At 30.2% G+C, this 72,089-nt stretch overlaps 4 protein-coding genes and 1 pseudogene across 4 annotated transcripts; 3 read left to right on the top strand and 2 right to left on the bottom strand.

The window, feature by feature from the left end:
- Window positions 1-12,185: 12,185 nt before the first annotated feature.
- Window positions 12,186-15,451, bottom strand: LOC132947742 (uncharacterized protein K02A2.6-like). Its single transcript, XM_061017990.1, has 5 exons — window positions 15,352-15,451; window positions 14,935-15,174; window positions 14,741-14,871; window positions 14,144-14,657; window positions 12,186-14,077 (listed from the first exon to the last, which is right to left on the bottom strand). The coding sequence occupies exons 1-5, from the start codon at window positions 15,449-15,451 to the stop codon at window positions 12,186-12,188; spliced, it is 2,877 nt and encodes a 958-aa protein (XP_060873973.1).
- A 2,107-nt stretch (window positions 15,452-17,558) lies between these two features.
- Window positions 17,559-21,465, top strand: LOC132946833 (uncharacterized protein DDB_G0289917-like). Its single transcript, XM_061016924.1, has one exon. The coding sequence runs from the start codon at window positions 19,172-19,174 to the stop codon at window positions 20,678-20,680; it is 1,509 nt and encodes a 502-aa protein (XP_060872907.1). The 5' UTR covers window positions 17,559-19,171; the 3' UTR covers window positions 20,681-21,465.
- Window positions 21,466-45,319: 23,854 nt separating this feature from the next.
- On the top strand, window positions 45,320-46,887 carry LOC132947950 (protein maelstrom homolog). Its single transcript, XM_061018215.1, has 2 exons — window positions 45,320-45,920; window positions 45,992-46,887. Exons 1-2 carry the CDS (start codon window positions 45,320-45,322, stop codon window positions 46,885-46,887), a joined length of 1,497 nt encoding a protein of 498 aa, XP_060874198.1.
- Window positions 46,888-52,246: 5,359 nt separating this feature from the next.
- On the top strand, window positions 52,247-53,205 carry LOC132947741 (uncharacterized; annotated as a pseudogene).
- A 367-nt stretch (window positions 53,206-53,572) lies between these two features.
- Window positions 53,573-66,487, bottom strand: LOC132946856 (pecanex-like protein 1). Its single transcript, XM_061016957.1, has 22 exons — window positions 66,381-66,487; window positions 64,484-64,657; window positions 64,224-64,411; window positions 63,148-63,236; window positions 62,996-63,085; window positions 62,798-62,934; window positions 62,611-62,713; window positions 61,273-62,319; window positions 61,016-61,182; window positions 60,459-60,623; window positions 60,040-60,345; window positions 59,817-59,973; window positions 59,330-59,722; window positions 58,617-58,810; window positions 58,250-58,480; window positions 57,451-57,566; window positions 57,243-57,390; window positions 57,018-57,169; window positions 55,679-56,035; window positions 55,291-55,612; window positions 55,045-55,210; window positions 53,573-53,910 (listed from the first exon to the last, which is right to left on the bottom strand). Exons 2-21 carry the CDS (start codon window positions 64,634-64,636, stop codon window positions 55,130-55,132), a joined length of 4,596 nt encoding a protein of 1,531 aa, XP_060872940.1. The 5' UTR covers window positions 64,637-64,657; window positions 66,381-66,487; the 3' UTR covers window positions 53,573-53,910; window positions 55,045-55,129.
- Between the last annotated feature and the right edge of the window lie 5,602 nt (window positions 66,488-72,089).

Here is a 72,089-nt window from a genome sequence, read left to right as displayed (position 1 = left end):
AACACATATTAGTTTTCAATGATATTTATATATTTTTTTAATTTCATTTTTTATATCTAGAGTGCAAAGGTAAAATACTTTATACAAGAATATAATACATTTTACAATTTATTTATGTAAAATAATCATGATAAGCAGAACTCGGCCTACCTTTAATATTTAAATTTTAAATCTTTATCATGTAACAAAATTCAGCCCCAGAGATACCTATATAATTTATATATTCAATAATATCCCACTTTTAATAATGAACAATAATAGTATGTTTTAGCACAGAACAATATAGAAGTGTAATTGTCAATTTGATCTCTCAATAGTACCAACTTGAACTAATAAGCTATAAGAAATGCAGAAACCTCCTTTAAAGATGAAAATTGAAGCAATTTATTAAATTTATTTTATCAATGTTTTGTTGCCTCTGTTTTTCTTCATTTTTATTTTTGAGAACGGACACAATGCTTGATAAACCTTCATAATATAACTATTGAGAAAATCAAAAAATGACCTCCCTAAAGTACCATCTTGATCCAATTTGCTAAAAGATAAGGTACTTGTATTGAAATCGAAGCACTCCTTCTAGTAGAAATTTTGTATACAGGATAAAAAAATAAACACCATTGTAAAACGACTAGTTTCATCGCTCTGCTCAGAATCTAATATAGTTATGTTATAACTTATAACTTTTATAAAAATATTTCATTAAGGTTTGAGGATTTTGAGGTTGAAAAAGATCTCTCTGGTAGATACTGGCAATGTTCAAAACTACAAAATATTTGAATTAAAAAATAATCTTGGTATTTTTAAACCATTTTCGGTACCAAACTCATAACAAAAACCTTGACGTATTTGTCACTCTAAGTGATATTTTCCTTTGAGTTTTATTCAGTATCTTCCATGCACTTTTCAATATTGGTTTTGACCAAAAAATTGATCATGATGGAGTTTTCCACGCTTTCTAATATGATCATTTTGTTTATTTTGGGGGCCTTTGGTATTTAGAATCATTATGCCAAGTATCTACCCAAATTGGTCAGCGTTGTCAGATACTGTTTGTGAATTGTATTTGATTAAAATAAATTTTATTTGTATCCCTAGATAGTAGATACATTATGCATTTACTGGTCTTTATAGTTACTCTTCTTATCTTAATGTTCATTATTTTTAGATTCTGTTCTGGTTATAACCAATGCTTCTGATTTATGGTGCGCAAGTTCAATTTCATTTTCAGAAAATCACAAAGAAGCTATTTCGGCTGCTTCGTGGAGTTCCTGGATCCTGTATGTAACATTCACGTTGGCTACTAGACTAGTACTAGTGCAATGTCATCTGTAAACGTTAGAAGGTGGATGTTTGATAGCATTTCGGCTCTCAGGAGGCCGTCGTAGAGTACCTTCCATATGGTTGGATTGAGAACTAAGCCTTGTGGAATGCATGCAGACAGCTTTACTTCTTCTTCTTCTTCTTAACCTTTCAGGAAATTTCTTTAAAAAAAAAATATATTATTTTTATGTTATTCAGTATTTCAGTTTCAGTATGTTTATTTTTATTTTTTCAACATATATAAATGAAAGTGGGATCGTTTATTTTCTGATCATTGTACAGATTTTAATTAAAAAATTAAATTATAGTTACTTAATAACTTTTTTTTAAAGAATAAATATTTAAACTGACATAATATCAATAAAGATCTGTCATTTGGATCATTTACAACCATAAGTTTAATTTAAAACTGCAACCTATGATCAATATTTAAAAACTTGTTATATTTTCGGGAAATTCCCGGTGTTGGGAATATTCCCGGGAATTTGCCCATCACTAGTTATAACTAATTGGCACAGGGATTCAGGGATATTTTTATTGGTCATACCTTGAGTAATGTTCACTCATTTTGCACTATTAAACACGTTTTAACGTCTAGTGTTAGTATACCATTTATCTCTGGGGCAGAGTTTATTTTTTCCTTGAGCTTTTTTAGTGCCGTTAGGGTGGATCTCCCTCTACCAAATTCATACTGGGAGTCAGAGATTTCATTATTTAACTTAAAGCAATACTTAATTCGTGTGTGAGTTATATTTTCGAGTAGAGTCCTATATGTATCCAACATGCACAGAATTCTATACGATGAGGGCTGATTCATAGGTTTGTTGCCTATTTGAATCAGTATCAGTTTTTATTTGTCCAACTCTTAGGGAATGTGCTAATTATGGAATGGTTTTAAAAATATTTAACTTAACCCATATAGTTTTTGACAATATTTATTTTCGTTAATTTTAATTAAAAACAATATTTTTCAGGACTTATAACTGTCTAGTATATTAGTAGGCATATACAGTAAAACTTCCATATAATTAACTTCCGTTTAACGAAATTTTTTTGAGAACTAAACCAAATTAGAAAACAATTTATTCAATTCTATTTAACGAAATTCTCATTAATACGAATTTTTTTATGCCCTATAAGAGTTTGAAATAATATGGAAGTTTCGCTGTAGTACACAATGGCACAATGTTCATACAAAATGGCATTTTAAAATTGTAGATTAATTAAAAGATATTCCATATTTATATCACTAACCTTGTTGTACCCTGTATATACTAGACACCCTGTATGCGATATGTGCGTTCGCTGGATAACGCAATGGCCTACGTGACTGTGGGAAGTGCGTTGGTCAGCGAATTCGCCGTGCAAGGACCGATACGGTTCCCACGGACGGGGCCGTGTCGGCAGTCGGAGTACGGACTCGAGTTAGACAGAACCTCTATAGTGTAGACAGAAAATCTTAGTTATAAGTTAAATCGTGTTTGAGTAGAAATAATAAAATTAGTGTACGTGAAGTAATTTAACTAGTGTTTTTATTTATAAATCATTAATTCCTGATTTCAACGATAATACGGCGTTAGCACACATCATTTGGTGGCAGCGGTGGGATCTCCAAAAGAGAAAAACTGTTGTACTTTATTCTACGGCAGTGCAATTTTGGAGATCACTAACGAATCTACGTAAGCTATCGTCGTCGAAATTTAATTTCAATATCAAGGAATCGGAATAAACACTCGTAAGTGTTGTCATAATTGTCACGTAATATAATATTCGTATTATACGCGTCGTCGCCGCCGCCTATACGTAGTAGCACAGACGAGGAGAGTTCGGTCGTCTTCGTCGTTGACGTCGTCACCGCCGCCGGGACAACACGTTGCCACATTATTATACGCGTTGTCGCCGCCGCCGATACGTAGTAGCACAGACAAGGAGAGTTCGGTCGTCTTCGTCGTCGACGTCATCACCGCCGCCGGGACAACACGTTACCACATCATTATACGAGACAGCGCTGCGTGCACATTTACAAGGAGAGTTCGGTCGCCGCCGTCATCGTCGTCGTCGTTGCCGCCGCCGTGTGGACAGTGCCACCGCCCAGTTCCTGTACGCGTTGCCGCAAGGGAGTAGGGCAAGGTCAACGCCGCCGCGTCAGTGGGTCAGTATATCAACACCGTGCCATTATCAGCAGCAGCGTTATCAAGTTAAACAACAACAGTCGACATCAATCATAATGCAACAATATTTTTATGTCATCGTTTTGTAAGTTTTAATAAATATTATTATAATAATATTAGTAATATAATATATAGTATAATATTTAGTAATATAGTTTATAGTAATACTATTATTGTTGTACTCTTGTCTCTCATTAATGCATGTCGAATCCGGGGGCAAGCGATAGTGATAATTCAGATTTAATAGATTTATCTAGTCCGGCTAGTGATACCTCTAGTGGGGAATTATACATACCACACAAAGTTTTAAATAGGGAAAGGGACTGTTTAGATCCAACAGGGGAGATTGTAGGTACATCTAGGTATCCATTACGAAGTCAAATTAGTTCAGAACATCTAGCAGGTACAGAGCATCTTTGCAAATCAGAGCATCCAACTAAACCAGAGCATCCAAATAATTCTGAGCATCCATCAACCCATTCACAGAATCCGAATCAACGACAGACTAAAAAAAACATACAACAATCGAACACTATTTTACACGAAGTTCAAGCGACACTAGGTAACGTAGATATTGCAATCGAGCAGTCAACACAAGTACTCCAATCAAATAGAAAACCGACGTCAAATCAAGTAGTAAAAATGTCTAAACACATGTCTATAGAACAAGCACTAAAATTAATCCCAATGTTCGACGGGGAAAGTTCAGATTCTAATCATGCGTTCCAAAATTCCTGCGATTTTGCACTGCAAAATATTGACCCGAGTGAAAAAGAGAATTTTGTTAAAGGAATTACAACAAGACTTACTGGTAAGGCATATCGTGCAATACGATATAAAGACATTAAGAAATATGAAGACTTGAAAACAATATTAAACTCAATGATTGAAAAAAAATTCACTTTATCACACTTACACACGAAATTATCGATGTTCAGATTAGCATACGGAGAAACGATACAACAATACGCAGATAGAGCAGAACAATTATTTTACGAAATTCTCGAAACATCAATATCTACGGGTAGACTAGATAACCCAGATGATATATCAAAAATAACAGCGATGCAGATCCTGACTGCATTCACAGAGGGCCTGCCTCACGACACTAGGATAATAGTCAAGGCTAGAAAGCCGAACGATTTAAACGAAGCTGTTCAGATCGCAATCGAGGAGGAAACGTCACGCTTATCACAAAAGGAAATGCGTAAAAATAACATTCACCAGAAAGTGGATAATAAATACAAATCGAATCAAAATCCGACGGCATCTCACAGCAAGTCAAGTGGCGCGTGTTTCCTATGTGGACGAACAAACCACCAAGCTCGACAATGTCGTGCGTCAGAAGCAGAGAAAATTCGGTATAAAGAGTCACATCAGAAAGGAAAAACTGAACTACGCGATGTGAAAACAATTACATGTCGGTACTGTAAAAAACCAAATCATACATTGGAAGAATGTCGAAAACGCAAATATGTTAATGCGAAGAAAGAACAGGAAAAGCAAGCATCGGCATCGGGAAACGAATCAACACCGGGCCCCAGTGGCGGACGCCCGGTGGGACAAATCAAGACAGCCACTCTCAACCTGCAGGGGTTCTCCTTTTCGAAGCAAAATTAGTGGAGAATCATGTCTCTTTACAAATACCACAATGCGTTCAGGGTAGTGCACACTTTCTACTGGACACCGGAAGTGATCTAAACATGATAAAATTGTCTAGCCTACTTGACGAGGTATTTGTCGACGAAACCCAGATTTACCAACTGAAGGGAATAAATGAGTATCTAGTCCACACTCTTGGGTCCGTAACTTTGGACGTGCAATTTGGAACAAAGGTGCAGCCAACGAGCTTCCAAGTCATTCGGGACGATTTTCCAGTGCCTCATGAGGGTATTTTGGGCAAACCTTTTCTGGTTGACAACGGACTTATTATTGACTATCAAGCTTCGAGAGTCACGCAAACCAATGAAGAGCCAATCCAGGTGGCACCACGTACGGAAACCATAATAGCAATTAGCACAACAGCAGCGGAAGGCAGCACTTTTGTCATTCATTCCCAACCTATCGGAGGAGAGAACATACGCTTGGGGAATGTCCTATCTACAGTCAGACAAAAACAACTGTTGGCAGTCGTAGTGAATGGCACAGAGAATCCAGTAACACTACAACCGCTTCAGCTAAAGGATGTATCTTGTAGCGAGTACCAAGAATCCACGACGCTAGTGGCTACACATTCACAAAAGGAAACGGGGGACACAAATCGTTTAAAACGCATTAAAGAGACATTACAGACAGAGCACTTGAATCCCGAAGAATGCAACAGCTTATGGAAGGTATGCCGAGAGTTTACGAATATATTTCATTTAAGTGGAGACACTCTTACGTCCACAACCACCATACATCATGAAATTCGTACCCCGGAGAATGCTACACCTATTAATGTACGTCCCTATAGGCTTCCGTATGCCCATAGACAAGAAATTATTAAACAAACGAAAGAGTTAGAAGAAAACAAAATAATACAACCTTCTGATTCTCCATGGAATGCACCACTAATCGTCGTACCAAAAAAACCTGATGCGCAAGGGAAACCTCAGCATCGTGTATGCGTCGATTTCCGTCGCCTGAATCAGATTACAGTGGGAGATGCATTCCCAATACCGCGAATAGACGAAATTTTAGATCAGCTAGGTCGTTCTCGGTACTATTCCACACTAGATCTGGCCAGTGGATATCATCAGGTGCCGATACGGGAAGAAGACCGTCAGAAAACTGCATTTTCGACGGACAAAGGACACTATGAGTTTATACAGATGCCATTCGGGCTGAGTGGAGCGCCCAGTACTTTTCAGCGTCTGATGAATTCAGTTTTAATCGGAATCAATGGTGTCAAAGCTTTTGTTAATCTTGATGACATTATTATTTATGCAACAGATTTAACGGATCATGAATCAAAGTTAAGGGAGGTATTTTCTAGACTTGATAAACATAATCTTCGCCTTCAAACATCGAAATGTCAGTTTCTCAGAAGAGAAGTAATATATTTAGGACATTTTATAACCGACAAGGGTGTCGAACCAGATCCAGAAAAAATACGATGTGTCAAGGAACATCCAACACCTAGAAATGTGGTGGAAATAAAGCAATTCTTGGGTCTGTCAGGGTATTATCGTCGATTTATCAAAGACTATAGCCGAATTTCAAAACCTCTTACTTCACTCTTAAAGAAAAACGTACCATTCGAATGGACGATTGAAGCTCAAACCGCGTTTGATATGTTAAAAGAAAAATTAATTAATGCTCCAATTCTACAGTACCCTAACTTTGAAAAAGAGTTCATTCTGACCACAGATGCAAGCCAATTCGCGATCGGTAGCATATTATCCCAAGGTATTCCAGGACAAGATCTCCCAGTCGCCTATGCTTCTAGAACACTCAACAAAGCAGAACAAGCCTACAGTACTACTGAGAAAGAGCTATTGAGTATAGTCTGGGCAGTCAAGCATTTCCGTCCATATTTGTTGGGACGAGAGTTTAAGATTTTCACTGATCACCAGCCACTAACGTGGTTATTCAACGTCAAAGATCCGGGATCTCGGCTGATGAAATGGAGATTGAAATTAGCTGAATACAATTATGAAGTAGTATATAAACCCGGAGTAACCAATACTAACGCGGACGCCCTAAGCCGCATTGCTGGAGTGAATGTAATAAGGACCAGATCTCAGACTTCACAGGAGGATAAAAGAATAACCCTAAAATCGTTTGAAGAATACATGGAAGACCCAGCTAGTCAAAATGTGAAGAACTCAAATGTACATGAAGTTTCGGGAGATATCTTTGAAACCCCCGAAGAATTTCATTTAGTTCATTGTGTATCAGGAGACCTTAAATTAAGCCGAGGGATAGCCCTAGAATTCCGAAGGAGATATGGTCATGTAGAGAAACTAAAGCAACAGCACCCGAAGAAAACAGAGATAGCTTATTTCAAGTTGGGATCACGATACATTTTGAATTTGGTGACAAAGGAAAAATGTTGGCAGAAACCAACTCTTCAAGATATCTATGAATCTTTACTAAATCTGAGAAGATTCTGTCAAGAGGTCGAAATCAAAAAGCTTGCCATGCCGCGTATTGGTAGTGGCTTAGATCAGCTGGATGAATCTACCGTACTACAGATGATAAAATACATCTTTCAAAATTCCGGCATTTCGATTCAAGTAATCTCCCAGCAAAACGCTTCCGAGCTGGACAAACATGCAATAATCCATGAACATCATGCCACGGTCTTAGGTGGTCATCGCGGTATACAACAGACAATAAAAAGAATTCAGTGCCAGTATGATTGGGAAGGGTTGAAACAGGATGTTACCGAATTCATTAACAAATGTACTTCATGTCAAGTAAATAAAATTTCTAACCGTAACACTAAGCAACCCATGATAATCAGCACCACAGCGTCTGAACCATTCGAGAAAGTATTTATAGACGTTGTGGGTCCATTAACACGAACTTTTGATGGTAACGCATATATACTGACCATGCAATGTGACCTGACGAAATTCTCAATCGCAACACCCATGGCCAATAAGGAGTCAAACACGGTAGCATACCATTTTGTGACTTCTTTCATATGTATTCATGGGATGCCTCAGAGACTTGTAAGTGATCAAGGTACCGAATTCCTCAGTCGAGTTTTCACTGAAACATGCAAGCTTATCGGCATAAAGCATTCCACGACGTCACCTTACCATCCTCAGGCGAACGGGGCACTTGAACGGAGCCACAGAACCCTAGGGGAATACCTTCGACATTATGTAGATGTCAACCAACAAAACTGGGATTCGTACGTCCCGTATGCAATGTTCGTGTATAACTCATCGGTGCATAGCTCTACGGGTAAACAACCTTATGAGTTACTATATGGCAAGACCTTGCTGGTGCCCAATTCACTGACAAAGGCCCCAGAAGCCCGCTATAATTATGATGACTACCAAACAGAGTTAAAACAGAAGTTAAGGGAATCCCACCAGATCGCCCGAGAACGTCTAATTCAAAAGAAACAGAAAACCAAGCTCGACTACGACCAAACCGCACAATCCGTTGACATTCATGTAGGAGATAGGGTTCTGCTACAAGACAAAGCGAGAAAAGGCAAACTGAGTGCCAAATGGCTTGGACCTTACCAAGTCCTAGAACTAAATTGTAACGACAATGTGACCATCCTCAGGGGTAAAAAGAAAACAAAAGTACATAAAAACCTTGTTAAACCTTTCATAGAGTAATGTGAGTTACTCATGGTTGTAAATATTAGTATAGTAAATAAATAAAAAAAAAAAAAAAAAAATAATGTTACAGATCAAAATTTTTCATTCAGACCAATATAGTATTTGGGAGGACAGGATACACAATAAATTCAGTACCCGAGTCAGGCATCCTGTATCAACCCATGGGCACAATACATCCAGTGGTCAACGAATTCAAACTCGTAACCTTCCTGAATATCTCTGCTTTGGACACTAATCACAACGATATCGTCGCTTTCCATAAACAACTCGAATTATTTTGCAAACGGTATAGTTGGGTACACCAATCGACAGCTGTCCTTTCCAGTTGCGAATGGTTGAAATCCAGCACAACATCGATTTTTCACCAAATCGAACAGGTTAAGGGAGAAATTCTAGGATCTTTAGACTCAAATTACCAATCAACAAGAGTAAGAAGAGGTCTTTTCAATGCAGTTGGCAGAGTTTCCAAAGTTTTATTCGGCGTGTGTTCAGATGAGGATGCAGAGTTCTTAAACTCCAAAATCTCGGAATTGAGTAATGCTAGAACTGATACCCTGAACATTCTAGAAGCACAGACCAGAATTGTACGAGCCACGGTTAACGATATAAACTCAACTTTGACAACAATTTCTAAAGAACGAAAGAATATGGGGGATTTGATCACCCATCTAAGTGAAAAACTGGGGAAGTCGCTTTCAACTCTATCAGAACTAGACGCTCGAGAAATGCTCAGTGAGCAAGTGAACGGTATAAGCTTACTGCTTACCCAACAGGCATTTGGTGTACAGAAACTCCTACAAATTGTGAACTCTGCAATCCACGGACAAGCTCATCCGAGCCTCATGACTCATCAACAATATGTGGAACACTTACGAGAAATTCAATTAACTCTACCCATAGGCTCGAATTTACCTTTCCCATTAGAAAAGTTTAGTATCACAAAATTCATTCAGGTTACCCAAGTTTCAGTTTTACTCGCAAGCAACGCCCTGATATTTATACAAAAGATCCCTTTAATCAGTTCTAATCTCTACAAGGGTTATAGGCTTATACCATTTCCTGTTCGACAACAGGGCCAGACATATTCTATTCTCACATCCGTACCTTCTGTATTAGCACTTAGCTAAAATCGAGAATATTTTATCCCTCTAACCGAATCACAGTTGGGGAATTGTAAACGCATCGACACTTCTTTCTATTGCTCGCAGATCATGTGCATGTATAGTTCGACAAATACAATTTGTGGTGTTAACTCTCTCTTAGGTCTAAAGGAAAATTCTTCTGTATGTAAAGTTCAATATGTAAAAATTAATAATTCTATTTTTAGTCGCTTAGAATCTACAAATACATGGTTGTACGTATCAGTAAGTGAAAATGTAGCTATTAAGTGTGTTAATGAGGATCCGCACAACATCATCCTTAATGGGACAGGGCAAATAACATTAAACCCACAATGTGTTTTATATGCAAAACAAACTATTCTCTTTCCATCGCAAGTGATTGTTAGGAATTCCAGCCAAAATCTTTATAATCCTATACAAAGTGAGGGTCTAGGTCATCTTTTAGTAACAAATATTTCTCAGGACCTCGTTGAAGCGCTTAATTTTTCGGAGAGTCATAACAGCATTGGTCTGGAAGACTTATCACGGCATTCTAAATCTTTAAAAGAAATCGAGGAAATGATAAAAGTTGAGAAAAATAAAAATTATACTCCAAAAGAAAGTAACCTATATGTTATCATATCTCTGATTATTATCGCGACCATTCTTATAACTCTCTTGAGTTCTTTATTCTGTTTTGTTAAATATACTGCTAGGAGGCCCATCATGTACCAACCACGAGATGTTGTAGCGGAAACTCAAATTTAAATATATAATTATAACTTTTATTTATAATGTACTTGTAACCGATAGAATATTTAGCTTAAAATAGATTTAAATAAGCAAGGCGCATGTGGCGATATTGTATACTAGCGCACCTAAAATATTAAGCAAACATGTTATTAGTTTAAGATTTTATTTTAGATTTGGGGAAGTAATTTGTATTTACGAGGTCGCAGGGACTGCTTCCGTTTAACTCGGGGGGTATGTTGTACCCTGTATATACTATACACCCTGTATGCGATATGTGCGTTCGCTGGATAACGCAATGGCCTACGTGACTGTGGGAAGTGCGTTGGTCAGCGAATTCGCCGTGCAAGGACCGATACGGTTCCCACGGACGGGGCCGTGTCGGCAGTCGGAGTACGGACTCGAGTTAGACAGAACCTCTATAGTGTAGACAGAAAATCTTAGTTATAAGTTAAATCGTGTTTGAGTAGAAATAATAAAATTAGTGTACGTGAAGTAATTTAACTAGTGTTTTTATTTATAAATCATTAATTCCTGATTTCAACGATAATACGGCGTTAGCACACATCAACCTATTCCACCCTATAATGCAAGTCAGAATTGTCTTAAAAGTTAATAACAACTATACATTACAATATAAATAAAAATATGTACTATTAAAATAGTTAATAATATAGTAAATGAGATCTTTTTAGTAACCAATAATTTAACTTTCCGTATTACTTATTGTAGAATTCATGTTTATTGTTGAACTATAAATATAATATAATAGAATATACGTACGTGGCTAAGATGACGCGGCCCGCATTAGTAGCAAGTACAATGTACAAACACTATAGCGATCTTGTCTACCTTACCTCCAACCACCACTATGGAACGCAAGCAATGTGACCGGGTCGACTCTCCCAACGAGCCGGTCACGTCAATGCAGGAAGGGGACTGTGTCGCGTAAGACGTACAACGGTCGGCGGAAAAGGCCGCTCGCTGAGTCGATTTTCGGACCGTCGGAACGATAGCATATCGATATCGTCCGACGTTAATCTCATCGACCGAGTGGCACATGTATTCATATTTGGTCGTAATATAATACATATTTAAAGTGACATCCAAAAGTGTTTGTGTTGAGTTTTTTGTCACCTCAAACCTAACCAGACACTTAACACAACTGTTGATTTATTTATTATTTATTTAACAAAAAGTACAACATTACATTAATTACTTAAATTATATAGTAAATTAATGACCGCACGTCAATTGAATAACTATTATATTTCATGTGTAGTGTATATTGAACTAACCTCTGAATTCTAATTGATAACTCTGTTATCATTACATCTCCCTTTTTTAGTTAATTTTAAAATTAAATTAAAACATCATTTTACAAGACAATTAAAAAATAAAAATAAAACAATAAAAAATAAAATATAATAGTTTAAAAACATAATTTTAAAAACACAATATATTTGATTATTTATTACATCTTAAAATCTTTAAATTTTCCAGGTATTTTTGTCTTTCTTTTATATTCAGTCCTTCCTTCTCTATCTATTACATTCTTATTTTCCTTGTTCTTTTCTCCATTTTAATTCTCTAATACTTTCTGGTGTCTTATGTAATAGTCTCCTGTTTCTCCACAATTCTCCCCCTTTATCTAATTTTACAATATATGACCTTCTACCATCTATTTTATTTTTTATTACTCCTGGACTCCACTGTTTTCCATTTCTTTCTTTTTGTAAATAAACCTTATCCCCTTCCTTTAACTCTTTTAATCCTTTAGCGTTTCTATCATGATACTGTTTTTGTTTATTTTGTAATTCTATCAATTTTTCTCTCACCTTCACATATTTCCCTTTTTCATCTTCTATAGGTAACAACCCTTTTATTTTCCTACCCATTAATATTTCAGCAGGGGATGCTAAATCTTTACTTATTGGTGTATTTCTATATTCTAATAACGTTAGATATACATCTTTGTTATCCTCATCTGCCTTGATCAACATTTTTTTTATTGTTTGGATATGTCTTTCTACCATTCCATTTGATTGTGCATTAGTAGAGCTCGATATTATGTGTTTTATATGCCACTCTTTTATATATTTTTGAAACTCTTCTGATGTGTATTGAGTACCTCCATCAGATCTAATGGTTTCAGGTACCCCATGCCTAGAGAAATTACTTTTGATTGCATTAATTGTGTTACTACTAGTTAGTTTTGGTATCATTACAAATTCTACAAATTTAGAGAAATAATCTACTATAAAAACATAATTTTTTCCTTGAAAATAAAACAAATCTGTATCTACCACCTGCCAAGGTTTATCTGGTACCTCCGAACACTCAAGCGGCTCTTTTGTGTTTGTTTTTCTATATTTTAAACAAATTTGGCATTTATTCACAACTCCTTCTATGTCCTTATTCATACCTACCCAATATAAACAGCTTCTAGCTCTATATTTACATTTTTCGATACCCATATGATTAAAATGGATCCTTTTCAACATTTCACTTTTTAAACTTTCTGGTACAATTATCCTGTTTGATTTATATAGTACTCCGTCGTATACTGTTGTCAATTCTTTACACTCCCAATATTTTTTGGTTTCTTCATTTAATTGCTCTCTTTTTTCCGGCCAACCCTCAATGACATAATGTTTTAACAAATTTAGTTCTTTATCTAATTCTGTAGCTGACTTAATTTGTTCACGTTTATTTTCATTAATTGATGTGCTCACATTCACTTCTTCAATTGTAACTTCAACTTCTCTATTCTCCCAATCGTCAAATATACTATCACCTTCTGATTTTATTCTGCTTAATGTGTCAGCTATCAATAGTTCTTTACCCGGTTTGTATTTTACTATTAATTCATACTGTTGCAGTTTTATTAAAATTCTTTGTAGTCTCAAAGGGCATAATACTAGTGGTTTTTTAAATATGGATTCTAATGGACGATGATCAGTTTCTACTTTAACTTTTCTACCATATATGTACTGATGAAATCTATGACATCCAAATGCAATACCTAGAGCTTCCTTCTCAGTTTGAGCATATTTTTTCTGAGACTCAGTTAACGATTTCGATGCATAAATAACAGGTAAATTATTTTGCAATAGTACTGCACCTAAACCGTCCTTTGATGCATCTACCGATAATGTTAAAGGTAGCTTACTATCATAATATTGCAAAACTGGCTCACTAATTAACATTTCTTTTAATTTATCTAAAGCGTCACTATGCAACTTTGTCCATTCAAATATAACATCTTTTTTTATTAACTCTCTTAATGGAGCATTTATTTGTGCAACATTAGGTAAAAATTTTCCAACATAATTTACAACCCCCAATATTCTCTGTAATGCTTCTTTATTCTCTGGTGGTTTTAATTCCTTTATGGTTTTTATTTTATTATAATCTGGTTTTACTCCTTCGTTTGTTATTTCATGTCCTAAGAAATTAACTTTACTTTTATTAAATTTGCATTTTAATTTATTAAATTTTACATTTCTCTCACTTGCTCTTTGAAGTACTTTTCTCAGCCTCTCATCATGTTCCTCTTTATTTTTACCATAGACTATTATATCATCTATATATGTATCAACACCCTCTAACCCTTCAAATGTTTGTTTAAATTTTTTATGAAATATTTCTGGGGCTGAAGAAATACCAAAAGGCATTCTTAAGAACCTATATCGTCCCATTGGCGTGGAGAATGTACACATTTTAGAACTTTCATTTGTCAATTTAATTTGATAAAAACCTTGATTTGCATCTAGAGTACTAAAAACTTTTGCCCCCGCCAATTGTTTTAAAATCTCCTCTACAGTTGGTATTTGAAAATATTCTCGTTGTATTACTTTATTAAGATTTTGTGGACCTAGGCATATCCGTATAGCTCCATTTGGTTTTTTAGCTATAACAATAGAATGCACCCATTCAGTGAATTCCTCTACTTTCTCTATTATTTGTAAATCACATAGTTTATTTAATTCTTTTTCAACGGATCTTCCAATGAGAATGGAATTTTTCTTGTTGCACAAGCTATTGGAACAAAATTATCTTTTAATTTTATCTCATAATTTCCTTCTATGCATCCAACTCCTTCAAATACCTGATTAAATTCTTTAGTTATGTTCATATTTTCATAATTTTCATCTATTTCTAAGAGACGTTTAACTATGCCTAATTTTACACTGTCTTCAAGACCTAGAATAGCTACTTTTTTATCTACTTGTGTATTTACTACATAAAATTCACAACTTTTTTTATTTTTATTGCTAATTCCCGTTTCAATATTTAAATTACATTTCCCTAGTACTTTAATATTGTTTCCATCAAAAGTGCTAAGCTTTGCCTTGGTTGGTTCTATTAATACCTGTGGATTTATACATTTTAATATCTCACTTGGCAATACATTTGCTTGAGCTCCAGTGTCTATTTTATATCTTATTTCTGTACCATTAGTTTTCAACTTTACTATCCAATCTTTATCACTGTTATTATTTTTATTTTCACCCACAACGCCTATAAAAAATTCTTTCTCTTCTATTTCATTAATTTTACTCTCACTTTTAGTTGATCTACATTGTTTAGCAAAATGGTTTAATTTCTCACACTTATTACACATTTTCCTATAAGCCGGACAATTATTTATTTTATGATTCCTCCCACATCGTTTACAATTATTTATAATTTTGACATCTTTATTACTATTATACTTACCTTTAGATTCTTCAATCTGCTTTCCCCTTTGTGTATGATGATCATATTTCTTAAGCTTCTGTATTTCTTCAACGTTGCAATTGTTGGTGCCATTATCCATTGCTGATATTTGTTTTCTTACTACTTCATCTGAACGACACACATCCAGCACCTTCTCCAATCCGATGTTGCCCTCCTTCAGTAATCTCTCTTTTATTTTGTTATCGGTTAATCCACAAATGAGTCTTCCTCGAATCAATGTGTCAACTAGCTCCCGAACTCGCACGACGCTGCTAATAACCTGAGCTCTTTTACATACTCATCGATGCTTTCTCCAGTCTTTTGATCTCTTGTAAAGAACATGTGTTGTTCATATACTATGTTCTTTTTAGGGATAAAATATTCATCAAATTTACGTATAACTGCATCATACTTAGCTGCATCGTTAGCTTTATTAAATTCAAAACTATTATAAATTGGTAGAATTTCAGAGCCAAGACAATGTAACATTAAAGCGATTTTCCGTTTTTCTTCACACTCTTGTTGACTTGATGCCATCAAATATATATCAAACCTTTGTTTAAATAATTTCCATTTCTCTGCTATATTGCTTCCAGACAAGTCAAAAGAAGTAGGTAGACTGATGTGTTCTGACATTTTGACTTTTAACTTGTTTTGACCACGTGTTTCTAATTTTTAATTATTATTTATTTATTATTATTTATGCCATGTAGATTTATTTATTATTTGTTTCCTTTTACTAAACAAAACCGACTGCGCCATGTAGATTTATTTATTATTTATTTAACAAAAAGTACAACATTACATTAATTACTTAAATTATATGGTAAATTAATGACCGCACATCAATTGAATAACTATTATATTTCATGTGTAGTGTATATTGAACTAACCTCTAAATTCTAATTGATAACTCTGTTATCATTACAACAACTTTTAGATTTAACACAACCATTATAGTGACTTACATCTTGACGAGGTACTGCACTTGAAACGTACTGTACAACAAAGTGGGTTACCTATAATTGTTCGCTTTTTTCTTTCTGAAAACACACACGTGGTAGCGTATGTATTAAGCGTTAGGTAGGTATTTACGAGATTTGGAACTTACTTATATTATTTTTAGATTATTATTTATTTGGCTACGGCCTACAATACATTTGTATGAATCAGTTTAATCAAATAATATTAACTTTGTTAATATAATATTTTGTATGTTATAAATGTCTAACAGAAAAATTACTGGAGGTTGGATTTTCAAGTATGTATAATTTTTAAAAAAATGGTTGTATCTAATTCAATTCAATTCAGACAATAGACGAATTAGTATGTTAACATACAGTAACAATAAAGTAAAAACCGTTCAATAATTTATGTGTACCTATAGATTCTTTATTTATGAACTACTGCTTTGCAAGGCAATTGTGTAAGTAGTTTAGAGTGATAATTTTGTAGTAAGCCAGTTACTACTTAACAACACCATTGTAATATAATAGTAATTATACTATACTATAGATTAGCTATACTGTAATTCGGCATAAATCGGATATTAGAAACGGAAATAGGATTTCCTACTGTTTAGTATGAGAAGACAGGCTCACTGAATAATATAATTACTCGGGGAGTCCTGTGTACGACAATATTCAAATATAAAAATTTAAAATGGTTAATTTAATTACAACGCGGTACGCGACAAAGTTCAATATAGAAATATAAAAGAGTAGAATGATTATTCAATTGAATCATAGATTAGCATTTTTAGCAATACGTAGAAATATAAGGAAGTCATAAAATGCGTGGGCCGGAACGCTGGTCACACACATCACATCCGTGAGCCGAGATACAGTATCTATAGGCAGGGGGGTACGGGGAACTTCATATATAAGGGAGCCCGAATCGGCCTGTTTTCAGACGTGTACTACCACCCATTAGTGCAAGCACCTTCACGCCACTCTGTACGAGCATATTTTGGACTTAGAAAAATTATCAACAATATAATAAAATTCACAATAAAACAACAATTGTCTTTTATTTATTATCAACCACGACTACATCATCAAACAAATTGTCTGCGACCCGCAACTATAATATCTCGGCAGCCACTTATCTACTATTAGAACTACGATAGTAGGTACCAAGCTGTCGAGAACATTACACTGGCGCAGTCGAAAAAGGAGGTTCAAGGAGTTTCAAGACGAGGCGAGCAGTCAAAGCGATGGATTTAAATTTCTAAAGGCGAGTCTAGCAGTCAAGACGGCTACATTCAACTTCGGAGATCCAGTACCGGCGCAGCGGCTACACCACGTCAAGCAGCTCCACGGAGGTAACAGTTGAGGTCTGATCAACCAAGGCGACTCCGGGATCAACGAACAATTCAAGACGGGCCAGCAGTCAATCAAGGAAAATGAACACAGCAGTGGCAACAACGTTGTTGTGACTTGTGAGTATATTAATTAAGTGAAGATAGATAATTAAAATTAAAATTGTATAGCTTGAAGTGCACGTCTCACGTTGATACATATATATCAGCGTTTATTTTATACTTGGTGGTGGTGTAAAATATTAGGGAAAAATATTCGAATAAAATTAAATAAAGAAAAAAAAAATAGGAAACAAGCTTGGGAAGAACTATATACGTATTTTATGATAGACAGCTGTAGACTGATCTAGGATTTTTATGGTAAATAGACGGCAAGGACCGATCTAAGATTTTTTATGATAGACAGCTGTAGACTGATCTAGGATTTTTATAGACGGCAAGGACCGATCTGAGATTTTTTATGGTAGGCAGCAGGGACTGACCTAAGAATTTTATGGTATTTTGTGATAGGCAGCAGGGACTGACCTAAGTATTTTATGATATTTTGTGATAGACAGCGGAGACTGATCTAATAAATTAAAGTAGACGGCGATAGGCTGATCTAGGAAATTGATGCACGCGCGTAGCATTTTTGAATTATATATGAGAATAATTGATTAAAGTGAAATATTGAATTGAAATATAATTGTTGAGAGAATTTAAGTGATATATATTGAAAAAAAAAGAGATTTTGAATTAAAAGGCAGTAGATGACCTTATTAAAGTAATTGACGTCAAATTTTGAAAAGTTTTGAAAAAAAAAGAGGGAGATTAATTATAAGGGCCCTAGGATAAGAAATAGTATAACATTACTAAGAATAAGTTGATAGAATAATTATTAGAAATCAAAAAAAAAAAAAATTGTTAGTGTTTAGAAGGTTAAATGGTAAAGCGCGTAAATTAGGAAATTAAATCATTTAGGAAAAATTAGTAATAATACTTTTATAGTCTATAGTCTATTAAAATAGGGGATAGGAAGTCGAATATTATTAGAGGGATTTACGGAGTAGCTAACCGGGGAATTTTTCGTTATAATATTCGAGCGTAGTACGAGCGCGTACGCATAAAAAAAACATCGCGGAACACGGCGAGGGAAACGGGTGAGGGGATACCGTATCGAAATTTAACACGCGTAACATAGGCGGTCGAACGTTTTACGTGTTATTAGATAGGTACTCATCCATGTCCAACGTACGACGCGCGTTTACGTATATTTCATTTTAATATTTGTGCATGATAATTTATTTTATAAGTAATAAATTTTTACTTATTATTAATTTTGGTGACGGTAGTTACGTATTATTAGTTTATAAATCAATAATAGTATATACATGTAGAGTAAATACTGTTGGTAATTACTCACGCGGATAGGACATTAATAAATTTAGTAGATATAATTTATAAGTACCTAGTAGATATAATTTATTAAAAATTATATATATGTAATGTTTAGATAAATATATGTCAGAATCCGATAGTTCAGATATTGATACTAGTTCTGCGGACAGTTCAATAAAAGTTGAAAATTATAAATCTAGGAAAGAATTAAAAGAGGCAGTTTTAAAAGACGCTGTAAAGAAAGAATTTTTAGAACAAACTAGGAAACACATAGTTAAAACTGTTAAGAAAAAGTTAGTAAGAACACATAGTTTAACAGAACAGATAGGTACCGCGCCACGAAAACAAACCGTAGGTCGTTTAGGTACTAGGTCAGACTCAAGCGTAATTCACGTGCAGTTAGAGTCAGTGGTTAAGAAAAAAATGAGTAAAATGGATTTAGATAAAGCAATTGCTATGATACCTATTTGCACGGGCAAAAAGGACGTAGCCGAATTTATAAATATTTGTGAAATCGCAATTAAAGAAACAACGGAAGCAGATACACCGATATTATTAAAAATAATTACTTCTAAGTTAACGGGAAATGCATTAGAAGTAACAAAATATCGAAATTTAGAAACATGGGGAGCAATAAAAACAATATTAGAAGGGGCATTCGAACAAAAAGTATCGGAGAGGGCCCTATCAATAGCTTTAAACACGGCACGTATGGCCGAGGGAGAAAGTGTGGCAAAATTCGCTAGTAGAATCGAAGAGTTATATTATAAACTCTGCGCGGCAAGTACGATAGGTCTAGCTCAGGCCGAGGCAGATATAGTGAAAAAACAAACAAAGAAACAGGCAATGATCATATTTATGACAGGGTTACCTCATCACCTATATACAGTATTGAAAAGTCGAAATCCCAGTACATTGGAACAATGTTTCAAAACGGCGATCGATGAGATGCTCGAATATGAGTCAAAAGTAGAAATGGATAAGTTGCAGAGACAAATCGGTAATGGAAAACAGGCAGACGTCAATAACGAGGAAAAACGACAAAATGGTGGTAATACAAATAACGCAGTTAATCGCGGAGGAAACGGTAATTCAAATCAAAGCAATAGAAATAATAATTTCAACGGGTATAACAACCGATATGTTAATCACAACAACCGCAATAACTATGGGAATAATAATCAGAGCGGATATGGCTCACACATGGTTAATCGCGGCGGTCAACGAGGCGGAAACGGCTATGGACGGAATTTCAATGGCAATAATGTACAACAAAATAATATTAACCGAAGCACCGGATGCTACACTTGTGGTAGATCTAATCACATAGCACGAGATTGCTGGAGCAATCGACCTAATGCGCAACAAAATACGTATAACAATAATCGTGTAAACGGCACGCGCCATGCGAACAACAACAATAATGTTCGTAGGGACAATAACAATACTCAGGGCGTACTTTGCAGTTACTGCAATAAGATAGGTCATGAAATTTCAACCTGTTATACAAAACAGAAAAACGAAAGAAGCACGTCGGGAAACGCCAACGGACCATCACCAGTGGGAGTCAGATTGGTCCAAGAAATAGTTCAAGACCCACACACAGGATTTTCCACATCACAGCAAAATTAATAGACAACCACATTACTTTAGAATCACCCAGTTTTAATAAGAATCAAATTAAATTATTAGTCGATACTGGGGCGGATCTAAATATAATCAAAATTAATGCATTAAAAGGAAACACTGAAATTAACGAAAACGAAAAAATTTATTTGAAAGGCATCAATGAAAAAATAGTTTCTACGATAGGAAAAACAGAAATAGAATTAATAATTAATAATGAAGCATTCGAAACACAATTTTATGTTGTAAACAATATTTTTCTGATTCTGGCAGACGGAATTATTGGTAATAAATTTCTAATAGATAATCATGCAGTAATAGACGTTGCTAATAACACGCTAACAATAAATAATAATAAAACCAGAAGCGATAGTGATATCTGTTTTACATTAAAACCGCGCTCAGAGACAATAGTACAAATCGATATACCCGATACAGAAATGAATAATAAAAATATTTTAATTAATAAGCAAGAATTAATACCGGGCGTATATTGCGCGAATATTTACAATACAGTCAAAAACAACAAAACTACAATAAGCATATTAAATATATCTGAAATGACGCAGGAAATAAATGTAGGTCAAGTGCGTAATATTTCATACGACACGGATGTTTTGACAGATAGCGTACGGTGTATAAACACAATTGACACTGAACGCTCGCGTCGGGTCAGGGCGTTGATACGTACTGATCATCTTCAAGTTCACGAATATAATTCGATAATAAAAATATGTGAACATTACGCGGACATTTTCTATTTAGAAGGGGATAATCTTACGTGTACTACGGCAGCAGAACACGTAATAAAGGTTCTAAGTTCTAACTAAGGATTTGAAACCGATTTATAAAAAACCATATCGTTTACCGTTTTCACAACAACCGGAGATAGAAAAACAAATAGGTCAAATGATGAAAGATGAAATCATAGAAAGGTCAATGAGTCCGTTTAACGCACCATTAATATTAGTCAAAAAGAAGGAGGACGCCTCGGGGAAACAAAAATTCAGAATAGTTATCGATTTTAGGGCACTTAATGAAGTAACTTTAAATGAATTTCACCCATTACCAAATATAACGGAAATATTAGACCAATTAGGACAATGTCAACTGTTCAGTTTGATAGACTTAAAATCGGGGTATTTTCAGGTACCTTTGGCTAAAGAATCAAAAGAACTTACGGCATTTTCAACGGGACAAGGGCATTATCAATTTAAACGATTAGTTATGGGTCTAAGTTCAGCTCCGGCGACATTTCAAAAAATGATGACAAACGTGTTATCAGGGTTGATAGGAATGAAGTGTTTAGTATACCTGGATGACATAATAGTGTATGCTAAAAATTTACAAGACCACAATGAAAAATTAATAAACGTATTCGAGAGATTACGTATACACAATCTAAAAATAGAACCGGACAAATGTAGTTTTTTACAACGGGAATGTTTATTTTTAGGTCATGTAATTAGTGACGAAGGAATCAAACCGGACCAAGCGAAAGTTAAATCTGTAAAAGATTTTCCGGTTCCTAAAAACGTTAAACAAATAAAAAGTTTTTTAGGACTTAGTGGGTATTATAGAAAATTCATAGAAAACTATAGTGCTATTGTTAATCCAATAGTGAAATTATTAAGAAAAGACGTAAAGTTCATTTGGGACAAAGACTGTCAAAAAGCTTTCGATAAATTAAAAGAAATATTATGTTCAGAACCAATTCTACAATATCAGGATTTTACAAAACAATTTATACTAACGACAGACGCTAGCGGTAGGGCGCTAGGTGCAATATTATCTCAAGGTAAAATAGGATCGGATTTACCAATAGCTTATACAGTTCTAGAACTTTAAACCGGGCGGAATGTAATTATTCGGCAACGGAACTGGAATGTTTGGCGATTATATTCGGCGTAAAAACATTTCGACCGTATTTATATGGTAGAAAATTTACAATTCTTACGGACCATAGGCCTTTGTCATGGCTATTTAATTTAAAAGACCCATTATCCCGATTGGCAAGGTGGAGACTACAATTGGAGGAGTACGAATATGAGATAGTATACAAAATGGGCCAGTTGAACACCAATGTCGACGCGTTATCGCGTATGTATAATGTTACGGAAATTAAGGACGAAAGTTATGATAATTTTATGCAAAAATTCGAAACAACAGTAATATCTAATAAAGACGTTAAAGAAGTACACGGCGAACTAATAAATAGTCCGTCGGAGTACCACATAGTATCTGAAATCGAAAAATATTATAATTTTCGATCAGGTATTAATTACGAATTAAAAATGAGATTTGGTAGAGACAAGCAATTAAAATCTCATAAAGATTTAGGCGACGTCGTAAAATTCAAAAGCGGAGATAGGTACATAATATTTTTAATAACAAAAACGAAAAAGAAACAATTAGCCACGTACCAAAATTTACACGTTGCTTTACTAAATCTTAAGTATTTTTGCGAATTTATAAATTTTATTATAGCAAATAACAAAGTAGCTTAATTTACACACTAAAGTAAATATATATAGAAAAAAAAAAAAAGTAACGCTAGATATTAATAATTAACTAACAGAATACCACAAATAGTAATTTTAATTTCATTAATTTCAGAAAAACAAAAGAGAAAGAAATAACATTAGGAATCGGGCGGTAAATAATAGGGGCATATTTTGTCTATTTTATTGGAGACTGACAAATGTTGCACTATTATGCACCGAACGGTTTGACCACTTAAGAGAAATGTTGGAGTTTGATCGTTTGGTGATTGGTTGGGAAAATCGTGTGAATAGCAGATTTTTTTAACGGGATCACCAAGGGACTAAATGGCCATGATAAATCACAATAAGAAATTACAAAATCTTATTAGTTTAGCCAGTGTCGCGGGAGGATGCTTGATTTGCAGCACACTCTGGCGACACGGGTTCAATTAGCAAGATGAGATCATTACGAAAATAGAATGGAATAGAATCGATTTAATACTAGTCTTGATCATGTAATAAAACTTGAATACAATAGTTTATTGTTGGTCTGGACCTGTAGTAAAAAGATACAAATCTAATTACAGTATAGGGATAGTAATATTAACTAGGCATAAAATATAATGATATAGCGATTAATGGAAAATATATATATAGAAGCAAACGTAAACGTAGAATGAAAAAAAAAAAGAAAGTTAGGAACATATTAGCATATATTAGCGTAAATAACATGGTGATGGAATAAGAAATATATTAATCTAATTTATTTAAAATATAATTAACATGGTAATGGAAAATAAAATATAGTAAACACCACTATTTTATCATATATATATATATTGCACGAAAAAAAAAAAAAAATATATATATTGTAATAGATTTTAAGAATTCATGTTATATTAAAATATTATTACACATATTATATTAACACTAAGATAAGATTATTGATGTAAACAAAAACACAAAAAAAAAAAGAATATATTGTTAATCACATAAGATACTAACCTAGATAATAAGCAAAATATATACTGTAATATTGTGAATCATAATCTGTATTCTGTCAATAATAATTAATATGGTGAAATGTACCATATAATTATAATGATGTATTTGATGTAAAACATAAAATGTAAACATGTAATAATTGAATGTAATGTAATAATTGATATATGTAAAATTTGTAATCATAGGAAAGTGCTTGAACTAATGGAGGAAGTTTGAGTTAATTTTTCTCATTTTAGACGATAAAAATCAACTTTTAAAGGGGGGAGATGTAGTAAGCCAGTTACTACTTAACAACACCATTGTAATATAATAGTAATTATACTATACTATAGATTAGCTATACTGTAATTCGGCATAAATCGGATATTAGAAACGGAAATAGGATTTCCTACTGTTTAGTATGAGAAGACAGGCTCACTGAATAATATAATTACTCGGGGAGTCCTGTGTACGACAATATTCAAATATAAAAATTTAAAATGGTTAATTTAATTACAACGCGGTACGCGACAAAGTTCAATATAGAAATATAAAAGAGTAGAATGATTATTCAATTGAATCATAGATTAGCATTTTTAGCAATACGTAGAAATATAAGGAAGTCATAAAATGCGTGGGCCGGAACGCTGGTCACACACATCACATCCGTGAGCCAAGATACAGTATCTATAGGCAGGGGGTACGGGGAACTTCATATATAAGGGAGCCCGAATCGGCCTGTTTTCAGACGTGTACTACCACCCATTAGTGCAAGCACCTTCACGCCACTCTGTACGAGCATATTTTGGACTTAGAAAAATTATCAACAATATAATAAAATTCACAATAAAACAACAATTGTCTTTTATTTATTATCAACCACGACTACAACATCAAACAAATTGTCTGCGACCCGCAACTATAATATCTCGGCAGCCACTTATCTACTATTAGAACTACGATAGTAGGTACCAAGCTGTCGAGAACATTACAATATTATAATACTTTATATAAAGCATTTAATATATGATATATATTGAATATTTTAAATTAAGGTGTACGAATAAAACTCAAAATAGTACCATACCCCAATATAAAACAAGCAAATATGCCTCACTTGTAAAACCCATAAAATTCCACCGTGGCTCTGGATGGCGTCTGCAAGTATTACCATCAATATAAAATATGAACCTACCCATATGATATTTAAATATTTGTAAAAGTATCTGAATATAAGGGCTGTTCGTGTGTCTTGTAGCTTGCCATAACGAATATTCGGTATTATCCGTCGCAGTGAGACTAGTCAAGTATAATTTGAACGTTTCATTTTTCATTTGTTTGGTTTTGTCATGAAGAATTTTGCTTACACGGTTCCATTCCGTATATGGTATATCCGTTGGGTTCCGTGTACTATACTATGTTTGTCTAACTCAGCATTTTTGTTGTATTAGTTTTCTTATATCTAGTAGATAGGTTAACTGGTAATTGCCATTGATAGCTACCGGAGTTGCTATTTGCGCCGCATTAGTAATGTCATCGGTTAATTTTCTTGACTGCCATTTGTGTGTCTACAATTGTTCTTAGTCATGTTGAAAGAATTATGTTTTCTTCCAGCGTACTTCTGAACGTACATTTACGTTACTTTTGAGTAGATCCTAATTTGTTTTTTGTCAGTTAAAGAAATTTTATTTTGTTTCACTATTACATTGGTGCTTGGTGAGAGAAGCACATGGATGTGATCTGATATTAGCTCTATTATTCCTTTAACTTCTGTATACATTTATGAAATACCATTCATTACGTAGAAGTTAATAAGATCAGGTCATTTATTTGGGTTAGTCGATTAGTATGACGGTTTTCTAGTTGAGACGCATTGTGCTTTGATTGAATTTGCAGATTTGAACAATTCCCGCCCTTTCGTGGTTATCAATTTCGATTCGCAAAAGGAATGTTTGACATTTGTGATTTGTATAAAAAAGTAAAAAACCAATATTGACACTGTTGGTGAATGGAAAATATCTTTCGATGTAGGTTAAAATATTTGTAAAAAATAGTAATGAAATACGTTTATTGAAATATATTGCAAGTAATTTACCATAAACATTATGATAAATACGATAGGTACGATAGTTATCTCTAATTCCGTAAATTCACGTTTGCCTATGGCCGAGCATATGGGTCCTATTTATGCTCTTATTCTTCCAATTGGAGATCATCTAGTGGTAATTTGGTAATGGCACAAGTCCTGTTATCACAATGGTCTATACACATTTAATTCGTAGACTCAGGGTCTAAAGATTTCCATAATTCCACATATTCCCAAGCATAAATATCACAATCCACTGTTTTATAGCATCGTTAGTTATATTGTTAATGCTAATTCGTCGTCACTCTAATGTAGTTACATGATATCCCTATATGGAATATCCGATTATATACGGATAATATAAAGTATCACATGAGTACATAACTTCGGTGTATTTTAATTTATACTCTATCCCAGCGGTTCTTAACCTTTTGTAGATCGCGGACCCCCTTACCAAATTTTTTTTCAAATACCTTTTTTTTTTACAAAACATCTCATGTTATCATACCCAAAATTATAATCATTATTTTATATAACAAATTACATAAGTAGACATAACAAAACATACACAGTTATAATTTTTTTATTACAATTAATTTTTTATAAAAATGTAATATGTATACAACTATAGTTGACTACGATCGATCAGCTGCACTTAGTGGTAGTAAATATAAGACTTCCGAGACTATAGTGCTGTACGCATATACATTTCGTATGAACAAGAAAAATTATGTGCCGAGGATCACAGGTTAAGAACCGCTGCTCTATCCAATTAGATAACGTTACGGCCCGACAAAAATCAGTTTTTCTACACATCCCAACGCGACACCCTGCCACAGTAGAACCGGTCACGATGGTAGGTCGTGGGTGTCATGGGTGTCGTGGTAGACTGCATAGAATTGGCGCGTTATTTTGCTGGACAGAGTACAGATCTACTCTACAACAAATAACGATAAACTTTCCTCCCTTATTAATTTTAATATGTCACCGTCTATATAGTATACAGATAATAGTATATTATGCAACTAATTTTTATTACATGAACTGTGCGGTAATTCACTTGTGTGGATTGTTGTCATGAAAAATTGACTATCCCAGTGGATTTTTCACAGTTTCAATTGCTTGCGAAAAGAAACAAGGATCATAAATTAAGCGGTGAGTTTTTACAATTTTTTTAGTGAATTACTTATACATACTTTTTATGGTTTACTATGTGTTAACAATCACACTTCTTAGCCATTTCACTTTAGCCTATAATAGGTAGGTATCAATAGATTTTAATTCGTTAGATTAATTAAATAATTTCCTTGATTTTAATATAAATTCTAATTTAAATTTTAGTTTTTGCTAATATATATGATAGCGATGTTAGTGATTATTTGTCTACCTTGTGTTGGTCCTGATAACATTCCTCTATTTAAAAAAAAATATAGCCCTGTTTTGGTTAATCCATTATTATATTTATTTAATAACTTATTAAATGCTGGGTGTTTTCCCTCTATTCGGAAGAGGTTTTTTGTTATTGCATTACACAAAACTGGAAATATGTTTGATGTTTGTAACTATAGACCAATTTCAGAAATTTCTATTTTACCCACGTCCATATTTGCTATTTATTTGTTAACTACTTGTACTTGTTCTGGAACAATCGGACAAAGTTAGTGGGGCGAAATTAAAAAAAAAATTTTGATTTGCTAATTTCAAAAATAGATTTGCTATTATTTGCTAATTATTTGCTAACTACTTGTGCTTGTTCTGGAACGATCGGACAAAGTCGGTGGGCTGAATTTTTTTTGTTGAAAAATTCATCAAAATTAGAATTTTGATTTCCTAATTCAAAAGATAGATTTGCTAACTACTGGTGTTTTTTCTGGAACGATCGGATTAAGTTGGTGGGTTACCTGAATTTGTCCCACCTAAATAAAAAAAAATCATAACTTCTACAAAAATGATTTGCTAATTTCTGGAATAAATTTGCTAAAATTTGCTAATTATTTGCTAAATGTAGGTTTGGATCGTAACATGTAGAGTTGGTGGGTCGACTTCATGCACCGATTATGATTGGATATAATTTTAGACCTGTATTTTATATTTAGTCAAAAACATATAAATCGAATAACAAATATTTGGCACAGCTGCACGGGCAACTCCGAAAAGGACAGCTATTTTAAATATTAAACGAATTTAGCAGCTGGAACTTTTTTCCCTAGAGCCTTATCTTTAACTAATTCTGCGTGTATGAATAATGTTGATTTGTTTGATACTTATGTTTTGACATTAATTGGAAAATAGTATTATGTCAATTTTACGTTATTTTTATGCTTCTCAGTCGATGACATTGTATTACGTATTTGTTTTATCAGTATTGTATCATGTATTTTTTTTTTTTGTTAAAAACATCATATTTTGTTTTTCTTATTACTAGATAATTATTACTAAGATTTTGTTTCCCAATTGTTTTTTGATTGTAATTGTTTATCAAAAGGGCATTTATGCCCGTTCATGAAATATAAATAAATAAATAAAACAATAAAATAATATTATTTTACAGAAGTTGTAGTTGAGTTCTTCACTAAAGTTAGGGCAATGGTTGAAAACGGGGAAGGCAAGTATTCAATGTGAATGTTTCAATAATTATTTACGTAAATAATTCATAGTATTCACCGCTAGTAATTGTATTTTATGGACCTAATAGTTGTATATTCACCATTAAAATCTGAAATTTCACTTATCCTGGTTAGGAACTTACCCACTCCATTTTAACATTCAGAATAATCAGATGACTGATTACGATTATTGTGACAATGTGTATTTGTTAAGCATAAAAAATCTAAAAAAAAATACATTCAATTATTTTTGAATTTTTTATAAATATTGCTACGTATGGACCCCTATACCCCGCCACTACATAATATAGTTAAAATATACAAATATCTAATATACTATAGTAACACATAGATAGTCAAGATGATGTCAGCGTTGCATACCAGACCCTGGGAAAGCAATTATAATTGTTGGCAACAGCCTCAGCATCTGCCAACGGCCAGATGATAGAACCCGAGCCGGTAAGTTTTTTGTGGGAATTCTTCGACTCGTAGTCGATTCTATGAATTAGATCGCGGGACTGTGGCAAGTGTTATAAACTAGCAATTGGATTAATTGCTTAGCTTATAAGTTGCAGGTAGCAAGACCGTTGGTAGAGGATTTCTTAGGTAGGTTGGTAAATAATTAGACTTTGTTGAAAAGTTTAAGTTGTATATTTAAATTTATTCTTCACAAAACACTCTTAGTCCAAATTGACAAAATCGTTATACTGTCTCTCGCGAAAGTGCTCGCATGTACGATGGTAAATCACGTCTAATCTACAGGCCGTTTCGGGTCTGGTTTTATAGGGCCTCATGCTCTCCTACAATCCCCCTGGTCCATCGATAAATCCGTAGACCTCACAGGACGTTATTCAATTTATTATCTATACATTCCCACGCCTGGCTATTCCAAGAATCGTATCCCATTATCATATTTACAATATATGCTATACGCCATCCGTTAATATTTAGATACTGTGCATTATTTATATATTATATATATATTATAAGTAATACCCATATATCATATTCATATAATTATGATGTATGATTATATTTCTTCTGTAGGCTTTTTTAATAGTTGTTCAGAATATCAGAAATACGTACTACGTTTTAATTAATGTATTTAAATATTAATTATGAGTGCTTGGCCATCTGGTTACTATTTTCTTAGCCTGTTCAGGTGAGATTGTAGGACCTATTGAAATGCGGTTCCAAGATCGCATCGCCCTCTCGTTATATTCCCACAGCGTATTTTAATAAAATTTATGACATTGATTTATATATTTAAATTACTATATGCTATACCTTAGGGCGAAACGATCACAATAATATAGTATGTATATTATTGGATTCGTTACACCTCCCCTCTTAAAGTCATATTTTACTGTCTAAACATTAAAATTTGGCTCATTCCTAAATTTCAGTACAAGCACCTTCCCTAAATTACAATTTTATATTCATAAGTTGTTTGTTACAATTACAATCATGTTTACAATAATTATCATTTTACAATTACATAGTTTGGTTACATTAGTTTGAAATATTCTCTATTGTTTTCAAAAATATACGTATAATCCACAATATATTTTATAGGTTGGTAAATAATTAGACTTTGTTGAAAGGCTTCTGTTTGCTTTATAGCTTCCCGTGTTTTCTTAGTGCATTTATCATCGCATACGCCAAATAACGTGTACATAGCGTTACCTATTATGTTTACTAGCTCCCTTCTTTTCCGTTGCTTATTATCGAATTGATCCATACCACTTCCTAATTACATAAACATACGTTCTTTTTGTTTACTTATTTCACTATAGAAATCCGTTATCACTATCTGCTTTTTTCCGCATAAATCGATATGTTTTTGATCAGTACATATCGTTGTAATATTTTTCATTTTTTTCCCCAGTAACTCATATTTTGTGTTGTACTCCTTTAACGAAAAATATGTTACAAGTTTATATTCATCCCCTATAATCCTAGTAGGTCCTAAATTTTCGTAATATAATCCCTTGCCATTTCCATAAGGCGTATATTTAAAGTGTTCTGATGTATTTATTTCGTCAGATTTGACTAGACAACCAATCATCATCACCAATCTAAAAGTATAAAATTATATTTATATTAAACTAACTACCTTATTTATTATTGTCTTATATATATATATTTTTAAAACCACCTATCCGTAATCTAGTATATCCTTTGGATCGTATAAAAGTTTCATATAATTTTTTAGTCGTTTACATAATGTATCTACTGACGTCACTGAATCTGATGATAAATTGTACATGATTTTAGTAATAATTTCTATTATTTTAGTTATTTCAAGAATTGTGAAAGGTTCTTCAATGTTATTATTTGCAGTATTAATATGACCTACAAAACACCTCAGTGTGTTTTCCGGCCCTATAGTATATGTTTCATGTAATTCTTGTTGGAGTGCCATTTCAAGTTCCAAAATGATTCCCTTTGTCTGTCCCTAAAATTAAAATTTATCTATAATTTTTTTTTATTATAATTTTTTTTTTTTGTTTAAAGAATATTTAGAAAATATGTTTAATTCTACATTGTTTGTATTACGCTTCCTATTTAGTTTTATTCTTAAAATTAAATTAATAATTTACATATTATTAACTAAGTATATATTTACTATATATTTTTTAATCGGCTTGTGCATCATTATAATATTTTTTTACATTATTTCTATGAACAGTGATGCTTCGCCACCCACGTATAACTACATTTTCATTTCCCACTACTGCTATGACTTCGTATGGTCCTAACCATAATGGATCAAGTTTTGTTCTATGATTATTATCCTTTAGGATTACTGAATCCTTAACATGTATTTCCTGTGGGTTTTCGTTTCTATCGTATCTTTCTTTACTTTTTATTTTATTTTTAATTAATTCCTTTTTTTTCCTCAGTATATTCTATACCTGCACATATAATACATATAATGATTTCTATGCCTGTTTTACGAAATACGTATCGTATCATTGACCTTATATTTTTCCATTCTAAATCGTCGTGTTCACCTAATTTCTTCATGGCTAGTTTATTTAATTTGTTTTCTTCGCAGAGTAGTTTCAAATTTACTAATGATATGTACACGTTTTCGTAAGTCGATTTTCGTCGATCACTATTTTTCGTTACTAGGAATATTATGAATCTATTTTCCTGTTTGTAATAAGGCGTGTCCCCTATTACTCGACTGAGCGGTAACATTGCACCGTTTCCAAATTGCCTTTTTAATTGGTAATTTGTCCCTGTCCTAAAGTTATATTGCCTTGCAATTGCTGACACTATATTATATTCTTTTGGTGATTCTACTAGTGTACCTATAGTTTCTTTTACGTTATTATTTGTAACGAGTTGTGTTTTTATTTTTTCGAGGAATTGTTCATATGTTTCATTTTTTATTTCCTGAATCGAATACATTCGCGTAAGTGCGTCTACATTAGAGTTAAGTACCCCGGCTTTGTAGCGTATTTCATATTCGTATTCTTCTAACTGTATTCTCCATCGAGCTAGTTTCGATAATGGATTTTTTAGATTAAAGAACCATGTTAGTGTACGATGATCACTAAGTATTATAAACTTCCTACCATATAGGTATGGTCTAAATTGCTTAACCCCAAAAATTATTGCGAGACATTCTAATTCAGTTGTTGAGTAATTGCTCTCACTTTTATTTAATGTGCGTGATGCATAACAAATTGGCAAATCTTTACCTATTTCACCTTGAGATAATATGGCTCCGAGTGCCTTGTTGCTCGCGTCCGTAGTTAATAAGAAGGTCTTTGTAAAATCAGGTTATTTAAGTACTGGTTCGGAGCATAACGCTGTTTTCAAAGTATCGAATGATTTTTGACACTTGTTACTCCATACGAATTTAGTGTCCTTTTTTAAAATATTAGTTAATGGTTTTGCTATTGCACTATATGAATTTATGAACTTCCTAAAATAACCGCTTAATCCTAAAAACAACTTTCTGTTTTTTATTGTTGTTGGTTCTGGGAATTCTACTACTGATTTTAATTTACGCTCATCTGGTTTCATCCCGTCTTCATAATGACATGACCTAAGTATATAACCTAACCTAACCTAACCTAAGTATATATTCTCTTTTTAAGAAATTTCACTTGTCTGGTTGTTATTTAAAATTGCTAGTTTTTAATCGCTCGAAAACGTCTATTAGTTTTTCGTTATGATCATACAAATTTTTCCCGTATACGATTATGTCGTCTAAATATACTAAGCATTTAATTCCTATTAAACCTGCTAAAGCTGAATTCATAACTCTTTGGAAAGTCCCGGGACTCGTCTTCATTCCCTGAATCATTCGTTTAAAATGATAGTGACCTTGGTTAGTTGAAAAAGCTGTTAACTCCCGTGAGCCTTTGTCCATCTTGACTTGATAAAAGCCATTCGAAAGGTCCAAAACACTGTTTCCTAGCTGATCTAATGTTTCTGTAATATTTAGCAAAGGGTGAAATTCATTTATGGTAACCTCATTAAGTGCCCTAAAATCTACCCCTACTCTGAATTTTCGTTTGCCTGAATTATCCATTTTCTTTTGTACTAATAGCAAAGGGGAATTCCAGGGACTCCTAGAATTCTCAATAATTCCATTTTCTTCCATTTTTTTAATTTGCGAGTTTATTTCGTCTTGTTGTTCGTGAGGTAATCTATAATATACGATATATGGGTGGTTGGTCTTGCTTTAATTTAATAGAGTGTGTACCCGCGTTTGTAAAAGTTAAAATATCTCCTTCCATGTGAAATATATTATTGTATCGTTCACATATCTCATAAATAGATTGTTTTTCAGTTTCGTCCATGTGTTCATTTACTATTATTTGTTTTAGTCATGCTATACGTTCATTGTGATTGTTTTTTGTTTCAACTGTATATATTTCGTATTCAGTACCGTAAAGTATTCTGTTTAAATCGGTTTTAGTTATAGTCTTTATTTCTTCTGATATATTCATCATGCTAACTATTGCCCTACCGTTGCTCACGATGGATACTGTATTACTACAAAACACATCCTTTACTAATTGTTGTTTGTGTATTAGAATATTTTTATTTTCAACTAATGGGTTGGCAATCAATATTCCTATAATAGTTTCGGTTCGTGTTTTTAATTTGATAGAACTAGTTTCTTCTATGATCTGCCGCCTCGTAATGATAATTTGTTGTTGCCCGCTCTTCTTGATTAGCTTGCCAAAATAGAATGGGGTTTCTAACTATGAGGTTACGTCTAGAAGATCATAACAACTCAAGGAGGACTGCCTCTGCGAGTAGAGTAATACTTATACACTAATGCGTGAATCAATTACCTACATATATTATATTATATTAGTACGTAAAGCTATTTCTTTATAGTATCTAATAACTCAAAATCAGCCAACGTATAGTTGGTTAGATTGCTGGACTAGGTCAGTCAAAGTCAAGAGCTGCTTGAACTTGGCCCCTACTTTTGATTTTTTGATTTCTAATTTTCTGCTGATTTACAAATTCGCAGATTTCATTTACAATTATTTACAATTAATTTACAATTGATCGCGATTTGTCCGAAGTCGTTCAGCCATAGTCGTGGGCTGCGTGAACTTGACCCCCCGACTTTTGTTTTTTGATTTTTAAGTTTTCTGATATATTTTCACAAATTAGGGGATTGAATTTACAATTATTTACAATTATTTACAATTAATTTACGATTGTTTGCAATAGTTTTGAAACTATTTGCACAAAGTTGAGGGGCTATTTTCATGTACGCCATAAAACATCCTTTCATAAAATATTTCAAATACTTTTAAGATTTAGAATAAGTAATAAACAGTCAAACAAAATTAATTAAAATTCAGTTATTTTAAATATACTGTTTAAAACATTGTTTTTAACTGTTAAAAACTCAAACAATTTGTTTTGTAAAAAATACAGTTTTTTTTTAAAAATGAAAAAATACACCAACTACGAAAGACAATAACGTCAATAGTAATATTACGACAATAATAACAGCAATTATATTTTGTTGTCGGCAATGTTGATTAAGACCGTCATTTTCGTGGAAAATCCATCATACTTTATAAGGCATTAGTAACACAGTATTTTAAAATGTCATTGTCTGTGTAAAATATAATCATACTTCTAGAAGTTTCATACACCCACAAATTATAGTTTTAAATTACAACAATATAACTAAAATCGGTATTCATGGTTTTAATATGCTCCAAATTTGAACTTACAATGTCTGCAAAAAATAACTGTGTATATTTATTTTTAGATTGCTTGGTTACGCAGTATGAACTATTTATGAGAATCCTTTTTAAATTGTCAATTCTTAGCTATAAAAATTGAATATTTTATAATTTTTTAACAAAATAATTTGAAAATCTTCGAGTTTTTGATAAATGTTGACAAAAATTGAACTTTAAATAGGTATTAAAAAAAAACAAACCTATATTGATCTTTAATATTTCTCAACTACTATTATAACTATACTTATGAGGAACCTTGTGTTGAATTTTCAAGCTTTTTGATACAACGAATAACATATTTTTATTGACATTTGTAGAGTAAAAAACTAAAAAATTGATGGTTTAAAATGTCTATAAATAACTCAAAACGACAATAAATATTTAGAAAAGTTTAACATGTATAGAAAATTATGAAATAAACATATTTTGATGAAAATTGCAAGTACCAATGGTTATTAGATTTGAATTAAAAAAAAAATAGGAATATCGCTAATTTACATTATCGTTCATTAATTTGTTGATTTACATCTAAATTTTCAAATTTTATTTATAAATGGAAAAATTTTCATGAATTTTTCACTCAAAACAGTTTGTCACTTTTCGTGATATTTATGAATTTTGTCAACATTTTAACTGCAGTTGACCTTAAAAAAAATTATTGTGGATTTACATTCAACTTTTTTTTTAATTTCTACTAACATCAACTTATGAGAAACGTTGTATTACAAAATTACATATTCAAGTTTTTTTACTGACCGAAAAACTTTGTAACGACAATACTTAAAAAAACTAATAAAACTCAAAATATTTTTACGCATATAAATAGCTCAAAAAGCTCGAGAATGTTATGGTGCTTAGAAATTGCTAATAATATAAACATTCAATGAAAATGTCATGTACATTCGGTTATTGTTTTAGTTACATTAAAAAAAGAATCAATTTATTCTAAAATTGGGTTTGCAGCTTTTCCTTAATTTTTGTTTGGTTTTCCTGACGCTTTTGTAAACTATTGTGAACTTTTGACCTTTGACTACCCAAAGTACGAACTAGATTCACTGTTTTTGCCAGAAAAGACGCTGTTGAAGACAATTGAAGCATTTTTTTCAGTCCCAAAAAGGTGATAACCAATACAAAAAAATGCGTTCATTTCTCCACTCAGTATATATAATATCAAATTTATTTTCAAAATTAGATTATGTCTATAAAATGCTTAGGTACCTATATGAATTGATGCAAGGCGCGACTACTACCTATATATTTTTTCATCTGTAGACTGTATTCCATATAAATGTAACTACTATGTAAGCAATGACAATCTTGCTAATACCTACCTATTCGTTGAGATAACAATATAAAAAAAAAACATTCATAAATAATTTTAGGTATGTGTATGATAAATATTCTATTATTTATTAGTTGGTTATAAATAGAAAGTTTGTTATAATAATATACAGTATTAACAGATGTGGATAGAAGGGGGGCTATGGGGTTTGAAGCCTCCCTCCCTTAGGTAATTAAAATATTTCATTTTTTTTATGTAATTGTATAATATAGGTAATATGCAATAAAAGGTTATTTTGTTATTAAAATTTGTTAGTTTTATATTATTTTATAACATCCATGAACCTATGATGAATATTTTATTCACTATAAAAATTTAAACTTAATGCCTATGATTTAAAATGAAGTTGCTTATGCATTGTAATGACGTAGACCATAGTTTTTTTCTTGATATACAGCTTACTGACTCTTCTCCATTGTATTGTGCACTATTATTTAAGAATACGTATTGAAGTATAAAGCAAAGTATTGTTGGATAAAAACTATTATTTACTGTTATGTATAAACCTACTGAATATAAACTGTATTTATTTAATGCAATAGTTGATTTATATTACACAAAACACATTTTATTGAACACTCACGAAAAATATTAAAATTGATATAATAAATATATGTTTTATCATAAGTTAATCATATGTGTGTATTATTACAACCAATAATAAGACTATTATTACCTAATGCTAATTAAATATAAAATGTGGTTGCTTATTAATGACTACTCAACTAAACACACAGAAGTCAATGTTACTTCTCGACAATGTTTCAATGGACCAGATATTGGTGTTGGGTTGTATACTTCTATAGTATCTAAAAATTCTTCAGATTTATTTGTTTCTCCGTCAATTACATACAATAAACCATCTGATTCGATTAGTCCTATATAAAAATGTTATTCAAATTCAATATTTATTTTTACAGAGGTTAATTTAAAACAATAATTATTATTATATTCACCAGGTGTGTATTGAGGAATATATTAGCAATAAAAGGCCATACTCCATCATTTGATAGAAAAATTTGTCTACAGGGCACAATTCTGTTAAGAAAGGTTGATCTATCACTAACACTGATAGCATACAAAACATCTTCCAAAATTCTATGTACATAAACATCTTCATGACATGGCATACAGACAGTTCTTCAACTAGGTAGTTCATGTGTGGGATCATAACATTTGACAGTCTTCAAATGTTTTAAAAACCTCTCATCTATGAAATTAAATGTTTTACAAATTTAAATGAAAAAATAAATATATATTTACTTCATATAAATTATTATTGAGTATACCCACCTAAAATAACTTCTGTAGTCATACTTGCTTCACTTTTGAACACTGGCATCAAAAATCTCTATACCGAATCATTTTTGGAATGGCGAAATGCTGAACTGACTTCTGTAAAAGATATTGTAAAGCTTCTAATACGAATTCATTGACTAAATAAATTAGAATAATAATAAATACTATATTATATGAATTCATAATGAAGGAATATTTATAAAAATGATATTAACATTTAAAATTATTTTTTCAGAAGTGGTTCTTGAACCACAGTATTTACTATATATCGGTCGTTGATGCTAATAATGCAAACGCACAAGTTCCATTGATAATGGTAATACATTTTTCTCCAATCCAAAACATGTTTTATCCATTTAATAACACATTCAAAGGCCCACAACAAAAAATAAATATAATTAAATACATTTTCTATAAGTATAAATATTTTATAGATACACAGTATACCATGGTAGTTTTGTCAGTAATAAGAGATTAGATATTTATAAATTAAAGGTTTACATTAACTGTTTTGGCTATATGTGTATAGCCTAGCTACAACTGTTTAATATCAATAATGATCTTCATTATGCCCATTCACTTATTTATGTTATTTTATAGTTTTACACTTTAAGGTGCAACTGTACATATAAAATTATATTATATTAGTTAATGTACATGCTAGGTGAGTTGATTATCCATACAACATTAAAATACAAACACCTAAATAACTATAATACATTTCTTGTTATCTTACTTTTTCCTCAAATGGAACAGCAAGGTCATTATAGGAAAAAATCTCAACACATTTTTCACAAGATAATGATATAACTTTATATACTCATAACCTTCAACGATGTCTCTGAAAATAATAAATCAAGATATAAAGAATTAAGTTCTATATTATATTTCAAACAAAACTGTTTATTGATGAATGCTTCAGTACTTGAGAGAACTCCATACAATTATGTAAGTTGGCAAATGATTTTTATAGAAAGATAATTTTAAGTATCCATTTGTGTTAGTAAAATATCTGCACATATATCTCTTGTATAGTCCAACTATAAGCGATTCATAGCTGGTTACAAAACCTTAAGAAGGTAATAATAATCAATTTAAACAATTTTGATAGAACTCTATAATAATTCAAATAATTATTTATACATTTACATTTTTATTGGTGACCATAATATTGTATAAATATATAATCTAAAAATATTAGTAAAATTGTGGAATCGGATTTGGATTGTTGCTTTTCTCAAAGCTGTAATGCCGGGTCCACACAGAAACGACACAGAAACAAAACAAAAACAAAACACAATCCCAATTTTTTTTAGTTTGAAAAAATAAAACACAAACAAAACATGTGTCCATACTGAGTTCAGTAAAAATTAAACAAAAAATGAACAAAAATCAAACATTTTGTTTGTGTTTTGTTTTTGTTTTCTCTTGTCCATACCTAACATGTTTGTTTCAAAATTAAATTTTTTAGATATTCATTATCAGATATTCATTCAGTCAGTCACTGAAGTTTAAGCAATTCAGACGTTCAGTATTCGGTATATTAGTCGCATCCCACAATATGGGTGATTCCCGGTACAGCTCTATAAGCTTGCATGTGTCATCTACATTCCATTTTTTTTTCGTATTCATTGTAATTATATGAATTATGAATTATTATGAATATTATACCTAAGTATGAACAACACTACGCAACAAACCAATTGATACTAAATGCCTAAATCGCACTATCACACTATTAATATTAAGATTATCTACTATCGAAATATTATTATCGAATTATTATTTTTAACTGTTGGTTATTTTTAAAACATTGTCCACACACGCTTGACAATGTTCTCCTAAACAACAACAAAACAAAAACCTTTTGATGTTTACCGACACCGCTCGGGACATGACTTTGTTTTTAAAAACACGAACAATTTGTTGGAAAAAACACAATTGTTTTGAAAATGTTTAGATTTTGTCGAAAAACACAGAGTTTCTGTTTTGTTTTACTTTTGTCGTCTCTGTGTGGACCCGGCATAAACACAACTCAGAAATATGGATTAAAATGCTACTAAAATATTATTTTATGGCCTAAAAATATTAATTTACCCTCAGTTACCAATCCAATAAAGCATGAATCTTCATTTATAAAAACAAAAATAATATTATTTTGTTACTAAAGTTTATTTTACAAGCAAATAAAATCACTTTCAACATACTTACCTAAATTTTGAATCTTCAAGTAGTCATCTAGCAGAGTGAGGGTGTATTGAGAATATAATATTTAATCGTTCAGATCCATTGGTTTCTAAAAAATTAAAAATAATAATTCATTACTTTTTTAACATTATAAATTTATAAATAAGTAAATTTTACTATTAAAAAAAAGTAATCTAAATACCTAATGTATATTTAATTAAAACTAAATTTGGCATAAAAAATACAATTATGAATATTATTAATATCGTTTGTAGAAAGGCCTTGTGTATATATGTTAATTGTAAAATGGAATTTAAAAAAAAATAATAATAAACATATTATCCACGTCCACTTAATACATGCAGTTTGAAATCACAAACTTTAAAAGTGTAAATAATTACAACAAAAAGGTAAATAAATATCAGCAATTAAACATTTTTGGTGTTAAGGGGATTCGATACCGTGATTTTCTGTTTTTATCTATCACACGTGCGATATAGTATTTAAGACGTGTTTAACGTAACATTATTAGGTACTTATATCAATAACATAACACACAAGTACACCCAATTTGGTTAGTTCCATTTAGTCTAAGAGAACATGGGTTATCCGCTATGATGTTAGCATACATTTGATATTTGACCGAAAGACAATTTAATAGTGCTAAAAAGAATTAGTTATTATATTATACAGTAGGTATATCAAGTTAATAATTGTCTTGAATAAACTTACTAAAAGTCGCAAAATGCAAACATACAAATGAAACGAGACGTACACTAATCATTTTATTTATTTTAGAATAACAGAATAATACAATAAAAATAATTCCAATATCGAAAAATGTAAACTACATTTCATTTTTTGAAATATTTTCATCAATTCAACATTTCAATTTTTACTTCCCATAAATAAACATCATGATCCTTAATCACGATAATTTCTGAATTCACAATTTTTCATCACTAATGATTCTGTGCAATAGTAGGCGATAGTGATATAAAAATTAACATAACCTAAAATAATCAAACCTTAACCACAGTTGTAACGGTATAGTGGTAATATCAGCTATTAACCACACCTTAGATCAGCGGTTCCCAAACTTTTATAAGCGTGACCCTAAAATTTTAAATTTCACTTTTGGCGACCCAAAAAAAAAAATCATAATTGCAAACTCAATATTCATTTATTTATAATTATCATCAAATTGATAAATATGTGTATTTATCACAAATTTATTTGCTGCAATCACTTGATGTAATAGCTGCTTTAAAATATTTTCAGACATAAGATCTATCCTTCGTTTAATCGTGTTATCCGAAAGTGGGATTAATTCTAATTTGTTAGCTATGTCATCTCCGCAGACCGTTCTAACCATAGAAATAGCTGCAGGTTTAATAAGTTCCTCTCCAATGTTATGTGCTTTTTTGGAACGTGTGATTTTCCAAGCAACGTCAAATGATGCTTTTGTAGTTTTTTGTAAATAAACCTGTAAGTGTATTGGATGGGCAATCAAGACGCATACATTTTATTTTATTTTGGTGTTCCTTCCAAAATTGTAATGGTTTATTTACCAATGACGGATGAACAGTGTTACCTAACTTGAGTTTATTTTCTTTCATAGATTCATTTGACAAGACTTGTAGGCAGAACACACATTGAGGACGCACTAATCCCGATCGATCTTTTATTTCAATAAACCAAACTTCAAAAAATTATCTTTATACGGCAGAGCGCGCTTAGCCATTACAAAAAGTTAAATCACGAAAAAATTAGATTAAATTAATAAACACGCACTATACGCAGATCGAATAACGACGAGAGCGGAATGACTGATCGATAAACTAGTAAAATACATTATACAAGAATAATGCATCAAAACGAATAACATGCGTACCTATACGAAAACTACGATAAGGACGCTTCAAGGAGCGCTGTGACATTTCGGGAAATAATATTATGAGCAAAAATAGAAACTATATACCTATTACTACACTATGCGGGTACGACCGCGCACAGCCCGCGCCAGACCATTAAGATAACCTATTTCAAATTATTTTTTTTCCTTGATCATTAGAATATTAGAAGTATTAGAGTATTAGAATATTTCAGAAAATTTTTTTTTTTTTTGAAAATAATAATATAATATGTAAATTGGAAGACGTATGTAATGATTTCGCGACCCACCATAAAAAACTCTGCGACCCTAATTTGGGTCACGACCCGAGGTTGGGAATCGCTGCCTTAGATAATACCATATAGAGTATAGACCAATAAACTGAGCGTATTCCACAGACTCCACTCTGCCAACAATGCTAGGGAACCATATAACTGAGAAAGAAAGAACACAAAGTAGTAATCATGGAGGAAACTATGAACCAGTTCCATAGTTTTCTATGATAATGGTAATAATGTGGTTATGTGTTATGTGGAGAGTTTACTGAATTGTTACGTAATGGTGTCCCCGGCTTCCCGAAGACGTGTACGCGTATAGAACGTCTATCATCATTATATAACATTTTTTTTAAAATATTTTATTTTGAATTTTCGTTATTCAGTTTCGGTAATGTCATTAGATAAACAAAGAACCACTGTAGTTTTTTACACGGTTCAAGATATACACAAATATATCTCGTAAACCGTGGTGTTTTATGCATTATCAGCCATCAGGCAGATATTCTTTGGTATTGTCGTTTGCCTATCAGGGCCTGACAATCAAGCATTCAGGCTATCTGTTGCTAACAGAAAGCGGCAAGTGCACCATAAAATATAAGTCGTGAACCTATGAAATATACCAAATATTTTAACTGTTTTTTATTTTAAACAGCCAACTATCGGAAAGCAAACAGGTTAGATTATAAATTTAAAAAAACTTACATCATATATTACCATTTACCATTGTTATTATTTTTAGTATTTTAGTATTTAGATAATAATTTATAATATACTTTGTTTATTATGTGTACAATACAAAGGCGAAAGTGCACTTTGTATGTACATTAAATCGTATACTAATTCATAATTGATAGAAACTGAGAAGATGATAATTACTCATGCACAATCACTACCAATTGCTTTTGTAATTTTTACGATAGGTGATTTTACTCCCATTAATCGAAAAACATAAGAAAAATTTATTTTGTGTGCATGTGTTTTAAATATTTTGAGAGATAAAAAACCAATAGTACACTAGATTATCTAATAATTTACTTAGTCATGTTTCTCAAATCATTTAATGCTAATAATATATGCAGTTCTTGTTTATTAGAATAGGGTTTATATATTTTACATATTATGTTCATTAAACTGTTTTAATGTTAACATAGTAAATAACAAGTGATTTTAATATGATAATAGGACCAACATTTTTATTAACAGCAAAACATTTTCTATTGAATTCCATATTTTATGTATTATTTATTAAAAATAAATATGTATTTTTCTACCAAATAAGAATAAAGTGAGAAATATTAGTAACAATTGTGAAAAAACTTTTATTTGATAATTTATTAGTAGAAAGGAATTTCAATTTAGTTGAATATCAATGTTGGACATGATAAAAATTTACTGTATTTATAATACGGTATAAAAAATCTTAAAATGATTTTAAATATGATTGCACATTATAAATTACAACAAAATAACAAACTAAGAATGTTATGTAACCCTTTCACTGCTACACTATTTAAACACTGAGAACTGTGTGTGCTATGTAAAATTAAATATTAATTATTTATTTATTTTTAAAATTTTAATTTTGAGTCTACAATCTAATTATTTAAGTTTAAAACAATACGAGCCAAGGTTTTCTAAACTTGTAACTTGTAAGGTTACCATCAAATAATCATGTTATAAAATCTAGGAACGTAATAGTACTTATTATAGAGCAGAGAATGGCGTAAATGTTTTGGACGTAATAGTGAAAGCATTGATAACCACTGTGTGAATAATAGTGAAAGCAGTGAAATTGTTAACAATTTCCGTCCGAATTTTAACTTGATGTCTATAAAAAAAGAAATTGTGTTTCTTGTTTTTAGATTTTTGTTTCTGTTTGCACTACTTTTGAGGAACCTTGTATTACATTTTCAAGCATTAGATATAAAAGTTGAACATTTTATAAATTGTTAATGAAATAATTATCAATACATTTTTTGATTTTATCTACCTACATTTTTCATAATTCTAACTTTCAACACTTCAATATTATAGGCTATCTCCCAATATGGGGTCTACCTCCATTTTGTGTATTACGTAACTATGAGTATAGTATGTGGTCAACCAATGTTATAAATACTATCTATAGCTGGAAATCCCTCAAAATTTATATTTATTATCTACTATTTAAAATGTTTTATCTTAATTTTTCATGACGATATAAAATATTCTATTTTATCATGTAACAATATACGTTACTAAGTTAGTTAGTTTAGTGTCGTTTGTGGTGAAAAACTTTTTTAAAATTAAATACTAAAAAAATAATTTTTAAAATGATTATTAAAGAGATTTATAATCCGTAATAGCAACAATTGTACCTACATACTTAATAATATGTACATGTAAAATTCATTTTTTTGGTTGCATAGTATAACATTTAATATTTATAAATGAATTTCTTAATAAATTAAATTTATTTTTTGTAAAATTATAGTATAAGCTTTATAAATGAATTTCTTTATAAATAAATTTTTTTTTTATTTATACTTTCAATATTATTATGGTAGACTACGTTTATTTTGGTAGACCGCATATTGGGAGATATGACTATATTATGACTGTATTTTTGATATTTTTTTATTGGTAGTTCGGTATATGAATAATTAACTTATGAGGTTGCTTTTATTAGATTTGGCCAAGCAAGATTTGTCCAAGCAAAAAAAAAGTATAGACATTTATATAAACACTAAAAAAATATCAAATATCAATGCTCATTTGTTTTTGAATTAGCTACAACAAAATAATATTTTTTTTATAATTATTTAAAGTTCGTATTTCTCAAATGGCTACATACTTTTTATATTAATGTGACCATAGAGTCAGGGGTACCCCCTCTTGGGTTATAGGTTTGGCACCACTATACAGTAAAACAAAATAACGTAAGAGCAATTAATGCACTCTTGGCTTAGAATCTAAAATATATGCTGTCATTAAAAAAAGAAGGCAATTTAAAAAATAAAACAATGAAAAAAGAAATTATTAAATATTATTTCTATAGTAAGATATTATACTTAAAAAATATGTTTATTAATATTAGATTAAATATTTATTATGGTTTATTTCTTCAAAATGTTGCATACCTAACTAATAATAAAGTGTATTGTAGGTATATTTTCAATTAGCTGTATAGATAAAATTAAAAATACAATTATTATCATGTAATTTATTGATTATTTACTAATTTATATATATTTTTGTCTTAGTTATGGCTCCTAAAAAGAAAGTTTACAATGGCTATTCAGTATTCATGATGGAGACTCAACAGAAATTAATAAATCAAGGTGTTAAAGTAAGCATGGCTGATATGTCAGAGTATTGCAAAAAAGATTGGGAAGATATGCCTGATGAGATGAAAGAAAAGTATAAGATAAAAGGCAAAAAGATGAAAAGTGAAGCAAAAGTAGTCAAATATACTTCAATTGGTGAAAATATAGAATTTGTTAAAAAACAATCAGATGAGAGTGAATCACAAAAAAATGATATGTACGTACATATAAATGTAATGCTTAGCTTGCAACCAGCCAGCTATTATCTTCCCAAGCAAAAATTTATTTTTATTCATATAAACTCTTATACATGCGAGAAAGAAGGATTTTATTTTCCTGCCGAAATATCCATGGCTGAGTTTTCTTTAGAAAAAGGCTTGATACGCATGTTTCATCAGCTAGTTGGATTTGATCAAGTCAGGACAAATGCTCCGCGAGCTCCTACAGCAGATATTAACAATCATGCCGATAACAATCATAAAATAAACGTATTCTCAATGTTTCCTGATAATTACTCAGAAATATTATTAAAAATGATTGGTAAGTATAAATATTAAAAATGATGAATTTTTTTTTTCAAACTAATGTTGAAATGTATGGTAATTATTTAGGTTTTATCATGAACAAAGAAGTTGATTTATCTGTTCTAAATGACTTAGCATTAGACATGCCACCAGTCTATACTGCACATGCACCTATTGGAAATGAACTGATGATTACTAGGGAAAGTTTATTCAAGTTATTCAAAACTGTAATAAGGGATGCTGAAAAAACTGATTTCAATAATATTATTAGGGTTTACCATTTGGATAAACTATTTATGGAACTGAAAAATACATGTTATAAAGTTAAACATCCAGACACAAATGATTTAGCTTTACCTTCTATTGCTATGGCTACCAATAGTTTATCAAAAGATGAGTTAACTACAATTAAGACAATTGGTTGTAATTTTCATGAAAAACTTGAACACATTTATGGTTGTAGTAACTATTTTGTATGTAAGTGGATACACATTTTATCAGCTCATTGTTGTCGCTATATTGACATACAACTTGTATCTGGTTGTCATTATGATTTTGATTTATCTAAAACAGAGAGTCCATTTGAGGAACATTTTGATAAAATGAAAATTTCTAAATTTGCTGCAAATTATTCAGATGAAAGGGAAATAAATAAACCGAACACTTTAGCGGCCAATAGTTTCCTAGCGATTGAAGGTAAATTAGTGACTGTTATTCAAAAACCAATATGGAATAAGCCAGAATATAAAGCAAATACAAATTGCAAAACTTTTACAAATAAAAAGGACAACTTTCCTCCCCTTGGTGATTCGAAAAGTATTCAAATAAATGCTCCTGCACCAGTAATAAACTGCCGGTGTAAGAATGCAGGTCGTGGCAGGGGTGTTATTAGCAAAGTTCAAAGTAATAACCGAAACCAATTAAATGCAAACTCAAAGCAAACATCCAAAGAAGGAAGACTTTCTACTAATAGAAATAAGTAGTGTAGACATCATAGTTAATTAAATCATTCATTACTACATTTTTAAATATTGATTAATTAATTTCTGTCATTTAAAACTGGCTATTTTAATGCACTAAAAAAATAGGAAACTCATGCATGAATATGTATTGAAATTTTACAAAAAAAAAAAATGTATTAATATTTAATATTAATAAACATTATTGCAAATCAATTGTCTAGTCTAATATAAAGGCAAGGCAAACTGTGTAAAAACATTACAATACTACCTGTGTAAATATGAATTTTATTTTTAAATAAAATATATTATTTCTAATCTGGGTTAGTGGTTGGAGGTGGCCTGATAATGGTAACTTTGTTATGAAGAGGCCTGATGGCTGATTTCATAATATATAGTTCTAAAGACTAAGAGAACAGTTAATATGAGTATATAACACTAAAGCAGTAATAATTAATACACTATACACCACATTTTTATACAACTGTGAATTTTAATTTGTTTTCAAAAGCAATATATTTTTAGTTATTCAATAATACAAAACATAGTTAAAAACATGAAGCATCCGCTGGCCCCAGATCAAATATCTCTGAACGGGCATGGCTAAGTCTGACTTGTTTTCAAAACCATTCTTGATTGTTCGGGTCAACTTAAATATTTGTCCTGTACACAATTTACCTAGGTGGAAACCAGCTTTTTAATTAATACATTAACTGCAAATTGTACTTATAAGCAGTTAAGCCGTATTCTTTAAAAAAGTTTGTATATGTGGACGCAAATAACCAAAATTATTTTGTATATGTAGCGCAAAACACATGTTATATTTTTAATAAAACTGTATAATACTATATCTAATATTTCTAACTGCCGCAAGGAATTAAAACGTAAGTCCTATATACAATAAATGCATAGATAGCAAGAAGTAGGTATACTAACTTAAGTCCTAAACTATGACAGGAGTATAGAAACGTATGTCCACCGTTTACATAAGAAATGTAATACAAAATAATTTTTTTTTTATGTACCTTTTATACAATTGTAAGTCCATTGGAACAGATATTTTTGTTTTGTCTCTTGTGTTAATTTGATTGCTTTTTGTGACTTGTGTTACTTGACTTCTGTGGTTCAGATATTACTATGATAAATTGAACTATAGTTGTATAATTTTCGTATAAATAGTAAATCTTGATATGGTGTGGCTGTAGTGGAAGGCGTTTTAATCCATTTGATAGGTATAAATTGTAACTACGAATACACAAAAATCACGAAGTCCGTTTTTTCAGGAAAACTTAATTATAATTCATAACGAAGCATGTAAAGGTACTTTTAAGCAAAAAATAGCTTTTGCCATCCATCTTGCATGGTGAATTGCACCGTGAGTATGGAAAAATGTCATATTATTTGGTTAACTATCAGGAAAAATCATTGTTAACTCGAGTAAGTCCTTATAATCGTTTTGAGGTTCTACAATTTTCAAATGTTCCTTAACAAATTCTAAGACTCTTGTAAAATGTGTGTTAGTAATTTATTTAGTTTGTTTATCCGAATACCTGGAGAAAAATTGGCCTTGTTCATTTTATTCCACAAGAGATGGAATCTTTTGAAAATTGAAGCGTCTTCCGCTGATGGTTTATTTAATTTTTCCTCAAAAACACTTCGCAAAATGATCTCATAAATATAATGTCTGTACGGCAAATTCAATAATTTTTTTTCCTAAAAGTCTTTAATAATACATAAGTTCCACCCAATCGACCACTATTAGCTGCAGTTGTATTAAATGACAGATGTTTTTACTTCTGTAGAATATTAAAAGTAAAACGTAAAAAGATAAAACTATAGTATATATATATATATATACCTCTTACAATATAATATAAATAATTAATAGTAATAAAATATTATTTAATATTTATTTTGTTATGATAATTTATGATAATATTTTATACATTACAAGTAGACATTTTTTATTTTTATCAAATTTTCTTTTTTTTTTTTTAAATTTATTTTATATTTTTATTGCTTGTAATAATATTATTAATATACTTTTAAAACTGACCAAGTAATTCTAAATATTATGAACTATAATAAATAATCATTAATAAATAAATTTTTTTTGTTTTTAAATGAACTTAAGCCTGGCGATTAAGGTCATTAGCTGTTGTAGGGATTATGAACTGTGGTAGGGGTAAGATTGGTACGGTAGGTTGTTTTTATGATTGTTACGGTTGGTACGGTAGGTAGTAAACACGTGTATGTGTGGCAAGGTTTTTAACTACTATGAACTTGGTAGTCATCCATCCGGGAGCTAGTAGCAGTGGCTGTTACTTACTCGCATTCCACGACTGGTAGCAGCCAACTCGCCACACCATTCACAATAAATATATTTTTATATAATATTAATAACATATTAATAATTAATAGTAATAAAATATTATTTAATATTTAATATTTATAAAATTAGTCTTGAAAATTGTGTACTAGGTAAAACCTACCTAATAAAATATATATTTAAGTGTACACACATTATGTATTTATTGTAAAAATGAATGATAAAGCATTTATATTATGTGCAAATGTATATACTTAATGGTAACTGGTTAGGTTTGTAAATGTGTATATTTAGGTGAAATTGTGTATGAAAAACCTCATAATATAGGTAACTTTAAAAGTTATAAATGTTATAGTTATATAAATACAATCCATAAAATATAAAAACTATACAGTAAAGTAGGTATGTACCTACCCAGTACTTACCAACCTATTATATACCTGAGTATTTATTAAGATGGTATAAGTAAGTTAATATTAATGACTAATGCATTGAATACATAATGCTTTCCTCTTCCACACAAAACAAGTAAAATATTCATAATAACGTTTACCCCTTAACATATACAGATACTCGTTTATATAGTAGATATATTAAGTATCACTATTGCACGTCTTTATCTTTTCTGTTTTATAGGAAAGTGGCAATAATTCAAAATTGTTATAAGTTTTATTATATTTCAATAAGTCAGTTAATTTCGTATATTTCTAAAGCCATTATTTCGGGTTAATTACACTAACAAAATGTAGACAAAAGAGAAAGTTTTTAAAATTCTTAATGGTATATGCTAGTAAAAAGATAAGTTATAATATATTAACTTATTTTTTTCATAAATAATTAACAGTTATTTAATATACCCACTCTATGTACATTTATATATTTTATATATATAAGGGTGCCTTGAAACAACTTAGATATTCTTATGATTTCGAATAAGAGCACTTGATTTTTCTGTATCGGCCGTCTACTTTTTCACATAATACTGCATCCCAAACAAATACGATTGAGTTGAGAGGTACCTATACAAATAAATGTAAATAAATTACCTTGTATAAAACACAATCATATTACATGTAACTATATAAGTCAATGTCATTACTAGAAGTATAATTAACAAAACACTAAAAAACTTCAATGTGATGTTACCTTACTACAACCTGATCGTAAAAACTATTGCTAAAATATGTACCAATTGATTTTAATAGACAGTTAGATATTGATACAAAGACATTTTCTTTAAATTGTCATGATTTTTTTAAATTGTTGAAGGTATGATTTAATTAATTTTAATTAAGAAAAAAAAAATGTTGATATTATGCCCATTAAATAAATAAATAGTATATATTATGCAGTCTACCAGCAACAGTGGATATCATGATAAATTATATGGTATACAGCATTATTGACGGCCTTGGTATAATATGATGTTCTAAGAAATATCAAAGATTAAATAGTTAACAGACAAATACATTTTGAGATAAATATTGATTTATTAAAACTATAATTAATAAGGGTTTAATGCAAAAATATAAACCAATGTTAAATAGTTATTGATTCAATGTATGTCATGTAATGGATAGATAAATAAATTGTGTTATAAACCGTAATAAATTAATTCTACATTTTGTTAAATAAAATGTAAAAGTCCTTCATATAACATTAAATACCAAATAATTATATTGCTACCATTCATTGGTGATAGTTAGGGAAATAGTCAAGGCTGTGAAATATCTGTGCAGTTTTCATTTAGGTGTAATTGGGTACCATGGCCCTTAGGTGAATTAAATTGTCTCGCTATTATAAAAATAATATTTTTTTATCTAAATTAAAATAACAATTCATTACAAAATACATTTATATCGCATATCAAATATATTATATATTTTATTTTAAATTAATCATTTTTTTTTTTCAATTAATTAATATTTATTATGAATCCGACAAATTATAAACTCATATGATAAATAGTTTTAAAAAATGCAATGTACTATGAGAAAGTTACTATGGAAAAATGTAGTTAGAAGACGAAACGAATGGACAGGCCATATAATGCGGCATGAAGGATTGCTAAGCCGATTATAGAAGGAACAAAAGTCCAAGGATGCAACTCATATGTAGAAATGAAAAGGAAAGTGATAAAAAGGGAAGAATGGAAGATGGCTGCAAACCAATCTACAGATTGAAACTATAGAGAAATTTTACACACGCTACTGCACACTTGTGTACCTCTTACTGTAAAACAGCCAAAAAGTGTTAACTTTAAGATTTTTATAGCTAAAATAGTTAAATATATTTACTTTAAACATATTCATCTAGTTTATCTAGTTGTTTTTCGTCAAGTACTTCAGGTTGACGTTTTTTTTTTGTTGCTTTATTATAAGTTATTTCTTGCTAAATATCTAAGTTAGTTTTCAAGCAATGTAGCCACATTAGATTGACAGTGTAACTGAATCAACTAGAATCATATCAATTGGATAATAATAAAAAGAACAATATGAGAAAAAAATAGCTAAACGTAATTGGTACTACAATTTCTTATTTTAGCACATCGCTAAAAATGTATTTTCTATTCCTGTAAGAGGTACTCATTGCTGACGTTATAACGCATACGTATACGTGTTATGAGAGCAACAAAAATTACATCATAATATATAACCTATATTTGTAGTACATAAACTGTGCCATTATAGTTAATAAATAGTTAATCTAATAAATAAAATTGCATGTTTGCAGAAACGTACAATGAAAAAAAATCAAAACTATCTTCATTTTGCGACACAAGGAATACTGAATTAGAAGATACCCATAGAAAACATATTCCAAATAGGAATTTCAATTCTGGTTCAAAATATTTGTCAAATGAGACCCAAAAACGTAAAACAATAGAAACTAAAAAAATTTAAAGGTATGTAATGTGAAACATAATAATATATTATTATAGGTATTTGACTATAATGAACAATTTAATGATAATAACATTTTATAACTCAAAGTTTCCAAATATAAGAACAAAAATGATCAGTTCAATCTGATAGCAGTGTGGAAAGTGATTCGATGTTTTCAAATCCATTGGCCAATGCTCCAAAACAAACAGGTATATGAATTAATGTAAATTAATAATATTACATAGTTAAATGTAAATACTAAATAGGCAATTTAAAATAAAAAACACTGTAAAATCGAGGGTTGTTTTTTGTTTGTTTTAGTTTCAATAGATTTCTTTAATATGTATAATGATAATGAATATGATCATGATAGTACACAAGTACCTGACAAATTAAACATCACTAATTTTCACTTAGAAAGTATGTTTTTTTTTGTTTATAAAATAATTTAATTTACATACCCATTTTTTTTTAAATTTAAATCATAAAATATATCAGCTCTAATATTGAGCATCAAAAAAATTCAGAAAATATCAGCTCTAATATTGAGTATCGCCTAGAGACAGTGAATATCATCTCTAAAATTCAACATCAACCAGTCAGAAAATATTAATATAAATTTGACGCAAATGGTAAATGATATTGGTCACACTGTTATGGATGGTAAATATTTGTTTTATTTCATACTCACAACTAATATTTAGATGATATTTATTAAAATTATGATTGTTATATTTTTTAAAGAAGTTTCACATAAGATGGCCACTTTACAAAAAGAATTAAAAATCATTTAAGTGGATGTAATAAAAAATCAAGAACTTTTGCTAGATATAAACACAAATTTAACCCACAGTTACCACTACAGACCAAAGATCTTAGAACCAGTCTAGTTTGAACATACCTATAGAAACTATGAATTAATTGAAAATTATTGATGCTGGCAAGGATTAACTAAAAATGTTGGTAATTTTCTAATAATTAAATTCTACTAGTTAAATTAAGCATATTATAAGAAATTGTTGTTTATTTAATATCAGATTTTAAAAAGAGATTCTAAATAATTTGATACAACATACTTGCCACTTGGCAATGAAGACAGTTATTCATAATTGATTAGCTAATTATTGATGAAACCATAGATGAAACCATAGAACATGATGAATTTTATGTTCTATGATGCAATGTCTACTTAAATATAATTATAATGTACTCTTATTAAAATAAATTTATTGTAATAGTTATTCATAATATAGTTTGTTCAAATATATATGTTAACAAAAAATATATGCATCACAAAATGATCATTTAAATGAGGAACATTTTTATCTAACGTTTAAAATTTACATCATTTTTATCTAATATTTACAAATAAAATACATTTATAATATATAGGTAATAGGTATATATAAAAAAAACAATAAAAATAAAAAAATTACATGAAACAGATTTTTAACTATTGTATATAAAATGTACGAGCATTTTTTCCCGAAAAAATTATTACAAGACAAAATATTGAATATATACTTGTGCATTAACAAGGAGACGGAATACTATTTTTGTAGTATCGAGGAAGACTAATGCAATATTATCAAGTAAGTTTTATATGTTAACATTTTAGTTTTAAAATTACCTCTAAAACAAATCATTCAAATAATGTAAGGCATATACCAAAAATGTTCAAACAACTTCAGGTCCTAAATCTAATAGTATATCGGTTTCAGCTATAGGCACGTAACGTTATGAAGGCTCGTCAATCTTGAGCAGTACTATAGTTTTATCAACGTGAGATCTCTTTGACAATTCACGGTAATTTGGAATCCACATATGCACCACCTTAAAATGTAAAATAACAAAAGTTTAATAAATAATCTTTATCTAAGAAAATTATGTTTAATATATAATTCTATGATAATAGAAAAATGTTTTTTACTTAGTTAGTAGGTACATATTTTTTTCAAATGAGAATCCTACTTTTTTCTGTCAATTTTTGAATAGATTACTTTTTTGAAACTGTTGATACAGGCATATCTAGGATGTTTTAGCTTTATATTTAAATATAACATGTGGGAGGCTTTAGACACTTACCAATATTATAATCATCAATCTAATAATAATATTCATTTATATTAAAAATATCAAATATGAAATAGAACTATACACGACAACATATTTTGTAGAAATCTTAACCATGTTGTACATAATACCCAAAACACCCCCCCCCCCCCCCTTTGGTTACGCCTCTGTTTTGAAACATTTATATCGTAATTCGAACAAATAGTTTTGAATAATTTAACTTTGTATACTAAAAATGATAAGAGGTTTGGAATATATAGATTATAGGGATTATGATGATTTGAAAATTATAGTGATTAACATTTTATAATTTATAAAAATTGTCTGAATATAATAAGTTCTAGTATAAATATTAATTCTATTTTATAGAACTCAGAAATGTTTTCCTCAAATTTTGATTTAGATGCATCAACATCTTCAAAAATATTATCTGCTTTACAATTTACAGATTAATTTCCATTTGAAAAAGTAAGTTTTTATCTTTAATGAACACTCTTTAAAAGGTATTTGGTATACAAATTCCAAAATTATTAGAAGAAAAAATGTGAGAGAGCATGGTTGGTGAAACACTCTTTAAAGAATGTTTTCATAAGAGATACCGGCATACCGCATAAAGTTACATAATTGATTTTTATATAGATACCTATTTTATATTTATTATATAATATTTAGCTCAGATATTGCATTAAATGGATATATCAACATAGTATAAAATTTAAGTGTATATCTGTTTCTCCAGGATGATCTTCAAAACAGCTAAACCAATTTTGACTGGGTATTATAAGCCAATTTTATATCACATAAAAAGCTATATATTTTATCTACATTTGTTCATTTTTTCCTGGGTGAAGTTGAGTAATATAGCAAGTAAATTAATAATATAAAATTATAAACCTATAGCATAAATGCAATGCATTACCAATCCTTCCATTCCCTTTTCTGGTAACCAATCGTTCCAGTAACTCTGGCCACCACTTGTTCACATTTTTTCATTTGGCCAAACCACATCTATTCTACGGCCCAAGTTTATAGCATCGTATACTTGTAATGGTTCCGTAATCTGTTAAATATTAGGGTTTCAACATTGATACATCATAAACTAATGTTTAGATCATTGTGAATAATATTTAGTAAACCTACTATAACTTTGTGATGCATCGGAGAAATATCAATAGGGTTGCTATTGACAGATTCTTGTGATGAACTGGTGATTGGTGACTGTGACGACGATAACAGTCCTGCCAAGTTGGCCAAACTGGCAGAACTTGAATTTTCAGCAACATTAGCAGTACCACCGCTTCTGCTGCTGATGCTACTACCCACTCCACTTCCAATTCCACTCATTTCAATAGACTGATCTACTGCTGTTCTGGTGTCATATCCTGAATGTCTATTAAACTGGGGCATAGTGTACACACCCTCATGTCCGAATCCACCTTCATCATGTGACTGTAACAAAAATCTAAACAGAAAACAAAAATATATTGTATTATTTTATATTTTATATAAAAAGTTATATTATACTTACCTTGACCATACTCTAATGATAGATTTTTTTATCTCTCCCAAGCTTATTGATCCGCCTACAAGGGATGATAATTGTTCGTTGGTTTCAGCATAGGAAGTAGTTAATGGTGAAACAAAAATTGGATAACCAATAGGTTGATCACACGATGAATTTATTATGTTTCTTAGAGCTTGCTTGGCATTTTGTATACTACCACGTTCAGGATTACGATTTCTTAGGTAAACTAATTCCTGTTGTTGTCCAGCCCAAAGACCACGAACACATTCACGGTTTATTTTTATGACACGGAAACTTAAAAACCGTTTGTTTAACATAATTACTTTATACTCATCAGAACCTTCGTCTATAATAGTATGTCTATTAAATAAAATATTTTAGTTTAGTATACTTCATAAATGCATTTAAATTATAATTATAAAAATATATGGTACAGGTTTGTTATAAACTCGCCTGGGTGCATGAACATTTTATGGCCGCACTACTCTAGTTAATTAAATTTTAGCAAAGTATGTTATTAATATAGGCCATGTCAAAAAATAGAATGTGCTAAGACTGCATGTTTATAATTTGACTATTGTAATAAAACAAACTAAGAGAGTCCTGGTTGACACGGACGCAGTGGCGACTAGTACAAAGTACAGGCACCGTAGCGACCTAGCTACACATTACAAACCGTCAAAAATCAAGCTGCCAGACCGGGAATGAAACCCAGTCACTCGCTAGCTGGGCGATTGCTCTTCCATAGAGCTATCCGACCACACATACTTAAGATGTTATTTTCCTACGATATTTACAAAAATGTTTTCAACCAAAATATTTTAAAAACTTTTCTTGCAATTATTTATAGTTCTACCTTTATAATCGAACAGTGCAGGGGTATAATTAATATTGTATGCCCAATGAGTTCTTAAAGATACGGACATTAAATCAATATTTGATAAACATGTATTTTACATTAAGTTAATAGTGCTGGCCCCTGGATAAGAAATAGAGATTGTGTTTAGAGAGTGCTTAAATAGTATGAAGGTAATACCAAACCGTGTGTCACTTATTGAGTGTGACATAAAAATACATAGCAGAATTTTGGTTTCTGTTTAAATTTTATTTTTATTGCAATTTGCAATATAATAGTTATAATTTTTATTACCAAAATACTATTTTATTTAAATATATTATAACTGTCACCTATACTTTTTGTTATTATAATTAAGGATGGGGGAGCATTAATATATTAGTACCAAATATATTTATTTATATATATAAACATTACCTCCTATTTCAAAATGTGGCTTATGCCAGAATAAAAAGAGTTTATTAATAAAATATTCTATTAACTTACCTTAGAGCAAGTAATGAAGGCATTCCAGATAAAACAGCATTTCTCCAAACAGGATCTCTTTCATCTAATATCACTAAGTTTTGTTGATGGTAGTTTATAGCGCTGTACAAAGCAGCTGGATCTTCATATTCATCAGGAACCATAAAATGATTCTGTACATGAAAATAAGTTGGTTTATTTATTAATGTATATTTTTTATATATATACATAATGAATATTACACACCTGAAGAAGTTTCATCGACATCCTAATTGCTGGAGTTAATACTTTACGAATTAAGTCCATATCTGTAAATATCCACTCATCTTTTGTTGATGTTATACGAAAATCTCCTTTAAAAAGCGCATGGAGACCATAAAGGAAAAACTCCATACTAAAAAATTAATTGATGAATAAGTTTTAACTAATTATTACATGATTAGTGTTTACATACCTTGATATAGAAGTGTGTGATGCTAAACCCAGTGATCGTCTTCCCAGTAAGCTGAGTGCAAAGCATAATGATACCAATAATGAATCTGTACCTTTATCTATAACAATTTTTCGAATCTGAAAATACAATAATATGCTTAATTTGTTGACTCAGCAACTCAGCTTATTTGTGATGTTGACTCTAAAAAAATGCTTATTAACGGTTATTCAAATTGACTACTGTATTATTTAATAAACTATTTGTTAATATATATTAAATAATAGTTTATATGAAAATTACTAAACATATAAGCTAAGAAATTCAATATTTTAAAAAAACAATCTCAGGTCTGATGTTTTTCTAAGTTAGTGTTGATGGCTTAAAACATTTCATTATTACTAAAAGTATAAGTTTCTATAAACAATGAAAATTTTGAAATTTTTTCAATTTTTTTTATAGGTATGCTATTGGTTATGTTATATTATATTACTATTATAATTAATAGAAATATGAAATATACATTTTTAAATAAATGTATAAAAAAAAAAAAACAACAAATATATGGATCGGGCATCGCCGGACAGGATTTTTAGTGTAAAATAAACATAACTATTGTAATTGGGCTCACCAGTTTAATCATAATAAATTAATAAAATATCTTTGAAAATATATGCTGACGTGCAGTCTCCGTAGAATTGTATTTTGTATCCAATGATTAATTATTAAATTCAAATTTTAGACTCTCCTCACCTACTCAATGACGAGGTACGCTCTACATAAATTATACAGCAGGGAGATCCCTAGTTTTTCTTTATCTTACATTTTCTGTTTGGACAGCACAAAATCGTATCCACTCTAAATATAATGAACAGAAACTGTTGCGGGTAACACCACATGAAGGTAAGTCAAAGTCTTCATCAATATTTATATTAAAAACTGGGTCAAGATCCACAAAATTCTTGCTTAATGTTGTTTTCACTCCTTCTTTTATCTCATCTGATTCTAACCACTGTTGAAGTTTTGGTGATTTTATTGCATAATATATAATACTCTAAAATAAAACATTGCAATAACATAAATATTATATGTCTATGTCACACACATAAAAATACATTAGAATATAATATACTATAAATAAATACTATATTTTATATTATGCTATTATAATATCATTATTAGAAAATCACCTTTATATAATAGCTAACCAACACTTTCCGAAACTCAAATGCTCGTAATATTGATGAGGCATTAATATCTGATATACTATATCCTTGGACAACATATTTGGCTGATACTACTTGCCAAGCAAGCCACCGTTGACCAAGTGCCGCGTTTAAAGACAAAATGTGAAGAAAATGTCCAGGCTCACAGCAACAACATCCTGTAATAACATGTTTGTATAGGTACTACAAAGTACAAATTATATAAACAAGTATAAGCCATCCATTTGTATATAATAATATGTAGAAAATAGTTCTACCCATTTTCTGTTCCAAAAGAGAAGAGATAACTTATGTGCACGTCAAATGACAGTTGACGCTACGCGGACCCCCATTTCACCCTTCCACCGGGCTTTATTTCGATACGTGCAACGGTTTTTGTTTCTGCAGGTTTGCACTGATGTTTATACATACCGGCGTGTATTAAGTAGGGGATACACGCCACCAGACAAAAACCGGTCACCTCTTCGAGTCTTATCTTTTGGAACAGAGCATAATAAAATGTAAGCCATAACATTGCTAATGTCAAAAAAAGAAAGAATAAAACATGAATCCATCTACTCAGAATAAATCAGATGAACTTGTCTACTTCATGACCAGTTTTCAGATATACAACAATGTTTATACATACATACTTCTCTATAATGCTAACATTTGTAAGTAGATTTTTTAATACATACCTTCATTATCTTCAACACCTTCAGATATCGCTTCTACTTCTCTTTGCTGGCAATAAGTACCGTGAAACTCAAGTCCACGTATTTGAAAAGTAACTAAATTGTTTCCCATTTCCACAATGTGAACAAGACAATTCAAATAATCAGATGCTAAGACAAAACAGTCACCTTGTGACACATTACCCCAACGGCCTAATATGAGATCACCACAGAGAGTATGTTGTAGTAATCTGGTGAGGTGTTCATAAAATATTGAATTAAGATTATCATCTGCACCAAGATTTGGTTCTAAATGTGATGACAATTTGGTGTTCGTATGATCAACTCGTCTGGTATTATAATCTTGCTCCCAAAACTTTACGGGTCGTGGATAGGATGTTACAAATATAGTGCTTCCTAAATTAAATAACAAAAACAATAAATACTTCATATAATTTTCAACTTTTTAAAAAGAAGTAGAAACTTTGTATGATTGTAGTTTAATATTTACCTAAAAATGGATAAAGTGGCGAAGAAACCACTGCAGAAAAAAATACTTGAAGAAACATCATTGCAGAATGAGGAATAGAAAATGGTTGAGCAAGAGCATGAAAAACTGAACCCCAAGTAATTTGCCATGGCGCTATGTATGTAATGACAAATTGCAACTAAAGTAAAAAAAAGTTAAATTAATAATAAAGAAATCAGATATAATGCTAATTCAAATAACTTACCTTAAGTAAAAACTCATAGATTTTATCATAGGCAATAGCCATGAGATAGTAGTCAATAATGAAAGTTTCAGAACATTTTACATAATCCAATTGAAAAAACAGTACTGTAAATGCTAGTATATTGTACTGGTTGGACTGTTGTGAAAATGAACATCGTAAGCATTTAAGTGCGCATACTGATAACACCAAGGAACCTAATAGAACTCCCAGTTTTGTTACAACAATCATGTTGTCAGATGTCAAACAGCCAATAAACATCAGTGGATAGAGAACATTTCTTTCAAAGAAGCCTAAGTATACATAGACCTATAATATATTTTAAAACATATTTAGTACGCAATAATTTTTTTCAATATTTGTTAAATATAAATTATGGCAAAATAATTGTCCAAAGAGCGTTCATAATGAATAAGACTTACTTTTTCAAACCACATAATTTTAGCTAATTGCTTAACTTCATATTGATTATACTCAGATGGCTTTAATATGGGATGAGCAACACACAACCAAGGTAACTGCTTTCGCAATTGAGGTATTATATAGTGTAGAATAAATCCAATACTGAAAGTAGTACACCACATTACCTGTAAATTGTAAACTAATTAATACAAAATAAATCGTATAATTTGTTATTGTTCAGATTAGTATGTTTGTTAATATTATTTTTATTATGTTTCCATAAATTTATCTAAGCAGTTGGCAAGTATGGCATTGTTTTTATCAATTTCAAAATCGATAATTGGTATAACGCTATTTGCAATCAACTAGTAATATTGTAGTATATTTTATTATTTTACATTTAAAGTTTAAAAAATATATATATTACTAACATGACGGACTCGTTAAATAAAAAATATCAAATTTGTTATCACTCTATTATTAAGATTAAATATGTTATATTATTTTATTTCTATTTTCTGTAGTATTTATTTTTAAAATATTAAGAGTATAAAAAGTGAAAAGTATTTTTGCTTACTGGATTTAATTCTGGTTGTAAAGCTGAAAAAATATTGCTAGAATGAATAGCAAAAACAATAAGACCAATAATTGGACAAAAAATTAAATCTGTCTTCAGTCTTGCATTTATTGTATCTTGTAACTGTCTTGGCCAGTTGTCTTGAATTTCAATTTCATCATCTAATTCTTAACATAATATATCAAAAACAATTTTATATTGTTATTAACATAATATTTATGATTTCTTAAACACTAGTTATATTAAGTAATATTTACCAGAATTTGATTGTTCTTCACATTCACCTTCTTTTTGTTCAGAGCCTTTTTTCTTTGATTTTTCAGTTTCTTTTTTTGGCCTAGGACATTCCATATCAGGCCTAGAAAATATATCTTCATTGGGCCACAAATATGTTTTTAGAACATTTAATATAGGATCTTGATCACTGGAGCTGCGACTTAAATGGTAAGATATAGCAGTGAGCAATGCGCAGAACAAGGAGAAAAACACCTTTCTTGATGATCCAAGCCAATCATTTAATGCCATATACGCAAATCCATATAAAATAAACACAGCTAAGCAACTTTTTAATACACAATATGCTGATGCTTTGAGTGAACTAGTCGCGTTACCTCCGAATAAATGTATATCAATTTGTTCCAGAGTATACAAAAAAAAAGTATTAACTTGAGGTAATAATCCCAAACTAAAAGCAATTGGTAAAAATAGTAAAAAGTTTGATAAGAAATCATGAATAGTTTTTAATGTATATAAAATATGCAAAGTGAATCCATAGAATTTGAGTTGGTAAAATGTTCGGCCAGAGTTTAGTTGAATGTGTGTTAGTAGAAGTATGGATGAGAATAGTATGAAGTAAATTGGGCGACTATACACTACAATTTTGTTAAATCCATGTGTAGGAGATGCAACATCAGGTTGTACAGATTTAACTAAGGAATACTGACAGCCAGCCATAACAAAACAGAAAACAAATGCATGAATATCTCTGTAGAATTTTAAGTACAATACAAAAGCACCTAACACAGCAACTGATATAGCAAGAATAATGGTAATAAATAGTTCCCATAATGTTGGATTACGATCAATGACAGTTAATAATGCCAGACGATCAAAGTGAACTTTGAAACTTATTTTTTTGACTGGTGTGTACGTATAGTATCGTTTAGGTTTAGGGAATCCAACACTAGGATCCAGAAGATCAAATCGTAACTGCTGTGGTATTACTGGAAACTCATCTTTATAGTGTGGTCTGATATTTTCATGTTCGTGTTCTAAGCTTTCTTCAACTGACTGTAACTCTATTTCTAAATTTAAAAAGTTTATATAGGTATATTATATAAAATAAATAATAATTGAAACACTTGACTATTAGTTTAAAAGTGACATTTAAATATTCATTAAGTATGAAACATGAATGAAAAATATATAACTTAAGAGTATTTGAATAAAAAATTTAATTGAGTATTTCAATTTAAAATAATTATGTTTTATGTAAAATACAATGAAATGAAATATTAAAATTATTTTTTTAAATAAATGATGAAACTGTATGAAGATATCACTAACATCAAACAGTGAATTTTAAATTAATTAACCTTTATCTTTGGCAAACGCATCACTAGATGTAGAATAGACTGAACTAGCACACTTTGGATATCTCTTGAATGCTAATGCATTATTTTCATCTGGGAAACAGTCCTGTATATTCAACACATACAACATACATTTAAATTATTATTATTTTTTTACGTTGATACAACAATATCAATATTTTAAACTAACAGATGATACTGTAATGAAGTCTTGGCCTCGTTCCTCTTGTGATTTCCATATTTCTGAAAAGTTTTGTAAAGCCGCACGGTCATTACGTCTATTACTATTTTCTTCTACTGGTCTATCATCAATAAAATGTGGATTATCTAAATAAATATAATTATGATCAAAATAAATAAAAATAAAGTTTTACTACGGTTGACACACTTAAACTTTTAATAGGCCAATCACGTATAATTTTTTCTTGGATATGTAATTCAGAATCAGTGCTAGTAGAACTACTTTGCCTTTCTCCATCTATAAATAATAAAAACATATATTTAATATTTAAAGCAAGTTATTTGAAGCACTTTTTGTACTTGGTTTATTTTTATGGTCTCCAGATGTCGATGCGCCATTTCTACAGACCCCCAAATTAAGGATCTGCATTTCAATACCTTCATCTTCCCTAAAAATGTTAAAAATGTTAAATATAATACTTGTTAAATTGGCATACCTAATTTTAGAGTTTTACACCTCTAAAAATGAATAATATTTAAAATTATAACTTACATACATAACTGTTAAGTAATGTAATAACAGGTGATTATTTAACCATAAGCCACTCATTATTTAAAAAAAGTATTTGTTTTTGAAAAAAAAATTATTATGGTTTCATAAATGTTACATTTTAACATTAAAAAAAAATTATATATTTTTAATATTTTTGATCCTTATGCATTTTTAAGATTTACTTTTTTTGAATGACAACACAGTTTTACTTTCATATTCCAAAGCAGCATATTTTTTTAAGTATAACTTAAAATAAAAATTGAATTTAGTACAAGTATTTTATGAGGTATAACTTTATAAGTATTTAAAACTTAAATGAGTGAAGTAGTGGACTAACATTTTGAGGAGTAACAGCGTACTACTCGACTCCGCTCATCTAAACTTAAAATACTTATAACTAATAAACTACTCGTCCTAAATTTGATTTACTTGTATTAAAATGCTCAGAAAAATTTTATGCTTTTAAAAATGAAATTAAAACTGTTTGTTGTCATTCAAAAAAGTAAAAACTTACAACATTTTGATTGAAAAAAAAAAGTTGGAACAATTTGAAACAATGTAAAAAAATATTTTTAAAAACATTAATACTTTTTGAAATAATGAGTGTCTTACATTGAATTAATTACCTGGTAAATATAAGAAAACAATGTTACCTTTTATACATACAAAGAAAAGTAAAAGGTACTATTTGTAAAAATAATAATTATGAAGGTTTAGTATTGACAAAGTGCAACGTCAACAAAAATGTCAAGACTATCATTGTATTCTAAATCAAAACACATCAATCAAACAGAATATACTGAAAAATGTACTCAACTCATTTTCTATCGCAAAATTAAAAAAGAAAAATAATTAAAATCAGTTAATATTTTAAAATAATTACGTGTTAGGTTCTCTAAGTGCAGAATGGTCACCTTCAAGTTCTGAACTTCTATTCTTTTTTGTGTCTTCTACAATGTATTCGGTTGTGTCAAACATATGATGCAAAGACCAGTTTACAAGTTTTATGATTGTGATTATCAAACATACAATACTTGAATACAGTATCCATATAAACATCTCTGATTTAAACTTCAAAACAAATTTACAAAAATGATATTATTAAATATAGTTTTACACAGAAAAATAAAATAGGTAGATTACCAAATGTATAAAAAATGGTAAACAGAGTAAAATAAGCCATAAATAAAGATGGAATGTATTGGTAAAAATGCTGTGTTTCGGTTCGTAGTACCATCCTCCTGTGAACGATGCCCAAATGCCCTGACGCAATATGTCCCAAAACTGAGGATCCATTTTCACCACCAGGGATTTGATCTGTGTATAAATTATCAACTTTGAATACAAATATACATTTTCTAGAACACAGTTAAAATACAGTTACAAACTGTTAATTATTCAATGTCCATATAAATTATAAACAATTTAATAAAAATTAAATACCTTTGTACAAAAATAATAAATTATATACATATGTAAAATTTCATTATTATTAAACATTAAACAATACAATTTATAAATAAATCTAATTCCAAATAATATTGATTGGCATCACTTTAAATCAATTTTTGATTAAAAAAAATAATTTAAATAACCATCCAACAATAATTAAAATAAGGTTAGAAAGAATATTTTGTAGACCATAAATTTAATATGAAATGTTATAGGTACGCACATTAACTTGATTTTTTTTTTTTTTTTTATTGAACTTAAGCTTGGCGATCATGGCCATTAGTTATTGTATGGGATTATGAATTGTGGTTGGTAAAATGTTGTTATGGTTGTTACGGTAGGTAAACAACCATGTGTATGTGTGGCAAGGCTTTTACTACTATGAACCCTAGTGGTCGCGCATCCGGGAACTAGTATCAGCAGGCATTACTTACTCTCAGTCGTATTGCGCGACAGGTAGCAGCCAAAGCGCCGTGCCAAGCCACTAACTTAAATTTACTTATTATTGGAATATCATTTTTTATGTTGTTACTATAAAACACATTTAACTTATGAGTATAATAACTAAGTATAATAGATAAGTATATAGATCCATGCCTTATAAACAGATGAAACAAATTAAATAATTAAACTAGAAACATAAAATATTGATAACAAATAAATGTCATTAATAATATTATATAGCATTTAAGTGATTAGGTATATAAAAAAATAATTATAATAAAATAACTTAACAAAGTAAACACATTAAATAAAACAAATAATAAACATATTATCTAAAAAAAATGGATCAATTATTAGTCAGAGAATTTAATCATAATCTATATAATTCTATCTAATAAACGAGTATTAATGATTGATATCATTATATTATGACCTAATGAAGAAACATTGTTAATAAAGTAAATTCTTGATACATTATTGTTATTGCAAAAATTAAAACAATGAACCATTGATTATAGAGTAATTTATACTTGTAAACTAATATAACTATGATAATCTTAAGATAGAGGTAAAAACAGTGAGTTCCGATTAATGTGATCAGTGGTTTATACAATCAACAATTTATTGGAATCAAAAATGAAAATCCCAAACCAAATATTATATAGAAAAAAATATGCTTTGCTCAAAATGTGTTAATTTTACAGTACATTAGTATTTAAAAATTGTTATTGATTGTCGTCAATAAATAATATAAATTTTTACATAATATGGCAGTACCTATCCATATTGTATATTCAATGTTATTAATTATTTATTTAAATAACTTTAAATGTTTTATAAACAAATTGGGTGTCCGTCATCTTGAATGATAACAGTCATATAAAATTTAATTTCGATGAAATTCAGCACAACTGACATACTACAGACCGGATCTTTGTACAATCCATCTGTTAAACCTTAAGCAACTGTATTAGTGTTGGTTTTCCATTTGCTCCAAAAAGCAAAACAGTAGGTCGATAATGACACAAAATTGTCGGAGTGTGGAGAGTTTCATACAGAAATCACTCTTTTAGATTACTTAAAATTCTAATATACTCTACATCGACCTTACGTTAGCAATTGAAACAGCACGTTCAATACCTACTTGAATTCAGATCGTTGTTTTGAACAAAAAATAAAACTATTACACAATACAATTTGAAAAACGATAATATTTTATAACACTTTGTTAGGTACGATAGTGGTGGTCTGATGGTGTCGGACAGTCACGTTTGTTAACTATAAAATAATATAGAATATTATAACAAAGAAACACCACACGAATGTCGCTTTTAATTATTATCAAGAAGTACGTTATCAGCAAGAATTTTTGCACATTTAGCCCTTATCATGTCAGCAATTGGCAAAACAAATTAAGACTCGGAGCGCTGTCGACGACTATCGTATTGATGGTTAGGTTTTATGCTAATATAAACATTCAGTCAATATTCCATGTACCTACGGTCATTTGTTTTAGGGTTGCAACAAAAACCAAAATCGATTTTCTCAAAAACAGATTTTGCGTAAAAATTCCCGTTTTTCCTTAATTTTTCTTTTGTTTTTCACGTCGCTTTTGTAAACTACTAGGCAATATTAACTTTTGACCCCCTAAGTACCAATTAGATTCAATTTCCTATCAGAAAAGTTAGGTACTGTTGAAGAAAATCCAAGCACTTTTACTGTCCTAAAAAGGTGATGATAGACACAAAAAAAATAAAAATTAATAAAAAAATAAAAAACCAAAAAAAAATAAAAAACTAAAAAAAAAAACACACACATCGTTGTAAAATCAATACATTCATCGCTTCGCTCAGAATCTAAAATGTTATTCCATGTTATTTTTTTCGGACTATCACCAGCTGTGGCCAGTGGCTGAAGAATCTACCAACTCTACCATATTGAAAATTTGAAAGCGTAGAAAATTAGAAATCATTTATGAAGTCTTTCCTTTTTGTCTCTTTAGGCTAAGTCTTAACCATAATATACTCTGTAGTCCATCCTTTATACTCTATAGTATATAGTCTATACTCTATAGTCTATGATTATGATTGATCTTGCTGTATATTATATTATACTATTGTAATGTTGTCTTAAATGTGAAATATTGACAATCGTCGATAATTTACTTTTCTGGTAAAAACAAAACAACAAAACTATAAGCTATTCATATAAACTTACTATAATATATTAGTGTGTGATCTATAGGTGTAAACACCTACTATAAGTTACTTAAAGTTTAATTTCGTCTAAATTTGACATAAAATAGCTATAAAATAAAACTGTGTTTTTATATTTTTTATATTCTTTGGTTAAAGAATAACCTTCTTACGTTTTACCTTGTTTTAAATGTTCAATCTTTGCTATAAAAATTGAACATTTTATAAACTGTACAGTAGGTTCTAAGTGGGTCACTGTCATGGATGGTGTTAAATTTAAATTCAATAATATAATATCATTGTATAAGAAAAACGATTCTGAGCGAACACGGTCAATCATCCAATGATATTATCCAATAATATTAATGATATTACTAAGTATATTTGATGATATTATTGTGATTAAAGTAATTTATATATATCCTATTTACATAGAATATTGTTTTAAAGTTTCAATCCTTGGCTATAAAAGTTGAACATTTTATATATTTTTTACTACAAAATAATTATTAATTATTAAATCTGATAAATCTTGTCAACATTTGAACTTTATATTATGCTTATAAAAAATAATTGTGCATATAAATTTTTATGTTTTTCAACTGCTATTGCAGCTATAAATCAGGTCCCACTTAGCACAATATATTAATAGGATTTTCTACAAAAATACCAACTATACTATAGATATACAAACACTTCAGAAGATACGATAGGTATATACGAGATTAGATATCAGTTATTGAATTAGAATGGAATATTCTTCATATATTATTTTTATATGCACATCTCTAGAATGTCTACGGCATATCCATTGTATATAATTGTGTTAAATGCTAAGAATATTCGTTTTGGGTTATACTATAGATATTCGCTGTGGAACCGAGTATATTCGCGCGCATGATAATATAATAATATCATAATGTCACATGTTTACGACTGGTCAACGCCGGTTAATTTACGCAATATTCTTTTGTTTTCGTTAATTTGTTTGCCCGTTGGTCGTTGCCGTTTGAGTTCTTCGTAGTTCGTGCTATAAAAGGTTAGATTACCAACTTATATTTTAATCTTTATTTTAATTAGTCAAATCCTAGTCAATATACGTATCAATCTATCATGGTTAACTGTTGAGTTAATTACTTGTCTATTGTCTTGCTGATTGTATTTTTAAAAAATAGTCTACCTGGGGTGTTACTGTTTTGGTGTGAAATGTTAGTATATATTATGTTTCTGAACTACCTACTAATTAATGATAATTCAATTTATAAACTGTAATAATAAAAGAAGTATGTACCTAACCTATAGTTTCTCTTAGTCTGTTAAATTTTTTTTATTTACTTATTATATATGCATGAATATTGCATATTATAAATGCATTTAAGGTAATTAAATAGGTACCTACCTAATTATTATTATATATTTATTTATTTGTATCATCATCTACGACGCGACTGTTCTATAATTAACCTAAACTTTTAGTCATGAAGAAAAATTCATTTTCCAAAAGACATTTTAACCGTTTGGTTAAAAATCAGTTGATAGATTTAAACAGATCAGTTGAATCTATAATTAATTCTACCAATGAGCATGAAAAAATTAGTTTAGTTAGTAATAATGTTCCTTTAGTATCATCTGATTTTAGTCCATCTAATTCATATACTGGTGATAGTAATCTTAGTGTCAATAATCAATTCATTGAAAATATGCCTTGTGTCTTGAATAGTAGTGAATCATTTGTACAACCATGTAGTGATGAAAGTGATGAAAGTGATGAAAGTTCTAGTGATGAAAGTGATGAAAGTTCTAGTGATGAAAGTATTGTAAATTATGAGCTAGGTGGTTCTAAAAATAATTATAATTCCAATGAAATTAGTAATGAAACTATTTTTGAAAAGCTTCAAAAGTGGAGCATTGAATTTAAAATTAACCATAACGCCTTACAAGGCTTACTATTAATTTTAAGGAAAACACCTACATTTCAAAATCTTCCTAAAGATCCTAGGACATTTTTAATGACACCTAAATCAACAAATATGCGAGTTGTAAAACCAGGATTATATTATCATTTTGGTATTTTAAATAGCTTGAACAATATTTTTAATAAACAATTATCTGTTCCATCGAAAATTAAGTTAGCTATAAATGTTGATGGTCTTCCTTTAAGTAACTCTTCAGGAAGTCAACTATATCCTATTCTGGGAATTGTTAAAGATTTTAAACCACTAAATAATATTGTCTTTCCAATTGGTATTTGCCATGGCCAAGAAAAACCTTGTTGTTTTAATAACTTTCTTGAAGAATTTGTTTCTGAAACTGTTGATATATGTGATAAAGAAATCTTGGTTGCTGGAAAGTCAACTCGTATTGAAATATGTATGTTATTATTTGATACAGTAGCAAAAGCAAGTGTGTTGCAGATCAAAGGACATGCTGGTTATTACTCTTGCTCCAAGTGTACAGCTGAAGGAGAATATATTAACGGTAGGATGTGTTTCCCTGAAATAAATTTTATTAAAAGAACAAATGAAGATTTTAGAAATCAAACTGATGAACACCATCATATAGGAGAAACTATACTGGCTCAAATATCTAGTCTAGATTTAGTATCATTTGTTCCACTTGACTATATGCATTTAGTCCTTCTTGGTGTGGTAAAAAAATTATTAGTTGGAACCTGGATCAACGGTAAGCCCTCCAATAAATTGCCCTCAGTATCAGTTAACCAAATATCTGAACGGTTACTGTCTTGAAGGCAATATATTCCAAGGGAATTTTCTAAAAAGCCACGATCGCTTAAAGAAGCTAAAAGGTTTAAAGCTACGGAATTTAGATTGTTTCTTCTTTATTTAGGACCATTAGTCCTTAAAGGTGTATTAGATACAGTAAAATATGATCATTTTGTAACCTTACATTTAGCAATATCCATTTTAGTATCAAATAAAGCATTAGAATGCCGGTATGTTGACTACGCTGAAAAGTTATTGGATCATTTTGTTAAAAGTTGTGGTTTAATTTATTGTAAAGAGTTTATGGTTCATAATATTCATAATCTCTTACATTTATGTAATGATGTTAGAAAATTTGGGCCATTGGACAATTTTAGTAATTTTCCTTTTGAAAATTACCTTGGTCAATTAAAAAAATTATTGAGAAAGCCTTCTGATGTCTTACCTCAAATTGTTTGTAGATTATCAGAATCACAGAACTTTTCCTATAAAACATTTAATAACTACAACCATCAAAGTTTAAATACATTAGAATATAAGTTAACAAAAATTAAACAAAATGAAATTATGACACAATATTGTGTTGGACCACAATATGAGGAGCTAACTTTTCCCTTGTATAAATTGACACTGTCAAAAAATGATTGTTGTTGTAAATTAAAATGTGACACAATCATAGAGATTTATAGTTTTTCCTATGGGGCTCAGTCTAAAAAACCTATTGTTATTGGAAAGAAATACTTAAATATAACTAATTTTTATGACAAACCAGATCGTTCTTCCTTAATTGGAATTAATTTTGTATCTAATTTGTGTACTAAGTATGAATATTGGAATATTAATAATATATCAACCAAGTTGGTCAGATTGCCATTTGGTGATGGATTTGTTGTATTTCCTTTGTTACACTCTTCGTGAGTTTTTTTTATTATCTATATATTATATTATTATTATATTGGGTGTTTAATATGTTAATTTATTATATGTAAATAATGATTGTGTAAATAATAAAATATGAATAATAATATGAATACTAAAACTGTATTTTAAATAATATATCACTAAGTTATGCTTACTTAACCAATGATCAAATCAAATATTAATATTTTTGTCTACAATAGAAATTGTTTTAATAATGGCACCGTCAGACTTTCTAAATAATGCTGGTTGGTACATTGTCAAGTTTCAAGAAGAAAATACAGTTGAGGCTGTGCCTGTAAATTGGTTCAAAGACATATGCCATTGCTATTGGCCTCCGTATAATGACACCACAGTATCTGAAGCAATACGACTAAATGAGGCTCCTTCGAAGTTATGGAACCTATTTAACTGTACAATATTGTCAAAAACAAAAATAGTTGACTACACTACAGCTATGAAGAAAGCATGCAGAGCACAATATGAATCAGAAATTTCTGAATCTGAATCTTTTACAGATAAACCAATAAAGCGAATTAAAAAAAGGAACCCGAAATATGATGATGACATTTCTGACGAAGAATGCACTACTCAGAAGAAAACAAAATCGATACCATTGCCACCAAAATTTGGTAATATTTATCATACAGATATACCTATTATAACAATATATTTTTTATGTTGGAAGTTATTATTATTTTCATATTTGTATTTATCTTAGATGATTTGATGAATGACAATAGTAGTTTCTGTATTGATGACAACATGATGTTAGTACCGCCTGATAACTTTAATGCTAGTGAATTGTTAATGAGTCCAATAGATATTCCTAATATGTTGCCTGATAATTCAACTTGTGAAATTGATAGTATGGAAGAACTTCAAAAGTATATTGATACAAGTAATAAAATATTTTTATTTAATTAGTGGTATTATCTAACAAAATAAATGGCATTTTGTGGAAGATCTAGTTTGATTTGTTCTAGTTTATTATTATAAAAACTAATATTGTTTGGT

The sequence above is a fragment of the Metopolophium dirhodum genome, chromosome 6, assembly GCF_019925205.1.
Source record: "Metopolophium dirhodum isolate CAU chromosome 6, ASM1992520v1, whole genome shotgun sequence".
Classification (NCBI taxonomy): Eukaryota; Metazoa; Arthropoda; class Insecta; order Hemiptera; family Aphididae; genus Metopolophium; species Metopolophium dirhodum.
Note: the sequence above shows the minus strand (reverse complement) of the source record. Positions and strands in the feature narration are given on the sequence as shown.

Excerpts from the sequence above, each read along its gene's own strand:
- LOC132947742 (XM_061017990.1), bottom strand. The coding sequence starts at position 15,451 with ATGGATAATGGCACCAACAATTGCAACGTTGAAGAAATACAGAAGCTT. Across the intron at positions 14,872-14,934 it reads TATTAAAGTACTAGGGAAAT|TAAATACACAAGTAGATAAA; the intron begins GTAATTTAAATA and ends AATTTTATGTAG. Across the intron at positions 14,078-14,143 it reads AAAAGTACTTCAAAGAGCAA|GACATGAAATAACAAACGAA; the intron begins GTGAGAGAAATG and ends TTAATTTCTTAG.
- LOC132946833 (XM_061016924.1), top strand. The coding sequence starts at position 19,172 with ATGTCAGAATCCGATAGTTCAGATATTGATACTAGTTCTGCGGACAGT.
- LOC132947950 (XM_061018215.1), top strand. The coding sequence starts at position 45,320 with ATGGCTCCTAAAAAGAAAGTTTACAATGGCTATTCAGTATTCATGATG. Across the intron at positions 45,921-45,991 it reads AATATTATTAAAAATGATTG|GTTTTATCATGAACAAAGAA; the intron begins GTAAGTATAAAT and ends GTAATTATTTAG.
- LOC132946856 (XM_061016957.1), bottom strand. The coding sequence starts at position 64,636 with ATGGATCCTCAGTTTTGGGACATATTGCGTCAGGGCATTTGGGCATCG. Across the intron at positions 59,723-59,816 it reads GCCACTTTATCCATTTTTAG|GAAGCACTATATTTGTAACA; the intron begins GTAAATATTAAA and ends TATTTAATTTAG. Across the intron at positions 57,567-58,249 it reads GTGCTGTCCAAACAGAAAAT|ATTCGAAAAATTGTTATAGA; the intron begins GTAAGATAAAGA and ends TTGTATTTTCAG.